The sequence below is a fragment of the Xenopus laevis genome, chromosome 8S (assembly GCF_017654675.1).
Source record: "Xenopus laevis strain J_2021 chromosome 8S, Xenopus_laevis_v10.1, whole genome shotgun sequence".
NCBI lineage: Eukaryota > Metazoa > Chordata > Amphibia > Anura > Pipidae > Xenopus > Xenopus laevis.
Window position 1 is genome coordinate 50,908,982 of NC_054386.1, and position 72,089 is coordinate 50,981,070.

Sequence of the window (72,089 nt, forward strand, 5' to 3'; positions counted from 1 at the left end):
GTCTACAGCGACTACTACTGGACAGTGTTTCATCCTGGTTACAGGATGTGTGCAAACAAACTGTAGTGGGCTCCGGCATGGTTGTCATGGAGGGCAAAGGGCTATAACTGGAAGCTCCTCCGTTTGGTCTACACACAGAAGAAGAAACCAAGGAAGAAGGAACAGGTGATGTATCTGGAGAAACACCTTTAAGAATAGCCACCTAAACGTAACTCTATATGCACGCATTCCAAGATATTAGGTTAGAGTAGTTAGGATATACCTTATAAGCCTTGTATGTTGCATGCTTCTTTTATTATAAGATTGAATGTACACTATGGTGACTTGCTGTAATTGTATCAGTTGATTATAGGAATAATAAACTTGCATGTCCCTAAATTACCAGAGTCCTTCATATGTTATATGCAGGTCCATAGCAAAGGAAAGCCTGACAGGTTATAGTCACAAACTCAGTATTTAGGGGGTCTTTTTACAACTGGACTACATCTCCCAGCATTTCTTATATATAATCAATGGTATAAGCATTCTAGGAGTTGTAGTCCAACTAAAGGGCTAAAGCAGTAGGAATAGTTGATAAAGGAGCTAAAATGGGGGAGCTGGCTGTCTCTGGCACAGGCTTTGCTAATGAGATATCATGTGCCATATGAACAAATGAATGGAAGAGTAATGAGAAATGGACTACAGGTGCATGTCAGGATAATTCTCCTTACCTACTCTGCTCTCTGGGCTCCTTGCTCTTTGCTGGTTAGTTTTCCTCTTTTCGACTTGCTCATTGTTCTCCATTGCTCTCTTCTCCCTTCTTTTTATTCTCCTCAAAATTCTCCAATTTAGCTTTTTTGCTAATCCTCCGCTGCTCTAATTTAGATTTTTCCTCATCTTCCTCACCATTTCTTTTCATCTTCTTCCAGGCTCCTGAGCATCTTTCCCTTAGTTGTTAGCACTTAGGCTTCATTTTGGCTTTTCTGCCCTCCTCTACTCTTCTCTACTCTATTTCTCCTTCTCTCCTCTCTTCTCCTCCTTAAAGAGATACTGACATCAGATATTAAAATCTCATTTGTGCAGCAGGAGTCCGTTAACATTAGATAAGTTTGCTGACAGGCTGAGATAGGATAGTTAGGTTGGCAAAACAGTCAGATTTAGATTTAGGAACTTCAAGAAACAATAACATCAACAGGTAACGTTAAATGTACATTCATATTTTAAAAAGTAGTTTTTTAGTGACCTCTCTTTTCGTCTTTCTCTCCTCTAGTCCTCCTTCTCTCCTCTATTCTCCTCTAGTCCTCCTTAACTCCTCTCTTCCTCCTTCTCTCCTCTAGTCCTCCTTTGCTCCTCCTTTGCTTCTCTCTTGACTCCTATCTCCCTCCTTCTCTCCTCTAGTCCTACTTCTTTCATCTCCTCTCTTCTCCTCTAGTCCTCCTTAACTCCTCTCTTCTCCTCTAGTCCTTCTTAACTCCTCTCTTCTGTCTTCGCTCCTCTTTTAGAACCAAAAATCTTCACAAATCCTCCAATACTCTCCTCCACTATGTCAAGTATGTCTCTAGCTGCTCCCCTCTCTCTAACCAACTGTCAAGTGGTCCACTATCCTCTGCACTGATGAATGTAACTATGTTAACAAAACAAAAACAAACAAAAATTAACAAAACATTTTGGGAGGTTGATTCTTAATCTTGCTGTTGTTTACTTCTGGACATGTAGTAAGGTAAGCCCTGATAACCCAGGTCACCAAAGGTAATTGGCAGGAGGACAGGAGGTATAATGTGACAGGACCCATTTTCCCCTGATTGTCTAGGGCAGGGCTGTCTAACTGGTGCCCCCTTGTGTGACTTCCCACATGACAGCCTGCCTGCTGTGTCTGCTTACCATGTGTAAATTTTAAAAGGTATCACTACAGAGATTAACTGGCCCCTGCATTGTTTAAACCTCAAATTCAGACTGTAATCCCCTGAATTGTTCACACATGTGTGTGCTGCCACCATTAATGTGGATATGGTCTTTTTTAAGATAACAAATGGGGGTCACTGACCCCATATAAAAAAGAAATGCTCTGTGAGGCTACACATTTTACATTTCTACTTTATTACTCATCTCTTTATCCAGGTCTTCTCCTATTCATATTCCAACCTTATACTTGTGCCAGCAACAGCCAAATATCCATCATATCATCTGTTTACCTGTGCAAGTAGCAGCCAAGATATTGCCCACAAATATGTACCTGTGCCAGCAGCTGCCAAAAGGAAGCAGACACAGCATCTGGGGGCCACAGAAGGGGGGGTCGCGGGCCGCCAGTTGGACAGCCCTGATATACAGTATAAGCGGCAGGGACAAGGGTCACCAAAACCGTCAGTCCAACAGGACTGTTACAGGTAAAAGTTCTGTAAATATATCTGCTGGTTTTTATTTATCCTGCATAAATTTCTAGAAAAAAATAGATGTCAATATATGTTAGGCTTGATAAAGGGCTGGAATAGTCCGAAACGTTGCCGTTGTTGCACGAATAAAAAGTTTTTTCAAACATCGGAGTGCTGCTGCAATTGTTTATCCATGTCAATATGTGTTGGATATAGCCGGGGGTAGGCAGTGCAGTATCATTTTAAACATATACATATATATATACATGTATTTTACCATGAGTCATAAAGAAGACATTTGTGTGCAAGTATACATTGTGCAGGTTAACATTAATCTCTACTCTTGTTACAAGTCTTTAATGTGGATTGTAGTGCCCCTGTAAACTCTAATATACTGAAAATACAAACAAAAATGCATAAGAATAATATATAAATAATATTGAAAAGGGATATACTAAGCATATTTTCTGCTATTGAGATGCGCTGAAACTAAAAGTTGTACCAGATTTGCGCCCAGTGAATTGTATGAAAACACTGTATGGAATGCATGCTCTGTTGATGCAGCCTTTGGTATGGTAATGCTAGATGCAGTTTTCACCCAATATGTGTCAACACACAATTTCAACACATTGAGTGCAACTGTGGTAGGTGCAACTCTTCACTTGCAAGCAATATTGCTGGAATTGTGGAAAACCTGTTTCATTGTGGGTAAAGAAAATGTGGCAGATTGCACCCACAATTGCAGTTTGCACACTGTACTTGCAATGGTATTGACCCTTACAAATGTACACTTGGGGTAACTTTCTGTTTCCCCAGTATATTCACGTCTTCCTATTTGAATGGTACAAATATGAATTATTCCATTTTTTTTAAAAAGATACAGGTTGCAGCAGAAAAATGGCAGAAAGTTCTAAGTAAGTATTGTGGTGAGGTCACTACTAGGATACCTGGGAAAGTCCAGGATAGAGCTTATTTATGCCCCAGGTTCCTAACAGAGTGGTTCCGGGACTGCTAGTCCAGCCTGGGTGTTTTGAGTTGTCCTGAGGTATCTCAGGTGGTTAATTAAAAAGGCAGCTGAAGCCATAGCTGGCTGGGGAAAAGACACAGGAAAGCTGTCTGTGTGAGAGGGATTGAAATCACCAAAAGGTTTGGGATTTTGTATATTCCTGTATGTTCTCTATTTGGGGAGACAGGCGGTAGGCCTTCTCCTGGTTAGTTAGTTAGTTAGTTAGTTAGTTAGTTAGTTAGGAAAACTGACTTGTATTAGTTAGAAGCCCATTAAGTGGAGAGGATTTTATTTTGAATTGTTTGTTTTGTTATTTTGCTGCAAGAGACAATAAACTGCCAAAAAGAGATTACACTCTCATGAGTGGTGCTTGTGCCGTGGGCTGTGTTACCCCAGGAAAACTGATCCCAGCTACCCAAACCTTTACATATGGCGGAGGGTGCTCTGGCACAAAATAAAGCAACAAAAGGCAGTATAATATTGCAAAGACTGTGAAATAAATGGGTGGTGATCCCTTAATAACTGTGCAGCATGGAGGAGATTGTGAAACAGTTAATGCTGTCTAATGCTGCACTTCAACAAGCCAATGCTCAACAGAAGGCAACAAATGCCTCCCATCAACATGCACAGCAGCAAGTGGAACTGGTTCTACATTTGCAGCAACAGACAATGAACATGTTTCAAAAGCTTACAAAAGCTGCAGAGGAAGACCGGCAGGTACTGACAGGATTGGTTCAACAGTTGGCACAGAGACCCCTGGAGCCACCTGCAGTAGCACATAGTAATGTGACCAAAATCAATGTGAGTCGCTTCCTCCAAAAGATGACAGCAGAGGATGATCCGGAGGCATATCTCACTACATTTGAGTGGACCGCCGAAAGAGAGGGTTGGTCTAAAGAGCAGTGGGCAGGTCTATTGGCACCTCTGCTAACAGGCGAATTGCAAAAAGCATATTTTGACCTGGACCCTGTTACTGCCTAGGATTATGAGAAACTGAAAAAAGAGATTCTGGCCCGCCTTGGAGTTACCGCTTTGTGCCCAACGAGTCTACAGCTGGGCTTATCACCCGGACAAGCCTCCATGCTCCCAGATATTTGACCTGATCCACCTGGTGAGAAAATGGTTGCAGCCGGAGTCCCTGACTGGACGGGAGATTATTGAGAGGGTGGTGTTGGGTCGCTACTCCAAGGCCACATTTTCGTAGTCCCTTAATCCCATTACCAATTATTGAAATACCCTTTGAGCAGATAGACATGGATCTGGTGGGCCCTTTGTTAAAATCTGCCCGAGGTCACCAATATATTTAAGTGATCATGGACTATGCCTCTCGCTATCCGGAAGTTATTCCTTTGTGCAACACTTCTGCTAAAACCATTGCCAAAGAATTGCTTCATGTGTTCAATAGGGTTGGAATCCCTAAAGAAATCCTCGATGTTCAGGGTACCCCTTTTATGTCCAGAGTAACTAAGGAACTCTGTAAATTGTTTAAAATTTTACAATTGCGAACCTCTGTCTACCACCTTCAGACAGATGGTCTTGTGGAACGGTTTAACAAGATCCTAAAAAGTAGGTTGGAAAAGGTAGTGTCCAAAGATGGGAAAGAATGGGACTGCCTTTTACCCTATCTTATGTTTGCTATTAGGGAAGTTCCCCAATACTCCACAGGTTATTCCCCAAGTGAGTTACTCTACGGTAGACATCCTAGGGGGCTCTTAGACATAGCCAAGGAAACCTGGGAAGGGGGAATGACGCCCCACAGGAGTGTAATTGAACACATATCACAAATGCAAGACAGAATTGCTTCAATTATGCACATTGTAAGAGAAAACATGGCCCAAGCCCAGGCTGCCCAACAAAGGATATACAACCGTAATGCTAAAATACGTGTCTTTTCACCTGGAGACAGAATACTAGTTCCCATGGTGGAAGGTAAGTTCCTTGCAAAATGGCAGGGACCCTTTGAAGTAATTGAGAGAGTTGGGGAGGTAAATTACAAGGTACACTAACCTGGCAAGAGGAAGCCAGAACAAATTTATCATGTTAATTTACTTAAACCATGGAAAGACAGGATATCATTGATTGCAGTACCAGCCTATGCTGTTTCTAAGGTAACTTGCGAGACCCCTCTGGTCCCTGAGGTTGCCATTGCAGAAACTTTGTCCACCTCCCAAAAACAGGAGGTAAAATAATTCTTAATGAGGAATAGGGATACTTTCTCTGACCTCCCAGGAAAGACTTCCATTGTTGAGCATGATATTTTAACTGAGCCAAGGGTTTGTGTTCAACTCAAACCCTATAGGATTCCCGAAGCTAGATGAGAAGCTGTGGCTGATAAAGTGGCAAAAATGCTTGAGTTAGGGGTAATTGAAGAGTCCAATAGTGACTGGTCTAGCCTGATTGTTGGCGGTTCTGTAATGATTTTCTCAAGCTTAATTCGGTATCCAAGTCTGGCACTTACCCAATGCCTAGGGTACTGCTTGATATCTGACGACATTGGATTTAACAAAAGGGTATTGGCAGATACTATTGTCTGAACAGGCCAAGGAAAAAACTGCTTTTGTCACTCCAGGTGGTTCTATCCAGTACAAAGTAATGCACTTTGGCCTACAAAATGCCCCTGCCACATGTCAAAGGGCTAAGGATAGAATATTAAGACCTCACCAACACTATGCGGCTGCATATTTAGAAGATGTGGTGATACCCAGTACAGATTGGGAGTCTCACCTGCACTGGGTTCAGGCTGTGTTGGATGCCCTCCGTAAAGCAGGCCTTACTGCCAACCCCAAGAAATGTGCCATTGGTTTGGAGGAGGCCAAGTATTTAGGTTACACCATTGGTAGAGGTGTGGTAAAACCCCAGGTAAATAAAACAGCAGCCATACAACAGTGGCCACGCCCTCTTAATAAGAGGCAGGTTCAAACTTTTCTGGGTATCACTGGCTACTACAGGAGGTTTATTCCTCATTTTGCCACAGGATGCTCCGTTAACAGACTTAACGAAGGGAAAAAACTCTGTCATGATCAAGTGGTTCCCCTGAGGCAGAAAAATCTTTTCAGGCCCTCAAAGATGCGTTATGTACATAACCAGTCTTGTATTCCCCAGATTTTTCAAAGGACTTTGTGATCCAGACAGACACATCAGATGTGGGTTTAGGGGCAGTATTATCCCAGCTTTATAACGGGGAAGAGCATCCAGTGGTGTAGTTAAAGGACCAGTAACACTTTTTTACAAACTCAGACAAAAATAATGTACTTAGCTAAGTAACTTCTAATACGCTGCTGAATCCAGGTAGTCTTGTAAGGAATCCGAGAAAATCAAAACCGCCGCTTCTGGATGGAGTCCAAGGGTCCTCGCCATCTTGCCCCACCAGCAACCTTCTTCTACACTACGTGCGCGCTGCCGTGCTTCTTTTCCTTGTTTTCGGGTCTGAACTTCCGGGTTCATGATGTCACTTCCGGAAGTGACATCACCTAACCGATAGGATAACTGCTTAGGCTATAGGAGCGCTGGCTGAATGCATTTTATTATTAGATTCCCCAACCCAAGAAATCAGCCCAATTCCCAGTGCTGCAGCAGTTCAATACACTCCCCCTCACTCCATGTCCTCTCACTGCCATACGTCTGTGCAGCCATTCACTCCCCCACCTCCCCTCCGCGTTCCTCTCACCCCAGTCTTCTCCATTCATGCAGCAGTTCAGCTCACCCCCCCTCCCCTCCGTGTCCTGTCACTGCCGTTTCTCACAGTGCTTTCATGCAGCCGTTCACTCCCCCTGTCTCCGCTCCGTGTCCTGTCACTGCTGTCCCTCTCCCCAGCCTTCTCCATTGATGCTGCCGTACACTCCCCCCATCCCTCCTTGTTCCTCTCACTGCCCACATACAAAAGAAAAAAGCCGGCAAGAAGAGGGAGAACTTTATGCGTCGTAGGATGCATGCCCTGTCAGAAACTCTTCTGACTTCCGGTTTTACTTTCATGACGGAAGTCCTGGCTGAAGGAGCACTGTCGGGAGCGCGCTTGTACGTATTGTTCGCCTTCCATTGATCGCCATATCGCCGTTTTTCAAAATCAGTTCAGACAATGGAGGGGAGTATTTTCTGGGGACTTTTCTGGTACAAGGAGGGTGAATGGGTAATATCTATTGGGACATGGGTATTATATACACGCTGTAATTTTTATTTTTTTAATAAAAAAAAATGATGTTACTGTTCCTTTAAGCATAAACCTTAATGACTGTGAGAGGAAGTATGCCACGATTGAAAAGGAGTGTTTAGCAATAAAGTGGGCCCTAGATGCCTTAAGGTATTACCTCTTAGGCAGAAAATTTGACCTTATTACTGACCATGCACCTCTAAAATGGATGGCCCAAAAGAAGGAGACCAATAGACAAGTGAATTGTTGGTTCACTTCATGAATCCAGATCTCATTGAACAGATTTATTGAACATACAATCCTCAGTGGAGTGTACATAAAAGAGAATATGAAGGATCATACATCAACATTTGATGTATGATCTAATACTCACAGCAATACTCACACTTTTGATCAATATAAGAGCCCTCATGAACGAGAACAATGTATGCAGCCTCGAGGAGGTACAGCCAGCTTGCAGCCTTTTTCCCTAAGTGGAATCGGAGGGGAATACTCTACTCTAGGTCTGTACACTTAGTCCCTACTTCTGGGCAATTAGTACCCGGGATCTTAATCCCACTCACAATCCTTGGAGGAGCCTCAAGATGCTCAGCTAAATATCCTGACTGTCTGTCACTCCTAGAGTGATCTATAAAGGTGAGTAGCCTATCCTTACTAGACCTGACCTTTCTAGGTTCCACTCAAGCTCTGCCTGCCTGCTCAGGCTAGAGCCAGCACAAGTTGGACACTGAAAGCATGGCTTCAGTTGGTTTTATACTTTAGCACAGTGCCATCTGCTGGTCACTGTGAGAAACAACAAGGGGTATAGCCTAAAGCAGGAGTAGGAAACAGTTTCCCCTCCTAACTGTATTTTAAGACTCAGTTAGGTATCTATAAACTGCCTGCTAAATAATACTGGGGATGGCTATTTTACACATCCCTACATTCTACCCCTGGTGAAATCCTTACATCTCTGCAAGGAACATATTCAAATAACAAGCACAAAAATGCATTGCAACAATGACATAGGTATTGCATTTACTGTAAGGTTAACATCCTCTTCAGTAGCCTCTCCATAGGCCTACCAGGGAACAATGGTTAACCTGATAATCAAGCGGTTAAGGCACATCATGCGAGCAACCTTTTGAGAAACAAGCAGTTAAGGCACATCTTGTGAGCAACCTAGCAGTTAAGGTACATCTTGCTAGAAAACTTTTATAGGACACAAGCAGTTAAGGCACATTTTACTAGAAACCTTTTAGAACCAAACACTTTACCAAAAAGTGATACTTAGCCGTTACCTTATAACCTCTTCGGGGTCACTCTCCTGAGTGTACCCAGGTACAATGGCATATCTGAAAGAAAACAGCAGCATAGAAAAACAGTTTCTTTTACTGTAACTTAAACTGTGCCTATTAGCTCATCATTGCAAAACAGATACTTTAGCATTCCAGTCCATTAAAGGCTGAACCCACAGTCCTTTAAATGAAACATTACTTGCACAGGTTGTATAGACGGTATAGCACTCTAAATGTTAGCATAAACCAAACAGTCCACAACCTGTTCCTATTATACAGTATGTTGGCCCTTGTACTTTGCAGTTGAGCTGAAATCACAGAGAAATATTGTATCAGTCATCAGTTATTGCCACTTAACTCTGGCATTTACCTATACACTTAACTCCCACTGGGAAACATAAACTAAACACATCAGCCCACCAGGATCAAACACAAGTAGCTGATGCACAAGTGGTATCCTTGGTACTGGGGATATAGATTGAAATATATTAGGATTGGCCCATCCAGATGAGATCCAAGTACCTTTTCCTCTCTTCTGGGAAAACTTTTCCCAATTAAAGCCATACTTGGGTGCTACAGTCACATTAAACACGTCTGCCGGTTAAACACATTAAACACGCCCAGACTCAATGGGGGGAAAGGGTGGAGTGATAACTGGGTCCCTGAATACAACCGGGTCACTTACCATGGTGCTTGTGCACACAGGACCCTCCTCATGAGGGATGTTGGAATTTTGACTTGCAGCTGCAGAGGCCCCTGAAACCTTTTCTTCCTCTCTCTGCACCGGAGAAAAAGGCAATTTAAGCTCAATGGCCTCGGTGGGAGGTGGAAATATGGGGCCACTGACAAAATGGGCCCAAGGCGGCCAAAGGAAAACATACCCCAGTCTATCCCATAGTCTAGGATTGGAGAAGGGCAGTGCAAATAGTCACGGTCAAATCTACAGGTGAGTTTGAGGCACTTACCGACACTTTGTGGTGCACTGGGGCTTCTATGGAACTTTAAGGTTTACAACGGGGAACCGCTGTAACCTAGGATAGCCACTCCATGGGGAGTGGATATGGTAGAAGCCCAGGGGTGTAGCCATAGGTGATTGGAGGCAAAGACATGATGAAAGTAAATTGTAGATTTAATGGCAGCCAGAACACAGAAAACAAAGGCAGGAAGAGGCAAAAAACGCTAATCAGGGTATCCACAAGGTGAGGGAAAAAATGGGGAACAGAAAAAAAGGTACTCCCTCAGAAACAAAGTACAACGTATTCAAAGACAAGGTTTCCAAGAATGAAGATTTCCAGGTAACAGGATACAGATAACAAGATTCAGGAAAAAGATTCAGGAATAAGAAAATTACACTCAATGACTTAGCCCTGAGCAAAGCTCAGGGCAGGGTTTATAAAGGGAAGGTGATTAGGAATGGGAGACACATGAGGGTAAACGAGGTGGGTGGAAAACAGGGAGGAAACATACTGTGAACAGGCAGATAAAGAGAAACATTAAACACAAGAGTTCAGGATCAGCCCCAAGAGCCCCCAGTGGCTCACAAGGCAAATACAGCCAGTGTCCAAAACATCATAACAAGAGTTCAAGTCCTGGACTGATCCCGGGGGTCGCAACCGCTGACACCCCAGGGACACTTTCTACCTCCCGGTATACTAGGGCACATGTTCCACTCACCACACCTTTGACAGTCTCTTTCTCCAAGGAGAGCTGATCGGCATGGTGAAAGGGCCCCATCCACAGTTGGGTCCACATTGTGAAGATGCTTGATCCGGATCCTCTATCTCACACCAACCACAAAACAGGATCATCGAGCCCCTCTTGTTGGACACAATTTTCCCCGGCCAGACATAACGTCTCTCAGGCTCTGCAGGGGTAAGGAGACACAACACTTTTTCTTCAGCATCTCTAATGGCGGGCTTCGCAGCATCTTCCACCATCTTCTCCTTACTCATGTCCAGCTTCAATATGGTCAATAAGGGCGACCCTATCTCTCAGATTAGGATGTCTAGCCATAACTCTTGAGGCACCTCCTTGAGTTGGTCTGGCACACCTCCTTTGTCTTTTCCGCATGCTCACCGACTTAACCCTTACTGAGCAGGGTGGTGATGGTGGGAAGTGCACAGGGCAAAATTCCACAACAGTAACTTCTCCATGGACTCCCCCTGGTGGTACACGTTCAGCAGGAGAAAGTTCATGCATTGTGTTAACCCAGGGAGCTTTTATGACAGAAGAGTTTACCACATTCACTGCACACAACCCAGTGTTTAATAAAGGAGCATTAGGATCCACTTCTAAACATGGGGGCACATCAGCACTTGGCCCAGGCTCTTCCTGGGACCATTTCACTACACAGCCCTCGTGAGAGGGCTGTGTAGTGAGAGGGGAATTATGGTTGTATGAGTGCTCTCCTCTTTTAATAACGCTACCGGGCTCTCAGACTCACATGGTAGTTCAGTGGCGGGGACCTCGGTTTCTCCTGAGCAGTCCTCTCGGTCAGTGAATTCCATTAACCCTGTACTCTCCAATCTTGGAGTACAGGCAATCACAACTTCAGCGCTCTCTTCCTCTAAGGGGGGCTGAGTTGGCAGGCTTGCATAAACACAGGGGCAGCCAGCAGGCATCGTGGGGGGCCCTCACCATCATCAGGGAGCTCATTTTCCACCAGCCACAATAACCGGACAGTGTCCTGAATCCCTGATGGGACACGGGCTATGAATCTGTACCCTGTAAATCTTGGGAACAGACTTAATGGCCATGCAGCTAGGTACACAGTAGCGAGCGGGTGAACACCATCTATCACCACTGCTCGCCGAGGATTAATGCCTTCTTTTACAGCCCAGGCATAGACTTCATCAGGAGTTATCATGCCTGGGTAATTGAGGGTGGCTGGCCACTCACTTCATGTGACAGTATAGTAGGTATTTTCACTGTAAACTTTCTGCGCCAGAAACAATTTGCGTGGGAGAGAAGAATCACAGAAGTCTCCCGCTGGGTTTCCTGGCCTTTTTCCTATTGAGTCCACACCCGCAGCGCCTGTCATACTAGGCTGTGCAGTATTACAGTCTTACCCTGTACAGGCCCCACATTGGGTGCCAAAATGTAGCGCTATAGCACCTTACTCTACTATAAGCTCCACTCCCCACAAATGTGCTTCAGATGACACCTTAAAATCTTAGGGAATGAGCCCTCGCAGTTTGGGCGCCAGTGGTTCTTATAACTTAACCATTGAACAGATTTATTGAACATACAATCCTCAGCGGAGTGTACATAAAAGAGAACATGCAGGATCATACATCAATATTTGATAGGCACAGCACCTTTGATCAATATAAGTTCCCTCGTGAACAAGAACAATGTATACAGCCTTGAGGAGGTACAGCAGTTTTCAGCCTTTTCCCTAAGTGGAACCTGAGGGGAATACTCTACCCTAGGTCTGTACACTTAGTCCCTACTTCTGGGCAATTAGTACCTGGGATCTTAATCCCACTCGCAATCCTTGGAGGAGCCTCAAGCTGCTCAGCTAAATATCCTGACTGTCTGTCACTCCTAGAGTGATCTATAAAGGTGAGTAGCCTATCTTTACTAGACCTGGCCTGTCTATGTTCCACTTGAGCTCTGCCTGCCTGCTCAGACTAGAGCCAGCACAAGATGGACACTGAAAGCATGGTTTCAGTGGGTTTTGTACTTTAGCGCAGTGCCATCTACTGATCACTGTGAGAAACAACAAGGGGCATAGCCTAAAGAAGGAATAGGAAACAGTTACCCCTCCTAACTGTATTTTAGGACCCAGTTAGGTGTCTATAAACTGCCTGCTAAATAATACTGGGGATGGCTATTTTACACATCCCTACACATGCTTTGCAAAGAAATTACTAAGACAGGCCTCACAAAGTTTGATAAAAAATTACAGAGGCTGGAAATCCACCTTTAAGGCCATAATTAGTGGACTAGGACATCATAGCTACAGAAGAATTTGAAGTCAACCCTATAGTTTCCAAGCTGCCATACAGTATCCAGGAAAGGTAGGCATCACTTGGGTCAAAAAAGGAAACAAATCAAGTTGTATTTCCTCCCTTTTCCTACTTCTGTGAGATCATTAGAAGAATTGCAGACATTAGGAATGACCCAAGTTTCTCCTATAGTGAATTCAGCTCTCTTGGTCCATATGTTCCAAGGTCCACAAGTCCATGCACTACACTCTGGGAACACAGAAATCCAGTGTCAGTAAAAAAGACTGATATTCTGTCTAGACCCACTTTATTTCCTGGAAATGCTAATGAAAACAACAAAATTGAGGACCCAAATTGTCAGTGCCCTTTACATAACAAGCCACGTCCGCTCAGGAAATGTATTGGCTTCAGGAAAAAAAACCTGCAAGAGCTCAAGGAACTTTTAAGGAAATTTGGGGTCTGCTTTAAATGCTGTGCCTCCACAGAACACCTTGCCAAAGACTGTAAGGTGATTATTAAGTGCACAGAATGCAATAATGATGATCATGTACAAGCACTTCATCCACTTCAACACAATTCCTCCATGTTGCCAGATGACTCTCCTGTGGCAAAGCAAGGTGGGGAGAGCACAGATCAGACAGCACCTCACCCCTCAGTATCCTCTACATGTCTGTAGAGAAGAACTGCATGACAAGTCTTGTTCCAAAATATGATTGGTTCATGTATACCCCAAGGGACAACCTGAAAGGGCTGTGAGATGATCAGAGTAACCGATCTCATGCAAGATCAAAGTTTTTTGACCTGTTAAACATTCAGGCAGATGCCCTTCCCTACATCCTGGGCACCTGTGCTGGCACTATGGAAGCATCAGGAAGGAGAGCCAGGGGTCTTGTAGTAGCTCCTCTGAATGGCAGTATAGAAATACCACTGCCTACTCTCATTGAGTGTAACCAGATTCCAACTGACAGGGAAGAGATCCCTACTCCTGCAGCTGTCTCTCACACTCTCACTTGAAAGTCATAGCAGATTGCATACCTGCCCTTGACAGATATTTTGATATCCTTCTCCTACTTGGCATATGATATGTTAAGAGTGCACAAGTTCCGCCAACAAATCAATGGACCTCATGATGCCTTGTATGCCCAATGCCTGGACCTAGGCTGGGTAATCATAGGCAGCATCTGCCTGGGAAAATATAGAAAACCTACTATGGTTTCTTCCATTAAGACATACGTTTTGTCTAATGGACGCAATACTTGTTTTGAACAGTGTTCACACCATTACTGTGAGAAGGTATGCAAGTATGCAACAGAGCGTCACACAAGGAGATAACCTTGGCACTGCAGTTTCCGATGAAACCACTTGAGACAATGAGTTGACAGCCACAATTGAAGACAAGGAGTTCCTGAAAATGTGAACAAGGAAGTTTACCAGGATGACTCCCAACAGCTGGGTAGCACCCCTACCATTTTGTATCCCTAGTAGGAGACAACCACATAATAGCCAGCTTGCAGAAGCACAATTTGCTTCCTTAGAGCACAACCTGAAAAGGAAACCTGAGCCTGCACCAGCACTTGAGAAAGGAGAAGAGTACTGGAGCATCTACCACCCTCACAAACTGGTGCGTCTCAAGGATTGACATGAGCTGTTCTTTTCCTGGCACAATCTGCACCTTCAGGACATGGCAACAAGAATAAATGCTGTTAATGTTTGCATTATCTACTTTTGTTTCTCCCCTTCCCTCTTGTTTTTAGATTCCAAAAACAGAGTAATTGACATGTTCATTAGGATTTATTTCTAATGTTTGTACATTATTTTAAATCTAAAGATTTCAGACGGGGAGTGTCATGTTACATGTGCATAATTTAATAGTTTCATGGTTCTTTGTGTTGTCCCATCCCCCTCCTGTTATCCCCTCTGATTTCTGTCCGGTAGGTTTACTCTACTTATCCGATAGTATATGCTAGGCTCCATTTTAAACTACATGTATATTGCTAGAGTGGATCACATTATAATCTTTTGACCTATCTGGATGTTCACTGTTATCAAGATCTTCACAGTTTTCAAATAAACTTTCAAGGTGTCATTCTGATTGAGTTCAACTGTCTGCTGAAATCCCTGAGGTTGTAAGTTATTACTATCTCAAGACAACTTGAAAAGTTAAAGAGATCACACTTTCAATGCTTAGGAAGGGAGGCAGAACAGTCAGTATCACTTTAACACCATTTGTTCATTGCCATTTCTATAGGCCCTGAATTTGAAGGCAGACCATTGGAGCCTGTTTATTAACATGGCCCTTTGCTCACTTGATTTCATCAAGTTTTTTTTTCCAGTTTCTCTGGGTAATCTCTTTACCATGATCCAAAGGAAATATTTCCCCAAAGTGAAAGCTCTTCTGTAGTTATGTTCACTCAGTACCACTAAGAGACTGAATGATTGCAGTATGTGCCCTGTATTTATGTAGGTATATATGTACTCTGTGTCCTGTCATCCATCGCTAAAACAATGTATTTCTTTTTTTTTCAATGTATTTTCTGTTTGGTACTGGTACCTTTCAAGTTTACTATTACTGAGCACATTCTATGCTATATATAGCAGATAGAAATCTTGCTTGCAGTAAATCACAGAGTCATGATTAATTTATTTTCATTTTTATTTTCATTATTTAATTTTTTTTTTCATTATTAAAGTTCAGCGCTGATGGGAAGGTAAGAAATCATCAGTACTTAACACATACTGGTGTCCATACAAATGCATGTGGGCTGTTACCCACATGAACAGATTGCAGGGCCAGTCTTACCAACTGTGTGGCCCAATTGGAATTATTTTGGTGGGGCCCCCTAAATGGAGTTTTGCCATATGGCACAGGGTTCCAGGGCTTGGTGGCAAATAGTGACTGCTTTCCCTCTGTTCCATGATGACTACACACTACATTTCACTTATTTATTTTTACTGAGTTCAACTGCATACACAACACCGAAATATATTTTCACAGTATATGTAACCAAAGAGTGCATTTTAAAGAACTACCCTCCAGTTGTATGGTAAATAGTACAGGGGAATACCTATGCTGCATCCGTTTTATGGGATCGCTCTGTACAGACTATGAGCAAACTTAGGGGGCTGTTCCTGCTGAATTGTGCTTAGTACAGGGGAATACCTATGCTGCTATAGTTTTATGGGATCTTTCTGTACAGAATATGAGCAAACTTAGGGGACTGTTCCTGCTAAATTGTGCTGTAACCATGTGACCATGCCCACTATGGGAGAAACATTGAAATATTGAATATATAGATATACATTTCTTTTAGCTATTCCTAAAGCACAAAACCCATCTAAAAAAAAAGACACTGATGCAATTTGATTTATAAAACCCAAAAGAAATTTAGCAGAATAAACACAGTTGCCATTCCATGTACAATACCTCTAAAAGCAGAATTAACACAGTGAGAATTTCATGTATAAATACCCCCAAAACAATCAGATAGCACAGTGGCAATTCCATGAATAAATACCCAAAAAAATGCATAACAGAAGAATGGTACAAATGCGATTTTTGCTAGTAAGGAAAGGGCTACAATTCACAAGGCAGTGTAATTAAGATGATTTGTAGCCTTATGGAGCCAGCATTTTTTCTGCACTGATAGTCTGGGGGGAGAGGTAAAGATTAACTAAAGAAGGAGGTAGAAATGCTGTAGATTATATTTTGTGCTTCTGTACCAGCCCAAGGCAACCACAGCCCTTTAGCAGTAAAGATCGTTGTCTCCAAAGATGCCCCATTAGCTCCCCATCTTCTTTTCTGCTGATTCACTGCAAATGCTCTGTGCTTCTGTCACTTACTGAGCTTAGGGACCCACTCACAATATACAGTACACATACAATAGAAATGTCACAATATAAGACTGATTAGAAATTATTACAGATAATTACTACATGGCAGCACAGAAACCAATGCAACTAGCATCAAAATGTAATAATCAGCCCTGCAGCATCAATTTATATTACAACCTCATTTTCTGCTGGATAATCTGTGACGACCCATTATATAAAATATGCAATTTTAGCCATATTGATTTTTAGGGTTTAGTTCTCCTTTAAAGCCTTTTTGGGCAAAGATCCTTATTGTAGGCCCAAATTTATTAAACCACGCCCACTTTGATCACAACCCTAAATGTCACACCCATTTTACTAAAACACAACCAATATAATACTATAGAAAATGAATCAGCCTATTAACCCCGGTCTAAATACTACAGAATATAATTATTTTATTAACCCCAGATCTGCTAGTACAATTACTACAGAAAATGGATAATCAGCATATTTACCCCAGCTGTGCCAGTATAATCACTGAAAATGTTCAGTAAGCACTCCATAAGCTCCACACATGAGTAAGATCCCTGAAAAATGGCACAGTGTAACATACGGCCCTTCACAAAGAACAGAGTGGGGCTGAGGAAAGAAACCCATTGTATACAAATTGTTGGGAGTTATTAGTTCAAACAGGTGTGCTATTTACTGAACAGTAAGGCTAACAATAATCAGTATCAGCAGTGCTCAAAGAACTTTGTAGTTCCTGAATCCTGGTCTGTAGTTGTCTTCCCTCCTATTTGTTCCTGCAATTGACTTCTGCTTGATGTCCTCATCCTTGTCTGTACCTTCCCTCCAGTCACATCATATTCTTTGTTTATAGGTCCAGCACCCTCGTCTGCCTTTGCAGGCATGCTAGGGACGTCATGCAGTACTCCTGTAGGGAAAGGGGCTGTAATACGAAGAGTATGCTGTGTTTGGGTTCCTTAAGGGCCCTTGGGTTTGGGGTCCAAAGCACATGATATGAATCTTTGTTCTACTGCTTGTGAAAGTTTTATTTCTTAATTACAGAGTAATGTTGATACTTACCTTCTACTACTGCTATACAGGAACAGTGTTCAGCTCATAATCAGGAAAGGGCAGTTTGCTCCAGAAATCACAGGACCTGTCCCATGTGTCTAAACAACACATCATGATGTTAGATAAACCACTACAGGTGAAGGCCTCACTGGACAAAGAGGTAAACCTCAAATAGCACTTAATCCTATATCATGGATACACCTAACATACAAACCTCTAACACACACAATTTTAAAGTGATTTCCAAAAATCTTACATCTGTCTCTATTTATATGCTTTATATTAATTTCTTTGTATAAGATATAATTATGGAAATGTTTTTATTTTACCTTATTTACTACTTATTAGATTCTATCTCAACCTCCAGCTTAAAATCCCACTCCTTAAGAGTGGGGAGAGCTACCATGCTCTGCTCCTCTCTGCAAGTCTTAAATCTGATACATGCATATTAGTCCCAGCCTTTTGCATATACAATGTACATATGCCCCTAAAATCATATACAAATGAAAAGCTGTGAAATATATCTGCAACAGAAACCTGCACCCATACCTTGATCTGCTCCCACACCACTTTGCACCGCCCATTTGCTTTTAGGTAGGAGAGCATCTTCCTCTATAATTATGCCACTGATAATTATGCCCCAGTGTAACAACTTAATTTGATCCAGTCTTTTATCAGCTCTCAAAAAAATAAATATGTGACACTTTAGGGGTTTATTTATTAAAACTTTATTTTTTTCTAGTCTAGTTTTTTGGTGAAAAAACTTGAATTTGTAGAGGCAAAAAACTTGAATTTTTCAGGATGCCCTGAAGCTGTCTGAAACTGAAAATGCTCCATCTAAAAACTGTCAAATTCTTGTAAAATTCAATGGCAGCTGTCCCTTGTACTATTTGAAGATGTTTTTAACCTTCACAAGTTTTGGGGTGTTTGATGCTGGTTTTCTCTTGAAAAGTCAATAAACTTGAGTTTTATAAGTGGCATTTCAATAATGTCGAACTATTCAAATCGAAACTTTAAATTTTCCAAAGTTCATGGATGGGAATAAGGTTGAGTTTGTTTCTGGTAAAATATGAGAAAAAAATGTTTTAGTAAATAACCACCAGTCATATTTGGTCATCCAAGTGATTTTTGACCTAGTTTAATAGCTACGGTCCACTTTATGTTTTGATGAACACCACTAGTAGCAACATTGAAAAGGAGCTGTGTCTCTCATGCTGTCTCTGGTGCTCACTATCCCACTTTCTTGTAATCTATCTGTTGCTTGTGCTCTTGTCTCTTGCACTGGTGTTCTACCACAAAAATTTAAATAATTTAAATGTTAGCAGAGAGCTGATCTGAACTGCATGTGCAGCTTCTCTGTAAGTCAGGACAGACACACCAACTTCTGTGTGAACAGTAACTTGGTTGCTTTATAGAACTCAGCATAACATGTGTGCAATAGGAACTTTTCATAGAGAGCATACACAGGAAGAAGAAGAGGAAAATCACACAGGGTTACAGATCAAACATGACATCACATTGCTAAGCAACAATAGACCCTCCCTGCATTAAGTAAAATGCACTGGAACAATCTCTGTCTGTTGTTTTCCAACACCCCTTCTCAACAGTATGGAGATTATTCCACAAGATTCATTCTTTCAATCAAAATGATCCTTGGGCAATGGTTTGGTTCATGTGTCTGCAACCATAGTCTCTGTTGGTCAGTACTGCAATTCAATGATGCCCTGATCTTGACAGACCCTCAAAATGTGATATTTCACATCAATGTGTTTCGTACGCTGGTTCGCCTTTTCTGTTTGTGACAGCTTAATACATCCTTTGTTGTCTTCCAAGAGTAGGGTTGGTTTATTTATTTCCATACCCAAGTCCATCAAGAGTTGATGTAACCAGATAACTTCTTGACAAGCTTGTGCTGCTAGAACATATTCAGCTTCTGTTGATGATAAGGCAACTGTGGCTTGTTTTCTACTGGTCCAACATATGGTGCTTTTCCAAGTTGAAACAAAAATCCTGTAGTTGACTTGTAATCTTTTATATCACCTGCCCAGTCTGCGTCTACATAACCAGTTAACTTTGCTATGTGTACTGCTGGCAATTTCAACTTCTTATTGATAGTCCCTTTCAGGTATTTTATGATGCGCTTTACCGCATTCCAATCACAATGCAATGGACCTGAAACCTTTCTGCAAAGTATTCCTACTGCTGCTGCAATGTCTGTTCTTGTCACTGTCGCTATGAACAACAATTTGCCAATAATGTTTCAATATTGGTGGTTGTCGGTCAACAATCGCTCATCATTCTCGCCTTTCAGATATTCAACTTCCATAGGCGTTTTCACTTCCTATTAATTTGTGACATTTCCCAAATCCTTCATTTCAAAGTTTGCCTTTAGTCTTTGAACAATATCATCACTGTCCCCTTCTTGCTCATAACAGACTAGCACATCATCCACATAGATCAATACAACTGGCAGATAGTCAGGTTAAAAAAGTAAAGAGGTTGAACTTGATGGATGTGTGTCTTTTTTCAGCCTAACTTACTATATAACACATACACTTATCTGTTGGTTTCTTTCTTACTGTAAAGACATGAATCTGCCTTGCTTCTGGAAAATCCTCCATGTAAACAGACTTGATTTATTTTCTTATTCCAGGCAAACGTAAAAGCTTGTTTAAGTCCATATAGGCCCTTCTGAAGTCTGCATACCAAATCTATGGTTTCTGGATTCACAAAACCAGATGGTTGTTCCATGTATAGGTCTTCATCAATTTCACCATAAAGAAATGCAGTTTTCACATCTAGGTGTCTTACTTGCATACCTTTGCTGGCTGCCATACATAAGAGTGTTCTCACAGTTGTATATTTCACTACTGGAGCAAAAGTTTCATCACAGTCCTGACCAAATTTTTGTGAGTACCCTTTGGTGACTAATCTAGCCTCAACTTCTCCATTTGCATTGTATTTCACTTTAAATATTCACTCACAACTTATTGCTTTGCGACCCTGGGGTAACTGAGTCAAAGTCCATGTTTCATTTTTGTTCAAGGAATCAATTTCCTCTTGTGCTGAAACTTGTCATTTTTTGGCTTCACTTTTTGGTAGCTGAATGATCTCTTCCCAGGAGTTTGGTTCAAATATTTCTTGTGTGAAAACTTTGTAAGAGTATCTGGGAGCTGGTATCCCTTATGTGATGTGGGTTGACCTTTGCAATTCAGTTTCCTCTGTGACATTTGGTTGTTGAGGTGTACTTTGTGAATTTTCCATCATGTACTTCATAGAGTCACCTGTTTTGGCAAGTGGTTCTACCCCTCCTGTCACAGACACTGTTTTTGTCTCTTCAGAGGATTCAGGTATCATGGTTTTTAAAAAGGAAGACTCGTCAAAATATACGCTGTGGCTTACTGTCATTTTGCAGGTTTTAGGATTTAGAACTCTTTAAGCTTTACTTTGCTCACTGTATCAAACCAATACATCTTCTGTAGTTCTGTCTCCCAGTTTGTCGCATTTTTCACTTGGAATGTGCACATATGCCTTGCAACCAAATGTTCTCAAGTGATTTCCACTAGGTCTCTTACCATTCCACAGCTCGTAAGGGGTAGCTGCTATAGATTTTGTTGGTAGATGGTTTTGTAACTTTGTTGCTGTGGTTATTGCTTCTCCCCAGAATTGTCATCTCTACAAGTGTGCAATTCTTTCTTTCTGCTACACCGTTCTGTTCTGGAGTGTATGGAGCACTATTTTGATGTTGAATGCCTTGTTCCTTTAGATATGCTTTAGCTTCAATGCTTGTTTACTCCCCTCCATTGTCAGATCATAGTTTCACAGGATCGTACTGGAATTTGTTTGTGGATTCTGCTATATACTCCTTGAGTTTATCCAGTGTTTCACTTTTGCGCTTCATTAGATATACTTTTGTGTATCTGGAGTAATCATCTATAAAAAGTCACAAAATACTTGTTTCCAGCTGGGGTCTGTGTTCTCATTAGTCCACACACATCACTGTGAATCAACTCTAAGGGTTGACTTGCCCTGCTCTGACTTGTTTTAGGTAGTGGTAACCTCATTGCCTTTACTTTGACACAGCAGATGATTGTATTACATGGTGAGATATCCATATCAGAAGTCATATTCAGTTCACACCGCTGTGATGCCGCCATATTATTACAAGTTAAATATTTTGTTTAATTGGTATTATTATGTTTATTGTATTATAATTTGGAATTTGGAGGCCACTGTGTTTTTAGGAGAGAGATATTTTCCCACACTTTTAACCTACCCCGGACCCTGGTCTGCTCGCTGGGACAGCCAGACCGGACCTTTTTCTATCTTTAAGATTCACATTTTCCAAAAAAAAGGCATAGGTTAAGTTAATATGTCCTCTACTCAAGACTCTACTAGCCCTAGGCGAGACGATGTCCTTGAGAAAGTTAGGGTTATTTCATGGAATGTTGGGGGTTTGAATACCCCTATCAAAAGACGTAAAATATTGGACCATCTTAAACTCGACAAGTCCATATAGCTTTTCTGCAGGAAACACACTGGCGCAGACGTGACACAACCTCTCTAAAAGATAGATGGATAGGCTCTGTCACTCCTGCCTCATATACTTCCAAATCTAGAGGTGTGGCGATTATCCTAAATTCTGCTCTGAACAGCACAGTGGGGAAAATATTCAAAGACAAACTGGGTAGATACCTCATTATGGATGTGAATAGATATGGGAATAAATATACTCTTGTTAATGTGTATGCTCCAAACAGTGAAAACCAATCTTTTTTCGCAGACCTGCTCCAACGGTTAGACTCCTGGGGGGCCTCAAACTTGATCATTGGTGGTGACATGAATACGGTGTGTGATCCCTACATGGACAAGTCAGGTACATCATCCACACATATCTTATGTAGAATCAAACTACTGAATTCCGTATGCGAACACCTTCAGATACAAGATGCTTATAGATATCTTTTTCCAGACACCAGAGACTACACCTTCTTTTCTGCAGTTCATAATTCACACTCGAGGATAGATTACATTTTTGTGTCTGCTCATCTTTTAGCCTCAATGGAAGATGCTAGTATTGGTAACATAGATACTTCGGACCATGCCCCCATGAGACTTACCTTACGTTTGTCTGTACCCCAACCTTACTCACACAATTGGAGATTTCCGACTTACCTGTACCACAATGAAGACTTTAGGAATTATCTAAAACAACATTGGGCTAATTATATAGATGACAATCTAGCCCATAAACACTTATTATGGGCAACAGCCAAACCGGTGATGCGAGGTGACATTATATCTTACCTGATTAAGCGGAAGAGGTCCTTTAGTGAAAAGTATCGGTTGCTACAAAAAGAACTTACGCAGGCTTATAAAAACTTTAAATCTACTAATTCGGCAATGGCTAAGAAAACATACACTGAGCCAAAAGCTCGCTTCAATACTTTATTGACTGAACAGATACAACATAAGTTGAGTCACACTACAAATAGATACTATCGATGGGGAAACAAATCAGGGAAACTGTTAGCAAATTTGGTCAAAAGGCAACAGTCCAATACTTTTATCCAGAAACTCCGAACCCCCACAGGTTGGGCACGTACTACACAAGACATTACAAAGGTTATGACGTCCCATTTCAAAAAGCTTTATCAGCAGACTCTTGATTCCCCAGAGACTGGCCTTAAATTTCTCCACGACGCTCATCTGAATAAGCTTTCTGTCCAGGATAGGGAAATCCTAGATGCACCTGTAACGGGAACAGAGGTCGCAATGACTATCACTAAATTTAACATCTTACTATTTGTTAACGACCCCCGAATGGAATTGAATACGATCCTAGAAACAATAGAAACTTTTAGCACTTTTGCAGGGTTTAAGATTAATCTAAATAAATTGGAGGCACTAGACCTTGGGAACCCTGGTTTAATAAACAGAAATCACAACTTCCCCTTTAAAGTAGCAAACTCTTATATTACTTATCTGGGAATTAAACTACCAAAAAAGCATACTGAAATATATCCGATTAATATTCGACATACTATAGACAAAATCCAACAAGAGTTAAAATCCTGGTATAACTTAAATATCAGCTTTCTAGGCAGAATTCACTTGATAAAAATGATTCTATTCCCAAAAATTCTCTATAAAATACAGATGTTACCATATAGTATAAAACCATCAGATCATAAAAGATTGCTTAAAATGCTCCGCTCCTTTATCTGGCAAAAAAAGAGACCACGGATAAGTATGTTTAAACAACAAACCAAAGATAAAGGTGGAGTCAATCTTCCAAACATAAAAGAATATAATGAAGCATCATTACTCAGATTTGCAGGTGATTGGATACATAACAGAAATATTTATAATTCAACGGAAGTAGATCAACTTCTGTCGGGTGGTGTATCTCTTAATGTGCTTCTTCACTCCCCCCTAAAGGACATTCCCCAAGATATGATTCAACACCCCCTATTTATCGATACTTATAAAACTTGGATCTCAGTACGACGCAGACATAAATTAGCTCCTAATCACTCTATATATCTGACGTGGCTTAACAACCCAACTTTCCCGACAGGGGAAAATAATAGAACTGTTTTAGACTGGCACACTCAAAATCTAAGATTGGTAAAGGATGTCATTGGTGAGACTTTTACTATCCTACCAAAAGAAACACTTATGCGAAAATTCCCCTTTCTCTCCAACGATTATTTGCTTTCCATTCAAATTATCCACTTTGTTAAGACAGTTCTTTAACATCTATCTCAGGCGGATAAGGAGAATCCTTTAAATACCTTATGGCCAAAACATGACTCACTCAAAACGACATCCCAGATATATCGGATGATTCGTACCACTTTAGCAATGGAATCGACAGATACTTTTCTATCTAAATGGACCTCAGCACTTCCGCAAATAAATACAGCTCAAATACTTCAATATCAAGCAAAAACTATGCGGGTATTGTGTTCAAGCAAATACCAAGAAATGTCATTACAGCTTTTACATCATTCCTATCTTACACCGCTAAGACGTTATCATATGGGCACTTTGGACAGAGACAACTGCCTGAGATGCCATCAGCCTCGAGCAGACCTGGTACACTGCATTTGGCTTTGTCCTATAATACAGGAATTTTGGTCAGCTCCCTTTACCTTATTATGGGTGCTTTTTAGGATTCCCCCTTCACATTTAACTCTATCACAATCTGAGAGACGCCTAGCAGAAAGACTAATGGCAGCATCTAGAAAAACTATTCTTCACCATTGACTTTCCCCTTCAGTACCTCCACTTTCACTAGTTAAACAAAAACTTCACTACATTTTCCACATGGACTGGTTAGAAACTACTACTAATAAAGAGGAATACACAGAAAAAAAATTTTCCACCTGGATGACATACATATCCTCACTCCCCACTCATATTAAACATTTAACGATTTACGCATTTCGAAATACCACGTGGTTTGATACTGAACTGTTAGTCAGCAACAATATAGTACAAGAGACAAATCAATATATACAGAATCTCTATAATTCACAGTCACAGAGTCACCAATCACCCCCCAGGAGTCACCAAATTAATAGGTTGCTATCTACGAGTAATGTATAAGCGATAAGGAAGGCATTTCGGGAATGGGTTTTCATACCATTACAACTGCTGTTTGATGGTCATGGTAAAAATATGTGAATATCTTGCTCAGGGTCTATATTTGTTTTATATCATTTTCTTTGCTCCTCCAAATTCCTAAAAGATTATTTACTTTCTCTATTTGATTTTGTTTTGATTTTTCTTTCTTTTATGGAAACAAATAAAAACAGTTGTTAAAAAAAAAATGGGACAGATTCGCTCATCAGGAGGGGTGTAACCAGTAAGTGAAGGTTTCCTTCTTAACACTCCCAATTCTAGTAATACAACTAATGATGCATGGTTCACACATGAAGAAATTCAAAAGAGACTTGAACATGTTAAGATTAACAAAGGTCCAGGGCCAGATGGTATTCATCCCAGGGTAATTAGCGAGCTTAGCTCTGTGATTGCCAAACCTCTTTACTTAATTTTTCAGGATTCATTGAGATCTGGCATAGTGCCGAGAGACTGGCGAATTGCTAATGTGGTGCCTCTATTCAAAAAAGGATCCCGTTCTCAGCCTCAAAACTATAGGCCAGTTAGTCTGACGTCAGTATTAGGAAAGCTTTTCGAAGGGTTAATAAAGGATAAGATACTGGACTTCATAGCAAATCATAATACTATGAGTTTGTGCCAGCATGGTTTTATGAGTAATAGATCTTGCCAGACTAACTTAATTTCTTTTTACGAGAATGTAAGTAGAGACCTCGATTCTGGGATGGCAGTGGATGTGATTTACTTAGACTTTGCTAAAGCATTTGATACAGTGCCACACAAAAGGTTACTGGTTAAATTAAGGAATGTTGGCCTGGAACATAGTATTTGTACCTGGATAGAGAACTGGCTAAAAGATAGACTACAAAGAGTGGTGGTAAATGGAACATTTTCTAATTGGACCAGTGTTGTTAGTGGAGTACCGCAGGGCTCTGTACTAGGTCCCTTGCTTTTCAACTTGTTTATTAATGACCTGGAGGTGGGCATTGAAAGTACTGTTTCTATTTTTGCAGATGATACTAAATTGTGCAGAACTATAGGTTCCATGCAGGATGCTGCCACTTTGCAAAGTGATCTGTCTAAACTGGAAAACTGGGCAGCAAACTGGAAAATGAGGTTCAATGTTGATAAATGCAAGGTTATGCACTTTGGCAAAAATAATATAAATGCAAGTTATACACTAAATGGCAATGTGTTGGGAGTTTCCTTAAATGAAAAGGATCTAGGGGTCTTTGTAGATAACACGTTGTCTAATTCTGGGCAGTGTCATTCTGTGACTACCAAAGCAAATAAAGTTCTGTCTTGTATAAAAAAGGGCATTAACTCAAGGGATGAAAACATAATTATGCCTCTTTATAGGTCCCTGGTAAGGCCTCATCTGGAGTATGCAGTTCAGTTTTGGACTCCAGTCCTTAAGAGGGATAGAAATGAGCTGGAGAGAGTGCAGAGACGTGCAACTAAATTGGTTAGAGGGACGGAAGACTTAAATTATGAGGGTAGACTGTCAAGGTTGGGGTTGTTTTCTCTGGAAAAAAGGCGCTTGCGAGGGTACATGATTACACTTTACAAGTACATTAGAGGACATTATAGACAAATGGCAGGGAACCTTTTTACCCATAAAGTGGATCACCGTACCAGAGGCCACCCCTTTAGACTAGAAGAAAAGAACTTTTATTTGAAGCAACGTAGAGGGTTCTTCACAGTCAGGACAGTGAGGTTGTGGAATGCACTGCCGGGTGATGTTGTGATGGCTGATTCAGTTAATGCCTTTAAGAATGGCTTGGATGATTTTTTGGACAGACATAATATCAAAGGCTATTGTGATACTAAACTCTATAGCTAGTATAGGTATGGGTATATAGAATTTAAATTAATAGTAGGGAGGGGTGTGTGTATGGATGCTTGGTTTTCATTTGGAGGGGTTGAACTTGATGGACTTTTCCTAGAGAAGAATGCCCATAGATGCACCTTGTTGGTTATCGGATGCCTTTGAGAAAGGACTGACCCTGCCCCAACTTCTGAGGCATCAACCTCTACAATAAAAGGAAGAGTAGTATTAGGGTGACGTAGACACAAATTGCTTCTTAAGGAATTCAAAGGCATGAATAGCCTCGGGAGGCCACATACTTGGATTCGCACCCTTTTTGGTTAGATCTGTAATTGGAGACACCACCAAAGAAAAGTTTTTTTATAAATTGACGATAATAGTTAGCAAAACCTAAGAACCTTTGGGTTGTACATAAGGAAAGAGGCTGAGCCCATTCTAATACGGCCTTAACCTTCCCGGGATCCATTTCTAGACCCTTACCGGAGATATTGAACCCCAAAAATTGGACAGAAGAAACCTCAAAGGTGCATTTCTCCAGTTTTGCAAATAAATTATTCTTCCTTAACCTGAGCAAAACCTCCCGGACATGTTTCTGATGATCATCCAAGTTAGAGGAAAAAATTTGAATATCGTCAAGATATACCACAACGAATAACCCCAGCAGATGCAAATTCCTGAAACACTGCGGGGGCATTGCAAAGGCCGAATGGCATAACTCAATATTCGCAGTGGCCATTCCTGGTGTTAAAGGCCATTTTCCACTCATCCCCTTCCCTGATACGAATGAGGTTATATGCACCCCTAAGGTCAAGTTTAGAATAGATGGTAGCATTCTTGACCTGATCAAATAACTCAGAAATCAGCGGAAAGGGATAGCGGTATTTGATGGTAATTTTATTAAGGCCCCTATAATCAATACATGGGCGAAGACCTCCATCCTTCTTGCCCACGAAAAAGAACCCAGCACCAGCAGGGGAACTAGAGGGCCTAATAAAACCTCTTTCGATATTTTCTTTGATGTACTTCTTCATTGCTTAGGCTTCGGGCAATAAAAGAGGATAAGTTCTTCCTCTAGGGGGAGTAGACCCAGGGATGAGATCAATTGCACAATCATAACGCCTATGTGGGGGAATGTTTCTGCGGCTTTTTTAGAGAAAACATCAGAGAATTCAGCATAAGCCTTGGTAAACCCTCTAAGGATGTGACTGCCACCAATTGAGGAACACTTATGCAAGAGCCCTTACATTTTAAACCCCATTGAAGAATATCCCCAGTTACCCAGTCAATATGTGGGTTATGTACCTGTAACCAAGGTAAACCTAAAATTAGAGGAGAAGATGAAGAACCCTCAATAACATAGAAGGATAACTCCTCAGAGTGCAAGATGTTGGTGCACATGGATAATGCCACAGTTTTCTTAGTTACCAAACGTGACCTCAAAGGGCTTTTGTCTACGGCTGAGATTCTCATGGGAGGAATAAGGGGTATTAGAGGAATATTAAACCTTACAGCGAAGGCAGAATCCACAAAATTCCCCGCCACACCAGAATCCACAAAAGTAGAAACAGAACCCATAGACCAGGTTAACTTAACAGGTACCTTGATCCTAGAGGAAAATTGGGGAAAGGAAACTTCTCGACCCAAATGGAGCTCCCGACCTCTTAGGACACTGGTTAAGAAAATGTCCCTTTTCCCCACAGTATATACACAGACCCTGAGACCACCTGTGGGCCTTTTCCTCAGGAGTTAGATGAGTTATACCCAATTGCATGGGTTCCTCCTGAGGCAGAGGCACAGAGGGGATAGATGGCTTAACATTAGTAAACCCAGTAAAAAAAGAAGTACCCTTCTCTCCCTCTGTCTTCTTTCTACTTGGATGGCTAGAGACAGTAGATCATCCAAATTAGTAGACAGAGGGTAGTTTACTAAGCTGTCCTTGACAGTATCAGAGAGCCCTATCCGGAATTGGCTACGAAGAGCCTTATGGTTCCAACCAGTTTCTACAGCCCACCGGCGGAACTCAGTGCAATACACCTCTGCATCCCGTTCTGCCTGACATAATTTACGAATCTCTGTTTCGGCTGATGATGCACGATCATGGTCATTGTAAAGTATCACCATGGTGTTAAAGAAAGTTTCAAGGGAAAAACAGGCAGGATCAGAGGAGGATAATCTTAGGGCCCAAATGTGTGGGTCACCCTGTAACAGGGTCATTACACACCTCACTTTTTCCTCCCTAGCAGTAAAGGAGTGAGGGAAAAAACCCAGGTATAGTTTGCATGCCTCCTGGAAGACAAAAAAATTGGTTCTATCCCCACTAAATTTTTCAGGGAAAGAAATTTTGGGTTCGTGGGGACTATGAATATTACCCATCACGACATGAGAACCCACTTGAACAGCAACAGGAGGTGAAACTACTGTATTGTTGTCTGTTGCGTAGTGTCCAGTCTGCGAGTCAGGTTATGAAAGACTTGCATCAGATAAACTTGCTTCCGCTCCTGATCCTCAATGCGCTGTAGCAGAGTAGTGAGGAGTGCTTTAGTGGTGGAAGGAGCAGCGGCAGCATGACCTTCGTCGTCCATCTTTTGGCCCATTATAATGTCATGGTCGGCACCCTAAATTCAGAACCAATGCTAAGCACCCTGTTCTCGGCTCTTGCTTCCGCTTTTAACAGCCGCCTTTCACCTCGGGAGGAGCCTTCGGCTAGTCGGATGCCGCCAGGTCTTATTAAGAGAGGTGCCAAGCAAAGGGTTCTGAATGAGCAAAGGGGCACAATGGTAATGCAAAGTCTTTTGGGCAGACGGTCACGGTACAAGGCGTACACACAATCGTAGTCAGATCAGGCCAGGTGGGGGCAGGCAGAGTACAAACGGAGTCAGGCAGGCAAGGTTCAAACCAAGAGATCAAGCAGAAGGGGAACAGAATAAGCAAAGTCGGATACCAGCCAAGGGTCAGGATACAGAAAACAGAATCGTCAAAAAACCAGGCAGGGGTCATAACAGGAATCAGAATCAGGCAGAATACAGGCTCAGAAGCACCAGGAAATCACTAGAGATGATCCTATAATGGGCAGTGAGAATTGTGTTTTGCTACTTTAAATAATTTTGAACTTCACGCCATTGCGCGTTGGCGTCAACACACCAGCGTGCATGCGCCTACAAAAGAGAAGAATGCGCGCCGCGCACGCCCTAAGACACCGGCATAGAGGGAGAAACGGAGCGGCGTGGCGGGCGTCCCCACCGCACCACTAGACCACCAGGTTAAGTTGTTACAACCGGGCTGTCCAGGTCTAAACTGGACAGGTGGAAACCCTTATTGTAGTTTTACATTAAACTTGACAGTCAGCAAATTAAACAAAAACCACATTACCCAACATGCATTAGGAGACACATGCGCGGCAAGTAAAATCTTTGGCTGGTTTCCAAAGTACAAGCCAAAAAGTAGGCCTAATCCGTACCTTGGCTAGTCTGTACTTTCAAAACCCGCCTAGGCTTTAAATTAGTAGCCCAATTTGTCTGTAAACCCGCCAACCTGGCAACCCAAGCAGACAGGAAGTGGGAAAGTGAAAGCAGTAGCTGCTCTGCAGACCATGTGACTGCTCTCCTAGTGACATCACACGCATGGGAAGAGAGTGGGGGGGAGACTACACAGAAGGATCCTCATGTCGCAGTGCGACTTGGCTTTTTAACAGCAGCTGGCTGCCTCCAAGCACACAGGTAATGCTGTGCCTACTTTTAGTGCTGCACTTGATGAATGTATAATGAGCAGATATGGAAGCCCCCATGACAAAATAAAAAATATAATAACTTTTGTATGAGTTTGTGAATTAACATTTTATTTGCCAGACAGCTGTGTTTATTTATGTGTACTTTTTAGAAATAGGCAAAAATAAATTTAAAATGTTGACAGTTTCCCTTTAACCCTTTCCCTGCCAGCCAATTTGTCCTAAATGCGAACATCTACTGCCAAGCAGTTTTTAGACATTTTGTACTCTTTCACTTTAAGGGCCTTTCCTGAGGGGGGTCTTTTAGTTTACCCAGGAAAACAATACATTGTTTTTTTCAGGACAGCCTTTCAGGAGCTTTCAAAATATTTTAGAACTTTGGTGTAATTACACTTCTGTAAAAAGATATAGGCGTCTCTAGTGTCAAATAAAATGAAAAAAAAACATGTTTCACATATTACAATCACATATATCAGAAATATAATTTTATGTACAAGAACACATCTGATTTGGAAAGTTCTATGTCTCCTGAATGCACCAATACCAAATATATATAGTTTTATGGGGATTTCTCACTTGTATTGATCAAAATCTCCAGGCAGTACACTACCAAATTTCCAAAGCACCGCTCCACAAAATGGCATACTTCTGATTTCAAGGCCAAACACTCCACTAACAGTAGGTTTACCATAGAAAACTACACATTATTATAAAGAGCAGATTCTGGCAATTCAAAAATGGGTAAATATATCTATGTACGGCAAACTACCAAGTTGCAATTCTTTCCCAAAGTTATAATGTTTTATAGAAATTAGCAAATTTGAAAAATGGCCTCAAAACTCCCACACATCATTAGGTACCAATGTAAAACCCCCTAAATATAATTGCCAGGAGTCCATTGAACAGTTTGATGCCCAATATGCAGTGCTGTCCAACTTCTATGGTACCGAGGGCTGGAATTTTTTCAATCTACTCCCTGTTTTTAAACCACACCCATGTTACCGCAAGACCATGTCCACATTAATAGCACACTAAAAAACCAAATGGTTGGTGCTCACTGCAGGGATCAGGGCTGGAACTAGGGGTAGGCAGAGTAGGCAGCTGTCTAGGGTGCCATCATTGAGGGGTGCACTTTTTTCAAGCGTTTATTTAATAATTTGTTTCAGTAATCATGGTCATCCAGTTGGGTGGAATCCATCTCCTTCCCCTTCTCCCTTTGCCAGCAAGTAATAGCTCCTTCTGTGTGGTGCACTGCGATGTGCATATACATGCATCAATGATGTCACTGATGTGATGACAGAGAGAGGCAGAGAGCTGGCTGCCTGCTTGGTGTGGCTCTCGCTGCTCTGAGCCTTGCACAGTTGCACTGAACTGAAGACATTCTTTCTATTACTGTGAAAGTTTGAAGCTTCCTGCTGGCACAGCCAGGTACAGATTTGGGGCACAAATGTTTGCTGTTGCTGCTGGGCGCTGGCACAGGTACATAAATACTTGGGGGCAATATGATGTGATCAGATTTATTTTTGTCTGCTGCTGACACAGGTAAAGATTGGGGTCAATATGATGGCAGCAGATTCTGGCAATTCAAAAATGGGTAAATATATCTATGTACGGGCAAACTACCAAGTTGCAATTCTTTCCCAAAGTTATAATGTTTTATAGAAATTAGCAAATTTGAAAAATGGCCTCAAAACTCCCACACATCATTAGGTACCAATGTAAAACCCCCTAAATATAATTGCCAGGAGTCCATTGAACAGTTTGATGCCCAATATGCAGTGCTGTCCAACTTCTATGGTACCGAGGGCTGGAATTTTTTCAATCTACATGGTGGAGGGCCGATAACGGAAGCCAGTGTTAGCCACTCCCTGTTTGTAAACCACACCCATGTTACAATATGATTTGATCAGATTTATTTTTGTCTGCTGCTGACACAGGTAAAGATTGGGGGCAATATGATGGCTGCAGGAGGGCTGTATGATGGATGGCTGCTGAGCTTGCTTGCACAGGTACAGGGGGCAGTAATATAAATGAAAAAGTGTTGTACATTTTCTTGCTCTCTTTATTTCAAAACCATCATGGTAAGGAGGGAAATGGTAATGCAGGAGAGGGGGCACTGATTGAAGCTCTTGCCTAGGGTGCCGAACTATATTGTGCCTGCCCTGGCAAGGATGCCACACATATGTGAAAAAAGTTAAGTCATATTAAGACATACCCATAAATCCATATGCCTCCTCCTCCCCTGTGTATAATATAGTACCCCAGGATATGATTAAACACCTTAGGGGTCACTAACAATAATTTTCAAATACTAACAAACCCCCAGAACAAATACCAAAGTATGACACACACAGGGAGCATAGGGAAGACAGAACAGAGCAGGAGACAGGAATCAGGACCAGTCTAATATGTACTATATACAGTGACACAGTGCTGGTGCCCCATTAGCATTTTGTATAAAGTGTGAACAATGTGGGCAGTTTCAATCTGGGTCTCAGGTGTGAACAGTACAGGGCTTTAGGGGAGTGAACAATAGAGGTATCACAAGTGTGAACAATGCAGGGGGATCACAGGTGTGAACAATGCAGGGGATTAGTTTGAATTTGAGATTTAGACAATGCAGGGGCCAATTACTCTCTGTAGTGATACCTTTTAAAGTTTACATATGGTAAACAGACACAGCAGGCAGACTTTGATATGGAGGGCCACAAGAGGAGGGGTCGCGGGCCGCCGCCAGTTGAACAGCCATGCCAATATATATAGTTTTACTTAAGCACGTGGCATATAGGGGCCCCAAAATGTAGACTCCCCATTTGAGCTATCCGTTCTGTAATTCCAGATACTGCAAAATCAACACATTTACATCATTTTGGGATGGGCAAAGGTAGAAAAAAGTACAATCACCCCAGAAACCCATATATTTCCGGAAAGTACACATTCCCCCAAATCCCAATTGGGTAAACCTTTCCTAAATTTGGCGATTTAGGTGACATTTTCAAAAATCACCTCAAAATTTCCACCCTGCAGCATCATATTTCCACACATACTTTTAGCTATCATGACAAATAAACCAAAATATGAAAGCATTTGGTCCTCTGAACAGTTTTATGCCTAATATGTATATGTTTACCTAAGGATGTGGCATATAGGGGCCCCAAAATGAAGACCCCCCATATGGTCTGTCATTTCAGGTACTGCAAAATCAACACATTTACATAGTTTAGGGTGGGGGCAAAGGTAGAAAAAAGTATGTTCGCCACAGAAAAAAAACATATCTTTTCAGAAAGTACACATTCCCCCGAATCCAAATTGGGTATGTATGTCTTTCTACTCCAAAGCACCAAGCCACAAACCTTTCCTAAACCTGCCGATTTTGGTGACATTTCCAAATATCACCTCAAAATTTCCACCCTGCAGCATCATATTTCTACTAGTATATTTCTATACTAGTAGGTATCATGATAAATCACCCAAAATATGAAAGCCTGGGGTCCTCTGAACAGTTTTATGCCTAATACATATATGTTTACCTAAGCGCATGGCATATAGGGGCCCGAAAATGAAGACCCCCCCCATATGGTCTGTCACTTCAGGTACTGCAAAATCAACAGAAAAAAAGTATGTTCACCCCAGAACACTATATAGTTTTGGAAAGAACACATTCCCCACAGCATCAAGCTACAAACCTTAACTAAATTTGGTGATAAAGGCAGCTGAAAATTGCCTAAAAATATTGCAATTGGCCGCATTTATCTCACCAAATTTCTTACATACAATTGTAAAATGCCCTAAATATTGACGCCAATGGTCAACTGAAGCCTAATATGCATAGATATACCACAGCAGCTGACATGTGCGGACCCCAAATAAAAATAGTGCATATGAATTCTCTCCGCTACCGATTCGCCTTCTGTGAACAAAGACCTGTAACTGTGTAATAATGTGCCACAAGAACGTCCTAACAAAACATGGTTCCAAAACCATATATTTTTGGAAAGTACACATTCTGATGAATCCAACCTTTGTCTTTCTACACAAAACTACAAAACTACTACTAATCATAGAGGTTTTTACGACATGTCTGAAAATCTCTTTCTTGTTCTCACATACAATTGTAATACACATAAAATGTAAAACACACAAAATATTGATGGCAATGGTCTATGGAACAGTTTGATACTCAATATGCATAGATAAACCAAAGCAGCAGGCATGTACGGCATCCAAATAAAAATAGTGCATATGATATTTCTCCGATGCCGATTCATCCTCTGTGAACAAAGAACCGTGACCGTGAACCACGACTGTGTTTTATGTGCCACAACAGCATAAATACCCCCCCCAGTGCATATACATTTTCTGCACTGCTGATTCACCTTCTGTGAACAAAGACCTGTGTTTGCGTATTATGTGCCGCAATAACCCCCTAACAGCACCTACAAAACCATATATTTTTGGAAAGTACACATTCTGGTTAATCCAACAAAGATAAAGCCTTCTTTCTATACCAAAATACTAAATTGCAAAGCTTTTCTAAACGTAGAGGTTTTTATGATATTTCTGAAAATCGCCTAAAAATGCTGCAGTTTGCTGCATTTATCTCACACAATGTTTTACGTACAAAGAAAAATCACCCTAAATATGGACATCAGAGGTCTACTGAATAGTTTGATGCCCAATATGCATAGATTTACCAAAGTATGTGGTATGTACGGACCAAAATTAAAAAACATGCATATGAATTTTCACGCTGGCCAATTCAGCTGCTGAAAACAGAGCCTTGACTGTGCATTATGTGCTGTAAGACCCCCAAACTGTAAAAAGGCCCCCCAGAAAATTATATATTTTTGGAAAGGACATATTCTGACTGATCAAACAAAGTAAAATACATCTTTCTATACCAAAGCACCAAACAGCAAAAGTATACTAAAGATAAATAAGAAACAATAACGCAGGGATAAAATTGCAATAAAATCACAAAAATTGTGTAAATCAATGAAATAACAAAATAATCCACCCTACAGCGTGGCCATAATAGATTATCCAATAGTCACACTGCCAAAATAAACAGTTTTTAGGAGTAAAAAAACACAAATTGGTAAAATGAAAAAGTAGAAAAATAAAAAAACCCTCTTTGTGTGTACACTTCTAAAAGTTGTGTGACAGTATATAAGTGTATATATAAGTGTATATAAGTGTGCAAAATAAACATGTAAAAAAAAACAGAATCTTTTGTAAAAAGAGTGTTTAAATATATGTAATTGTATGTAAGTGTATAAATAAAGGCCACTTACCGTGGAGCAGGAGGGACGATATGATGACTGGAGGGTTACTGGAGGTCCGTTGCTGCAGAGTCCCATGCAGCAGGAAGTCCGTAGGTGGGGCTAAGAGAAGCTCATGGAGCGCATGGCAGCACAGCAGACGATTGATCAGCTGCGTCTGCTGCTTTTATGTTGGCCCCCCAGCCTCGTTGCCCAGGGGGCTGTCAATGCTGTGAAGGCTCTGCAGAGGCGGCTACAACCGCTGACGTACAGGGTACATTCTTGGCAGTCAAAGCCCTTGCCTGCCAGCACGTACGGCATACGTGCTTGGCAGGAAAGGGTTAAATTAGAAGTTGTTGTGGCTGGTAAACTTAGTAGTTCTTGGTGTTCTAAGACTGTACTGATGTCTGTCTTTGAGGGTATAGTCATGGAGTGGTTATCCTTCAGGTTGTAAAGGTTACTATAAAATTGGGCAAATGTGTCTGCTATATCTTATGGCCTGCAGTTCAGTTTTTAAGGCCTGTACTGCACACTTAGGGGCAGATTTACCTAGGGTCGAATATCGAGGGTTAATTAACCCTCGATATTTGACTGCCGAATTGAAATCCTTCGACTTCGAATATCGAAGTCGAAGGATTTAACGCTATTCCTACGATCGAACGATCAAAGGAATAATCGTTCGATCGAACGATTAAATCCTTCGAATCAAACGATTCAAAGGATTTTAATCCATCGATCGAAGGATATTCCTTCTATCAGAAAATTGTTAGGAAGCCTATGGGGACCTTCCCCATAGGCTAACATTGGCCTCGGTATGTTTTAGGTGGCGAACTAGGGGGTCGAAGAATTTTTTAAAGAGACAGTACTTCGACTATCGAATGGTCGAATAGTCGAACGATTTTTAGTTTGAATCTTTCGATTCGAAGTCGAAGGTCGAAGTAGCCCATTTGATGGTCGATGTAGCCAAAAAAAATATTCGAAATTCAAACTATTTTTCCTCTATTCCTTCACTCGAGCTAAGTAAATGGGCCCCTTAGTATCTGTGCAAATGTCCTCTCGCTTAGTTATGTGAGCATTACTTTTAGATTTGCTTCCGTTATGCCCTGCACGCCTTCAGCATACTTATCTGGTTGTTGCTTTGTTCCAGGGGAGGACGTGCTTGAACAGGTGTCATGTCTCCAGCATAAGCTTTCACCATGCTATGGTATTTCACGACTCATGCTACGAACTCCCTCCGCTGGATGCTTGTTATAACTACGCAAGGCCACTTCCTGTATAAATCCAGCACCTTCATAATGCCAGTTACAGCAGTGCATTTGAACTAATCGTGTTACCGTACTTCCACCATGTGACCTAGTGCAATGCCTTGGAGCCAAGACTCCACAACTCATGGTGTGGAAGAAGCATACAGTTTCATTCTCTCCTCATGGTAGCATCGCTGGTTAGCAAAATAGACTCAAAGTTGCACCAAATCACCTCCACAGCTGCCAGCACCCCTAGAGACATTGCTGCATATACATTTATATCAGCTAGTGTTTTGATGTTGCAGTTTATATAGTGAATAAAGTACCCCCTCTTGTAAAATATAGGGATATTATAAGTTACCGAGGAGTTTCATGACCATATAAAAACACGAGGCCGAAGGCCGAGTGTTTTTATACAGGTCATGGAACTCCGAGGTAACTTATAATATCCTCATATTTTACAACTGGGGGTACTTTATTAATTATAATACACAAATTTTAGTGAGTCATGTGACAGAAATTACATCACTACTCACCGTTTATAAGGATATAATTTACAAGATATTCATGGCTTTTGTGTATTATATGCATATATGTTTATATTGCACTGTTCATTGCAATCTATTTATCCTATTTTATGTTATTTGTTACAGTTTCACCTATTTCCCTTACCATCCAGTAAAATCTACAGAGTTCAGTTCTCAGTCTGTTTATTGGAGTGTGCAGTGGTTTTGCTGCATGTCGAACTACACACTGCCCCAGCGTGCTCAGTTTTCTGCTTGGTCATGCTTGCGGTTGATACAGAGCAGTTTTTTCCTCATCAGAGAGCCCTGGGGCTGCTAATTTTCCAGCTTTAGATGGCACTGAAGCAGGAGCTGCAAGTAAACGTGTATGGTTACATGCCCACATTAGCCCCCCACCCTTTCTTTTTTTTTAATATCAGTTGCTATATCTAATCCTGTTGTGGCTTAATCTGCAGCATTGAAGATGTGGCGATAGAGAAATTTGCCTGGCAAAAGCATCAGGGAGAGGATGCTGTAGATGACAAAGATGATGCATAAAGGAAAAGCAGCAGTTGAGACACTGACAATACAGATTTGGATATGGGTTGTACCATATTGCACTGTACTCTTAACATTAGTCCTTTCCTGACATATATCCTTGTGAATGTGTGTGCTGGTTACTGGTCCATATATATGCATTCTTGTTTACATATGGGATAAGAAGTGTTTGGTCTAATACTGAGAAATAAACGTTAAATAAAAATGATTGTATTTTCTCTCAGCCTGGTATTCTGCTGTTTCTTTAGAGGGTCACTATCTCTCTACCACAATATTTTATTTTGGAAAGTAGCATATTGCCTCACAGACAAATCAACAATTGATGACATCTGTACCTTCAATGCAAGGGACAGTACATCTTAAAATACAATGTGATATCTTGTTTTACCATGGTGGAGGGCCTTCGACATTAATCCTTGAACTATATCTTCTGGGTAGCATTCATAATAGGTGCTGGGGTGTGTGAATTTTTAATTGCATGCATTCCCTTGCAGTCCTACGAATAAATAAAGGAAGCTGAAGAGTTAAATAATAATTCTATTATATAATAAAAGTAATCATGTGAAAGAGAAAGTGCATTTATTATGGTAGTAATGTAGATCATGATCATCCAGTAGATTTTGAGCTACTAACCAGTAGACCACAGAAATCATGAATTTGCTGTTTCTGATATTCGTGAAAACATGACTGAAATTGTTGATTACTACATTATTTTTCCATACTTGTAGTAGCTTCATAAGATAAGGGTACCCCAGACAAATTGTTGGACCTTCAAAGGGAGCCTTTATTCTAGAGTGGATATTCAAGTGGAGCTTGAACCGAAAAGATTTGACAACCACTGCTCCACAGGGTATTTCCCATTATTCAGTTTTTACAAGTACATTAGAGGACATTACAGACAAAAAGCAGGGGATCTTTTTTTTCCATAAAGAGGATCACTGCACCAGAGGCCATTCCTTTAGGCTAAAGGAACAGAACTTTCAATTGAAGCAACGTATTGTAGGTGGTTCTTCACAGTGTGGGCAATGAGGTTGTGGAATGTGCTGCCGGATGATGATGTGATGGCCAATTCTGTTAATACCTTTAAGAGTGACTTGGATGATTTCTTGGACAAGCAGAATGCCCAAGGCTATTATGATACTAAAATCTACAATTAATATAGATATTGATATATATAGTTTATGTGAATGTATGGAGGGATTGGTGTGAGTGTGTGCATGTATTTGCTGGGTTTCATATGGAGGGGTTAAACTTGATCGACTTTGGTCTTTTTTCAACCCACTTTCACTATGTAACAATGGAGTGGGTGCTGTTGCTCTAAATGCAACAATATTTACTTTTTCCTAGTGTAATGCAATAAAGTATAAAATAAGCCAATTACCATTCAAAATCTAAGGAACTTGGCATACTAAAATGACCATCAGTATAAAAAGCTGGATATAAAAAGTTGGATATACCTACTGTAATACTTTCATGTTTTGCTAAAAATCCCACCTATGTTATAAAATAAAATACAAAACAAAACACAGTATTTGGCTACCTTTTCACAACTCTATGTCCTATTGCTTCAGAACCCTATGTCATGTTTGAATTATTTACTCCTTTTACAGCCAACTCTGGCTTGAAGTAAAGATTGCTGCTACATACACATAATTAGAGGTTACATGGGTCCCACTGCAAGGAGACATTAGAAGTGTTCCATGCTCCCCAAGATGACCAGTTCAGATCAGAAAAATTATAAATACATAGTTAAAACTTAGCTTTTACTAAATAATCAAATAAAAAGCAGGTTACTGCACGCTGCCAATTCTACTCACACACTGATTCACATCTCCTTACACCAGGAAGATTTGTAGGACTGTCCTACATGTCTTCCTGGTATAAGGAAATATGAATCCTTTGCAGTATATGCATAATTTGCTGCATCTAACTTTAACTCTGACTTCAGATAATGGTCTTGCCTACCTGGCATGGGAAGCAAGCAGACAAATTCATGACTAGACAAGCCCAGGTCAGTGTGGCAAAGGTCAGTGAAATTCACAAACAGGCAGGGTCAGACGTGGGATAAAGACAGAGCCAAAATATAACAGCACCACAGAACATCAGAAAGTGATCTACATTTTAGCAACGTGACATAATCTTACAGTTTGAAGATTCTAATGAGACCACTCTGGTTGACGGCCAGGGTCTAGAACTATGATTGACCAACCTTCCAAGCAATCAAAAAAAAATAATATTTAGTCATTTTCTTTCTGGATCTCATTTAATATTGTATATACCATGAGCATATAAGGAAGGGCTAAAAATAAATTGTGAGGGCCTAACCTTGTGGTCTAGTGGGGGGACGCCCGCCACGTCGGGGACGCCCGCCACATCTTCTTCATTCTGTGCCGGATTGTTAGGGCAGGCGCAGCGCGTCTCTGCTTGTTAAATTGGCACATGTGCGCTGGCATAATGACATCAGCGTGCAATGGCGAGAAATTTGAAAATATTTAGGTTTCAATATTTTTTATTGAAATTTTTTTTAAAATAGAACATACAGTCATAAATATGACATATCTTATTAATAACAGTAAAATGTTTACATCACAAGATAAAAACAGATAAACGGGCCAGGTATGAACTTTAATGTATAAAGAATTGGTTAATAGCTGTAATTATACATTAAAACATTCTTATGAAATATTTGCTTAATCTTATAGGACCAATCACACTACAACTTTATTTTTGTTGTTTTCCTAAATGGAGCAGAGCCTAATAGAAACTGGGGGACCAAGATCCTCCCTGCTAAGTTTCCAAGGGTCGCATCCATCCCTTAAGGATATACTGTATGCAGTGCATTTGTGTCCTTTTAACTAATAAACTTTACGTATTATTTTTATTTGTAGATATGTCTACTATATTAAAGGATACTAATGTGAAGTTCTATCGCTTACTAGTTTATATCGATAACCATAAGTAATCAAATAATAAACAAATGAACAGGGATTGTCTAACGGGACATGTCACTGAGTATATGGATAGGATAATTAGCTATAATGACCAGTTGTTTAAGTATTGCAGAATCAAAGTAAATTTAGCTAGTGAGAGATCTAAAATTCAGATAATTTGGATGCAGGATACACTGACAACCAAAGACTCGCCCTGTCGAGAAAGGTTTGTAGATTTCCACATTTAACAGCCCAAGACTTCTCAGCTGTCAAGTTGAAATCCACTTTTTTCAGAATTTCAGTAATTTTTGGAACATATGGAGATTTCCAGTTATCAACAATTAGAAGTCTTGTGGATACAAATATATGATGTAATATGAGCCTCTCTCTCTTGGGCAGGTCCCTGATTCCCAAGTGTAACAAAGCCATACCTGGGGGGATATGAGTACGGTTAACTGGTAATTTTTGTAAAACTTTTTCTACTTCTTCCCCACCTTCTTGGCCACAGTTCCTCCAGCACAAAGGTGTTGTTCTGCTGTCAAATTTGGATATTTTTTCAGGCGTCATATACCATTGCCAAACCATTTTGATCCAGTTCTCATGATGTGAAACACACTGGGATGCTTTCTTTAAGGATTTTAGGGCTAATTCCCAATCTTCTTGTGAGATGTCAGTTTGTAAAGTTTCTTGCCACTTTTTCAATTGCCATTTAGGTGTGTCATCTTTTAATGATAATCATGCTCTATATACTACTGATGTTCCTTTTTGATTATTTTTTTCAGATTTTAGCAGTCTATTTATCTGGGGAGGTAAATTTATTGGATTAGGGGGATTTTTAGATAGAAATTTATGTATGGTAAGATATTTGTTGTTTTCAGATCTAGGAATATTGTAAAGGTTTACTAATTCATCAAATGTTTTCAGTTTAGTGTCATCAAAAAGTTTGTCTACCGAATCTAGGCCTAGTTCTATCCAGTTACCTATATCTAAGCCTTTAATCATACTAGATACATTTATTATGGGGTTTATTTGGATATTTGCTAATGGGTCTTCACTGTTAAGTTTAATAAATTCTTTCCATACTCTCAAGGTGTTGGCTGTAATGGGATTGGAGGTTTGCTGTTGGGTTTTCCATATCAATCTAGATTCCAGAAATGCTCTATAGTTTTTGAGGGGGAGTTGGTCTTGTTCCAAATGTATCCATTGCTTGGACAAGTCTTTTGTCCAAATCACTCTAGATTGTTCTAAAATAGTGGAGGAATGCCAGGCTTGAGAAAAGACCATGAGAGGTCTGAAACGTTGCCGGGTGTTTGGGGTCAGAGCCTATGTCCCAATAAAGGCATTTTAAGACAATAAACCAATGACTGGTGCCGTCTATTACTACAATTTGAATTGATGAACGGATTGAGGTTGGAAGTGCATCACATTAAAGTACTTTGAAGGTGAGGGTGCTGACTGTGAAAATTGTGAAAGGAATGAGTGGAAGACAGATTTTAAAGTGGACCTGTCACCCCTACCTTAACTTTATATTGATAGTCGCGTGGAGAGTCTTGTTAAACAGCGCTTTTATTTTTTTTTCTCCAGTCACAATATTTTCAGAGATATAGCCGATTGCGCTGTCAATCTGAATGAATAAACTCCGCCTCTATGCCTAGGGATAGAGGCTTCTCCTTGTGTGTCACGTCACGGCGCTCTTTTCTCCCCCTGCCCTGTTACATAGTTACATAGTTAGTTACATAGTTAAATTGGGTTGAAAAAAGACAAAGTCCATCAAGTTCAACCCCTCCAAATGAAAACCCAGCATCCATACACACACCCCTCCCTACTTTTAATTAAAATTCTATATACCCATACCTATATTAACTATAGAGTTTAGTATCACAATAGCCTTTAATATTATGTCTGTCCAAAAAAATCATCCAAGCCATTCTTAAAGGCATTAACTGAATCAGCCATCACAACATCACCCGGCAGTGCATTCCACAACCTCACTGTCCTGACTGTGAAGAACCCTCTACGTTGCTTCAAATGAAAGTTCTTTTCTTCTAGTCTAAAGGGGTGGCCTCTGGTACGGTGATCCACTTTATGGGTAAAAAGGTCCCCTGCCATTTGTCTATAATGTCCTCTAATGTACTTGTAAAGTGTAATCATGTCCCCTCGCAAGCGCCTTTTTTCCAGAGAAAACAACCCCAACCTTAACAGTCTACCCTCATAATTTAAGTCTTCCGTCCCTCTAACCAATTTAGTTGCACGTCTCTGCCCTTTTTTATGCAAGACAGAACTTTATTTGCTTTAGTAGTCACAGAATGACACTGCCCAGAATTAGACAACGTGTTATCTACAAAGACCCCTAGATCCTTTTCATTTAAGGAAACTCCCAACACATTGCCATTTAGTGTATAACTTGCATTTATATTATTTTTGCCAAAGTGCATAACCTTGCATTTATCAACATTGAACCTCATTTTCCAGTTTTCTGCCCAGTTTTCCAGTTTAGACAAATCACTCTGCAAAGTGGCAGCATCCTGCATAGAACCTATAGTTCTGCACAATTTAGTATCAAACATCAGCATAGATGCTGTTTGAGTCATATGGGCTCACAATAAACAAAGACAAAAGACCAAGATGCACTAAAGATTCACTAAATTCTTTATCAATATATTATGGACATTTTCTGCCTTAAACTACTAAGAAAATTCAACCCCTTTAAATAAAACAGAGATTATTTGTCCAGCACTCTGCAAAGTGGCAGCATCCTGCATAGAACCTATAGTTCAGCACAATTTAGTATCATCTGCAAAAATAGAAACAGTACTTTCAATGCCCACCTCCAGGTCATTAATAAACAAGTTGAAAAGCAAGGGACCTAGTACAGAGCCCTGCGGTACTCCACTAACAACACTGGTCCAATTAGAAAATGTTCCATTTACCACCACTCTTTGTAGTCTATCTTTTAGCCAGTTCTCTATCCAGGTACAAATACTATGTTCCAGGCCAACATTCCTTAATTTAACCAGTAACCTTTTGTGTGGCACTGTATCAAATGCTTTAACAAAATCTAAGTAAATCACATCCACTGCCATCCCAGAATTGAGGTCTCTACTTACATTCTCGTAAAAAGAAATTAAGTTAGTCTGGCAAGATCTATTACGCATAAAACCATGCTGGCACAAACTCATAGTATTATGATTTGCTATGATTATCCTTTATTAACCCTTCGAAAAGCTTTCCTAATACTGACGTCAGACTAACTGGCCTATAGTTTTGAGGCTGAGAACGGGATCCTTTTTTGAATAGAGGCACCACATTAGCAATTCGCCAGTCTCTCGGCACTATGCCAGATCTCAATGAATCCTGAAACATTAAGTAAAGAGGTTTGGCAATCACAGAGCTAAGCTCGCTAATTACCCTGTTCACAATATGAACTCTCGCGAAGTTTAAGTATGAGCGTGCACAAGTCCCTGCAGTAGGCGCGGTTGTCAGATGTGAGCACGCTCCGTAGTACACGGTCTGTTTTGTGCACGTGTATAAGGTTTTGCTAGTATAAGACAGGTAAAACAATTACATTGCTTTTTTTTTTATATATAATTTACCTATCACTGCATGTACATAAGTATCAGGAGTAGCTGTTATAATCACGGTTATTTGCAATTAATTTATATTAAATGAATTGAGACAAGAGATAACAATATTTATTTATGCTATGAAATTTATTGTATGATATATAAAATGTGTATTTTTTTAATTATTTAATTAATTGGCATACTAAATATATTATATATATATATATGATTATTGTTTTTAAGTAATCCAGCTTTTAATCATAAATAAACTAAATAATATGGAATACTATTACAGTACTACTCTATAGCAGGTCACCTAATTATAGAGGGTTTTCTGTTTTTAGTATGTTATATAATGGCCAAATGTGAGTAACTTTTGAATTACTCTTCTTTAATAAGTTTCTCTAAATGGATTATTTTTTTTATTTATTTCCCTTCTTCATACAATTTCCATATTTCACATAAAGGGGCTCACAGACCCCATTGAAAAAGTACAATAGTAATGCTACAAATTTATGACAATTCTAATTAGAATTATTTGTTTGTTTTATATTCAATACAGTGAATGGTTGCTATGGTAAACTGGACCATAGCAACTGGATTGTTGATAATATAAAATTGTCTAAAAATATCATTCTTTGCATCAAACTAACAGTTAATTCAAAGGTGAACAACCTTTTAGAATTTTGTTTTTCTATCTCTAAAAAATTATGATCTCTTAAAGAGATACGCACATATAAAGAAATGTTACACATATTGTAACATTATCTTTTCATGTTTTAAGTATGACTTTCACCTTTTAGCTGCCAGACGATTTGGCTGATTTGGTACTTGTATTGCCAGTCCATTTTTGAACATTTTGTCATCTTTCACTTTAAGGGCCATTTCTGGTGCAGTCTTTTAGTTTACCCATGAAAACAATATATATATATTTTTTTTGGGACAACCTGAGCTTACAAAATATGCTATATATGCTATTATTAAAAAAAAAAAGATACTGGACAATATTAAATGGGTAATTAAATCACTGTACATCAAAATACCAAATTGCAATTCTATCCTAAAGTTATATTTTTTTCATCGAAATTGGTAAATTTTTGGAAAATTTACCTCAAAGCTTCCAATCAACAGCATCGTATCTACCACACATCATTAGGTACCAAAAAAAACAACAATATGATTGCCAGGAGTCCACTGGACAGTTTGATGGCATGCCAGTATGTGGCATAAAGGGGCCACAAAATGAGACACCTCATTTGAGCTATCAATTCTGTAATACCAGATACTGCAAAGCAACATATTTACATATTTTTCAGTTTTCAATTCAACCATATATTTTCTGAACTTATACATTCCCTCGAATCCAAATTGGGTATGTATGACTTTCTGATCCAAAGCACCAAGCCGCCAGTGGTGACACTTCCAAAAATCACCTCACAACATGCTTTTTTAAAAAGTACTGCTGGGTTTGAGTACCGTAATCTTTTATTTGAGCTCAGGAGAGCTGTTTAGGAGAAACAAATAGCAACAGACTATTTTTATCTCTTCATTGGCTATTAGACTGGAGGATGTGTAACGTAATCTGAGTTTAAAAGAACTGAGCAAGCTGAAAAGTAAAAGTAAATTCCTGAGGGAGGGGGCAGAGTGGGTTAGAGTAGTAGAATGATTAAGGTGTTGCTACAGCCTTACTATTGACCTTGAGTTGCAGTTATCTAAAAATTTCAATGACAAAGTCAACCATTGGTAAAAAATATTGCAGCTGGAAATCTGCTGTTGGCTTCATCAATAGTTCGTCTCGGCTCTAGTTTCCAAAAGGTGCGTGACCTATGTAATATTTTGGGGTTAGCGCATTTCTCAGAATGCACATTTTACCGTTACCAACGTCACTTTGTTTTCCCTGTTATCGATTTACATTGGTTGAACGAGAAGAGGAAAGTGAAAGAAAAATATCTGGAAAGGCCCTCTGTGTGGGAGGAGATGGGCAATGTGATAGCCCAGGATACAGTGCAAAGTACTGTGTCTATACACTAATTGATTTAACATCAAAAAATTTTATTGATTTTGAAGTTGTCCAAGTGACCCAGTGTTCATCATCTCAGGCTATGGAAAAATTGGCTTTCGAGACCTGCTTTAATAAAGTTTTGAGTGAAAAATTCGAGGTGCATATCCTTGCCACAGATCGTCATCCAAGCATACGAAAAGTAATGCAAGACAAATACAACAAAATAAACCATCAGTTTGATGTGTGGCATTACGCAAAGTCATTACGGAAAAAAATTGCAGCTGCTAATAAAAAGCATGCCTGTGGGGATTTGAAATTGTGGCACAACCCCATTATAAATCACTTCTGGTGGAGTTGCAGGCGCAGCAAAGGCAATGAGGAGGATCTTAAAGAGAAATGGCAATCCTTACTGTATCATGTGCAAAACAAACATAATTGGAGGAAAGGGAAAAAGTATCACAAATGTGTTCATGCACCTCTTTCAAAAGAAGAGATAAAAAACACCAATTGGTTTGATAAATTATCTCCAGCATATGCCAATTTGCAAGAGATTGTAATAAACGACCAGATTGACAAAGATCTAAAACACCTGACATATTTTTGTCACACAGGTATTCTTGAAAATTACAACAGTATGTCGCTGAAATTCCGATCTAAAAGAATACACTTTGGAATTGATTCCATGGAGGCGAGAACCAAACTTGCTGCTCTCACCCACAACTTCAATGTGGGTAGACAACAGGCTGTTGTGAAAGTTCAGACGGATAAACCAGAAGCATTGGTTAAAAAACGAACCAAAATGGAGTTCCGAAAATGTAACAAAAGATGGACTGTTCGAATTGTGTACGAAACAATGTCCATTGAACATTTCTCTGCAATTTCCACGGACATTATTAGAATGGCTCAAGGCAAACTTTCTACTGCATGGATTTCTAGGGTTCAAACAGTACCATTAAACATAGCATCTGTTCCGAGACCCGACAAAGAAGAGAAAGTTCGAGAACATTTCTCTCGATTCACTAAGTATCAATGAAGTACCTATGTGAAACAGGTAAATGAATTATAAATTCTAATGTTAATCAAAAAGAAATCTTGAAAATGTAGATATTATATTACGTTTTATTTTTCAGGGATCGAATCGAGAAATGAAAGACAAGAGTCGGATTCATGGCCCTACAACATCAGCAAAGACAATGATTGATGCCATTACTTGTTTGTCTTATAATACAGTGGTGTGAAAAACTATTTGCCCCCTTCCTGATTTCTTATTCTTTTGCATGTTTGTCACACAAAATGTTTCTGATCATCAAACACATTTAACTATTAGTCAAAGATAACACAAATAAACACAAAATGCAGTTTTTAAATGAGGGTTTTTATTATTTAGGGAAAAAAGAAATCCAAACCTGTGTGAAAAAGTAATTGCCCCTGAACCTAATAACTGGCTGGGCCACCCTTAGCAGCAATAACTGCAATCAAGCGTTTGCGATAACTTGCAACGAGTCTTTTACAGCGCTCTGGAGGAATTTTGGCCCACTCATCTTTGCAGAATTGTTGTAATTCAGCTTTATTTGAGGGTTTTCTAGCATGAACCGCTTTTAAAGGTCATGCCATAACATCTCAATAGGATTCAGGTCAGGACTTTGACTAGGCCACTCCAAAGTCTTCATTTTGTTTTTCTTCAGCCATTCAGAGGTGGATTTGCTGGTGTGTTTTGGGTCATTGTCCTGCTGCAGCACCCAAGATCGCTTCAGCTTGAGTTGACGAACAGATGGCCGGACATTCTCCTTCAGGATTTTTTGGTAGACAGTAGAATTCATGGTTCCATCTATCACAGCAAGTCTTCCAGGTCCTGAAGCAGCAAAACAACCCCAGACCATCACACTACCACCACCATATTTTACTGTTGGTATGATGATCTTTTTCTGAAATGCTGTGTTACGCCAGATGTAACGGGACGCGCACCTTCCAAAAAGTTCAACTTTTGTCTCGTCGGTCCACAAGGTATTTTCCCAAAAGTCTTGGCAATCATTGAGATGTTTTTTAGCAAAATTGAGACGAGCCTTAATGTTCTTTTTGCTTAAAAGTGGTTTGCGCCTTGGAAATCTGCCATGCAGGCCGTTTTTGCCCAGTCTCTTTCTTATGGTGGAGTCGTGAACAGTGACCTTAATTGAGGCAAGTGAGGCCTGCAGTTCTTTAAATGTTGTCCTGGGGTCTTTTGTGGCCTCTCGGATGAGTTGTCTCTGCGCTCTTGGGGTAATTTTGGTCGGCCGGCCACTCCTGGGAAGGTTCACCACTGTTCCATGTTTTTGCCATTTGTGGATAATGGCTCTCACTGTGGTTCGCTGGAGTCCCAAAGCTTTAGAAATGGCTTTATAACCTTTGAAATTGAACTCAGGTGTGATAAACCACAGTTAAGTTATTTTTTAACAAGGGGGGCAATCACTTTTTCACACAGGCCCATGTAGATTTGGAGTTTTTTTTCTCCCTTAATAACGTAAACCTTCATTTAAAAACTGCATTTTGTGTTCAATTATGTTATCTTTGACTAATAGTTAACAGTTTTTGATGAGCAGAAACATTTAAGTGTGACAAACATGCAAAAGAATAAGAAATCAGGAAGGGGGCAAATAGTTTTTCACACCACTCATGTTTTAGCCTTAGAAAATGTTTTATTGAGTCACTAATGTTTATTCACATGATTCTACTGTTTTCAGAACTCTATATTTTTTATTTACAATTAGTATATTAAAAATATATATAGTTTTTTGTAAATAAAATCTTTCAATGATCATTTGTGATATTTATTAATACAAAACTTTTATAATTTTCATTATTAAAGATAATAGGGTGGATATTCATCTCTGGTTCTTAGGTTTTAGGGGCCTAACTGTCTGGCATGTAATGTGAGTAGGTCGTACACAATTGTCAGTAAACAAAAATTATTGCTTTTATTGACTTAAAGCTTATAATAATACTGTCCAAGGTACCGAAGCATTTTAGTATTACACAAAGAAGTGGAATTTTTAATTTTGTAACTCTAGATTTTCTATTCCCCATGCAGCTTAAAAATAGTATAAACCTGTTGTGTGCACTACCCCATATCTAGTCAGTCCTCTCTCAGTTGCTGCCTCTTCCATCTCTTTTTCTGTCTCCATCCCTCTCCCCTTTCTCCCTACACTTTCAAACTTGTGTACTTCTATACAATTTAATAATATGTCATGACCAAGCCTTATATAAATTATGTTTAACTATATATATAGACACAGAGACATAAAGACAAACAGAGAAAGACAGACAATTTTATATGTAGATGATGCTTTCAGAAATGTGTTGAGAATATCTAAAGTGACAATGTGTCTGTCTAAGAGTAAGGTCGCACGGTCAGATTCTTGGGGAATTAGTCGCCAGACGTCTAATCTATGGGGTGTCGTTTGTCCCAAATACATTCTGTATACAAAACTATCCCTAATACTCAGAATGAATGTCTCTCATGTTATATAAGAATTTGTGACCATACACAGAGAAAAAAAATATACAAAAGACTTATTTCTATTAAAGAATGAAAACAAAATCTGGTTAGTGCACAAAAGGATGTCATTATATCACAAACTCCATTCTGTACAGTTTAACAAGCAATCTGTCGCACAAATGTATAACTTCCATGTAACAGACACACTTATGTGCAAAGTTACTTACAGAATGAATTATGTAAAAACAAAGTTGGACATAATATATAATAGTGTAACTAACTAGTGCATGTCAATCTAGATTTGAATGACAAAATAGATATCTGCGACAGAAAGCAAGATTGTATATCAAAGGATACATTCTTTCCACAAAATGACAGTTTTGTTTCACAAAACAGATAAATAACCATTCTGTGAAGCAACACTGTCAGTCACATTCTTGAACCAAAAAGAACAAAGCGTATTGCCATATACAAACAAGATGAGAAGTGGCCAGCTCTGCTCCACATGGCTAAGGCAAAGCATCTGACCTGCTATAGAGGGCGCCCTCTAATGTACCCTGTGTTGCATAGTAATAAACATGAACAAACCTTTCCTAAAAGAACTGCTGTTAAACACTACAGGTTCATAAATGGACGTTTTTACAAATGGCTGAGAAATATAATTCTGCACTTATAATGATAAAAAAGAAAAGTATGCAAAACATAAATATGATCATTTTAGGTGATATGGCTATTCTTATTGTAGTAACCTGCTTGTGTGGTCATTTTGGTTAAGGGCATTCCTGCTATTTTGCCATTATCTTATGACTCACTCCTGTTCCTCTTCCTGTCTAAGCTGAGAGCAATAATGGGACAGGCCACACCAGACGTTACTGTGCTTGTCTGGCTGCTTTGCCTGACTCTCAGAGTCTTAGCTTAGCTAAAGTTCAACTACTACATAATAGATTTAGCCAGAGACTTGGGACTGATCATGTGCACAGTGCATACCGCCCAACTGTCCCTTTTTTGGAGGGACAGTCCCTCTTTTAACAGCTCATCCTGCAGTCCCTCATTTGTACTGTAAAGTCCCTCTTTTCTCTGCACTGAACAGCCAGAAAAATAAACAAAATTTCTAACTTACAAGAAGTCATCTGTAGTATGGGTACTTCAATGTGGTAAACAAATTACTCACCACATAAGGGAAGTGGCCCAGGTGCACTGCCCTGAGCCCTCAGCATAGGGGGCGGACGAACCAAAATGTAAAAAGGAGCAGGTACTCAATGAACGCAGACTTCCAGCAGACACCAATTCAAAGTGTTAAGATCTTTATTGTGTCCAAATTTTCTAACTTAATTGGCTTTTGGCAGAGAGGCCAGTACAGCTAACAGGTGCAACTAAGATATTTTGTAACAATTTTGAGATAAGAAAATAAGTAATTTTAACAGTTTAGATAAGTAGAAATATTTTCAAACTTTTATAACCTGCCAAACTTTGTAAAATGAACATGGTAATTATGGGGTGTGGCCACAAAAATGGGTGTGGTCAAAAAAAAATTGCCGCGCTACATGACAAAATTTTTTGTCCCTCTTTTTACTTCCAAAATGTTGGGAGGTATGACCACGCATTCTGTATAGTATGATGTGTAGGTTATATGAGCAGCCACTCCTGAGTACTGTGTGTAAACAAAAGGGAGTCATTTAGTCAGGGGCAATTTTAGGGGATCATAATCTATATAGCAGCAACAAGCTATACAATGCTTTATATTTATTTATAACAAAAGACTCTAATGATGCCGTCCCCTTACCTGCCCATTGCTTAACCCTTTCACATCAGAGTGGGTCGAGGGGGGCACAACACTAGAGCAGAGAGCACAACTGCGCCCATGTCACATGCATGTCCAGGGCCGCCAGCAGGGGGGACAAGTGTTCGAGGGCCTTGAAGGGGGGCCCAGAAGTGCTGCATTTTTGAAAGAGCCGGGTCCCCTTTACGAGCGCCCGAGCCGTGCGGCCATTTCCCATATTACCGAATGCGGAAGTGCCAAAAAGACGAAGCTGAAGTCCAGAAGCGGTGAAAAGACCCGAATTCACGAAAGGAGGTGAAGTTGAAGTCCTGAAGCCTTTTGTTTACACACAGTACTCAGGAGTGGCTTTTCATATAATCTACACATCATACTATACACAATGTGTGATGCACATGATCAGTCCCAAGTCTCTGGCTAAATCTATTATGTAGTAGTTGAACTTTAGCTAAACACATTATTAAGAGACTACTACAAGCTAATTGGTGCAAGATTACAGCTAGGAGGAGACATTGGAGTCTAACTATCATATACAAAACTTATAACTGACTCTGAGAGTCAGGCAAAGCAGCCAGACAAGCACGGTAACTTCTGGTACATTTAATAGAAGATGGCAGGTGGGCATGGCCTGTCCCATTATTGCTCTCAGCTTAGACAGGAAGAGGAACAGGAGTGAGTCATAAGATAATGGCAAAATAGCAGGAATGCCCTTAACCAAAATGGCCACACAAGCAGGTTACTACAATAAGAATAGCCATATCACCTAAAATGATCATATTTATGTTTTGCATACTTCTCTTTTTCTACAATCATTATAAGTGCAGCATTATATTTCTCAGCCATTTGTAAAAACTTCCATTTATGAACCTGTAGTGTTTAACAGCAGCTCTTTTAGGAAAGGTTTGTTCATGTTTATTACTATGCAACACAGGGGACATTAGAGGGCGCCCTCTATAGCAGGCCAGATACTTTGCCTTGGCCATGTGGAGCAGAGCTGGCCACTTATCTTGTTTGTATATGGCAATAAGCTTTGTTCTTATTGGTTCAGGAATGTGACTGACAGTGTTACTTCACAGAATGGTTATTTTATCTGTTTTGTGAAACAAAACTGTCATTTTGTGGAAAGAATAAATCCTGTGCTATAAAATCTTGCTTTCTGTCGCAGATATCTATTTTGTCCGTCAAATCTAGCTTGACAAGCACTAGTTAGTTACACTATTATATATTATGTCCAACTTTGTTTTTACTTAATTCATTCTGTAAGTAACTTTGCACATAAGTGTGTCCGTTACATGAAGGTTATACATCATACCTCCCAACATTTTGGAAGTAAAAAGAGGGAGAAAATTTTTTTCCCCACATGTAACGCAGCAATTTTTTTGACCACACCCCTTTCTGTGGCCACACCCCCTAATTACCATGTTTGTTTTACAAAATTTGGCAGGTTATGAAAGTTTGAAAATATTTCTCCTTATCTAAACTGTGTTTTTGTGTCTCAAAATTGTTACAAAGTATCTTATTTGCACCTGTTAGCTGTTCTGGGCTCTCTGCTAAAAGCCAATTAAGTGAGAAACTTTGTTTCTTTTTCTGGCTGTTCAGTGCAGAGAAAAGAGGGACTTTCCAGTACAAATGAGGGAGTGCGGGTTGAGCTGTCAAAAGAAGGATTGTCCCTCCGAAAAAGGGACAGTTGGGAGGTATGATACATTTGTGCGACAGATTGCTTGTTAAACTGTACAGAATGGAGTTTGTGATATAATGACATCCTTTTGTGCACTAACCAGATTTTGTTTTCATTCTTTAATAGAAATAAGTCTTTTGTATATTTTTTTATTTGTGTATGCTCACAAATACTTATATAATATGAGAGACATTCATTCTGTGTATTAGGGATAGTTTTGTATACAGAATGTATTTGGGACAAACGGCACCCCATACTAATCACCTCTCCTTCGGGGCGACAATCTCCCCGAACTGCCTTCCAGCTGCCTTCCACCTGCTATAATGAGGGAAATACTGCGGCTATGCACTCGCGGTGATTCGATTTCAGAAATCAGCTGAATTTGCCTCAGGAGGAAACTGCGGGTGACTTCAGAAATCGAAATGCCGCGAGTGCATAGCCGCAGTATTTTTCTCATTATAGCAGGGGCCATTATAGCAGGCGGAAGGCAGCGGTAAGGCAGTTTGGGGAGATTGTCGCCGCGGAGGAGAGGCGATCAGACGCCAGGCGACTAATTCCCCAAGAATCTGACCGTGCGAATTTACCCTTACAAAGAGAGTATCTAGCAGCTTATAGTTGTTTGTAATGATCATTACCTTCAAAAATCTGTCTAATGTTTTTTTTCTAAAATCAAAATCAAAGCTACACTTTTAAAAGCTTTTTATTCTTGATGGAAACATTTTTTTGAAAAGAAATCTCTATCATCCAGAATATGGTAGTAAGAAGTGATAGTTCTCCAGATCATCTATGGTTTATATTAACTCTGCTCAAACAAAAAATGCTAAAAAATTAAACAGTTGGAGTTATTTTTATATATTTATGTTACTTAAGATTTTTTAGTTTTCATAACAAAAGACAGACACAAAATAAACTGTAATTTACCCCCATTACCCCTATGTTAAAAACCAAATCCTCCTGTGTGTGCTCCCACACAGCGCAGTGAAGGTCAGTACAAATACCTGAAATGAGGCATCTACAGGCCAACCTACTTTACACTCTATGTAGATACACTTTGTATGAACAATGGAGCAGGGGCACACAGTGGATCCGCTGTCCTCAGCCAGAAAAATACACTAAACGAGTGCAGCTTAGACTAAAGGTGGCCATACACGGGCCGATAAAAGCTGCCGACAGACCGTGTCGGCAGCTTATTGGCCCGTGTAAGGGGCCCCACGACAGACTTCACCGATAGAGATCTGCCCGAAAGTCGGCCAGATCTCGATCAGATGGGACAGAAAATCCCGTCGGATCGCGGCCGCATCTATTCGTTGATGCGGTCCCGCGATCCGACCACCCGTTTGGGCATCGTAAGAATCAGATCGTTGGGCCCTAGGGCCCACGATCGGATCAGCCAATATTGCCCACCTCAAATCCGCTCGTTTGGCGACACGGATCGCGGCCGCATCTATTCGTTGATGTGGTCCCGCGATCCGACCGCCCGTTTGGGCATCGTTAGGATCCGATCGTTGGGCCCTAGGGCCCACGATCGGATCAGCCGATATTGCCCACCTCAAGGTGGGCATATTGGAGGGAGATCCGCTCGTTTGGCGACATCGCCAAACGAGTGGATCTCTCCATGTATGGGCACCTTAAGCTTTCAGCCACTGTATTTTTGTGTAGCCTAGATTACTATAAATTGCTGTTATACTTAATATCTAATTAAAAATTTAAGTGTACCCACTAAATAAAATACAATATCAGATTTAAATATGCTTTATGCATTAAACAATATAATGAGAAGATAATAACATTGGCATTTTTAATGCTCAGCAATGTAGTAAGTAAAAGTAAGACATTTTTCAATTCTGTCCTATAAATCAAAAGCCATATCCATGGCACAATAATCCCTAACTTTTATAAAACCCACATATTTTTCTTTAGGATCGGGAAAAGCTTCACGAACAGCAGCAACAGCACATGATGGTATAGCAATGCGTACTCCTATTCCTAGAAAACCGTGTATCCATGAAGTGAAGCTTCTGTATGCAGTCCTCCGCAGATTTCTAAATGCAACAAGATAAAATGTATTAATTAAATATATTGTATATTGATTACAATTATTTTAAAACTTTTTTAAGCAGTTATTACCTATGGTATACACTTATATCCTCTGCAATCGGTTAGTTGGTAAGCATAAGGTAATGTATATCAGCTATTCTTTTGTCTATGCACATGGTGTGAAACATCTGATTGTAAGTAATACATGCACATTCTTCAGGAATTTCAATAGCAACTGAGGGTATCTCTTGACAGCAAACACACTCCTCACTTGTATACATAACTAAACAATGTCCACATTTACACCATCTATTATTTCCTAAACGAGGATCAGGAATTAGTTGCTGTGCATTGTCCTCTGAAGAACTTTTCCTTTGTGGGTTGTCAGGAAAACAGGTATCCTCATCGGAGTCTGGGTAGTTTGACTGCAGCTCTTGTAACAGATTCTGTCTCTGTAAAAAAAAAAAAAGTTTTAACATAGCATGTAGGATTTTTATAAATATAAAATGTATGCCATATGAAAATAGATGCTGGGTTTGACAATAGAAACTGCAATGCATTTAGCAGTAATGATCTGTGCCACAAAAAGATGCCCCAGTAGCTCCCCATCTTCTTTTCTGCTGATTCGCTGAACATGCTCTGTGCTGCTGTCACTTACTGAGCTTAGGGAGCCACTCACAATATACAGTACACATAGAATAGAAATGTCACAATATAAGGCTGATTAGTAATTAATACACATAATTACTACATGGCAGACAAACCTAATAATCTGACAGATACATTTCAACGACCCCTAAGCTCAGCTTCTCTATAGCTGCTCAGAGCCCACTGAGCATGTGAGTGTCCCAGACAATTTCCTAGATCGTGACGACCTGACAAAAAACAAGTGTGTACATAACACGCACAAAGAGAAGAACAAGGGCGCATAGAATTTGAAGTCAAACTGGTGACAAACCCTTAAGATGTAATTCTCATCTATCGGTAGGCCGGTAGAGGTAGATGGCACTGCTTGATCCATTTCAAATTCCCTTCAAAGAAAAATCAAAACATTGTTAAAATTAAATTTGATTAGCACAAAGTAGTTGTATAGTTAAATCAATTTTGAATTTTGAAACATTTTTTTAAATTTAATTATTGTTTTATTTACCAGCTTTCAAGATTATACCTCCCACCTGTCTTTTTTAGCGAGAGTCAGTCCCTCTTTTGACAGCTCAACCTGTAGTACCTTTTTTGTATTGTAAAGTCCATATTTATCTGCACTGAACAACCAAAAAAGATACAATGTTTCTAAATTAATCAGCTTTCGGAAGAGATCCCAGATTAGATACTTAAGATACATTGGCAACATTTTTAGATAAGAAGTTAGACTCACAGCTTAAAGGGAAATTTACCCTCATTAGTAAAACTGTAATAAAACCTAAAAACTACAGAAATATGTTGAAACTGTCTTAAGATGCCAAATTTTGTAAAATGGACATGGTAATCAGGGATTGTGACTGCATAAAGGGGCGTCATCACAACAATTCGCCGCACTCTTTTTGTCCCTCTTTCCGTTTCAAGAATGCTAGGAGGTATCATCAAGATTACTATTTCAGTAATCTGGTTGATATGATTTAAATTGCCCAAGCAAGCGTGCACTGAATTAAATCTGAGACTAGAAAAAGAACAGAGCATTTGATCTTTTAGGTTTTGAAAGCTGCAAAGAGTAATCAGTAGAAGGCAAATAATTCCCAAAATATAAAGAAAAAATGTATGATTAATTGAAAAGTTTATTATAGTTATCCATTATAAAGCATAGTACAATACTAACGTGAAAGTAAACAACCACTTTAAAAGGCTTCTATATTTTAAAAAAGTATTACTTACGGTATGGAAACACCTAAATAAGTATTTGTGTAGTATGGGTAGATGAAAGTTAGGCTTTTCATAATGGATAAATACTATAATAAACATAGCATAGGAATAAATAGCTTTATGTTTGAAAACCAGAAATGTCAAATTTAATCTGCTCTTTATTGTATTGCAGCCCAAAATTATTACCGGTATGCCCACAATGGCTAACTTGCTTTCTCTAACAATAAAATATAAAATTAAATTTCTTATAGGTACATAATCAATGGCAACCATTCATATTTTGAGGTTTATTGGGTGACTAATAATTTATATTGAGCAGGTATTAGGGTTTTCAATGATGATGCACAATAAATATGTCTTAATAAACTTAAAAATATATACAGTTACTAGAACTGGTCCGCTTGTTTAAATATCAAGTTTTTATCCAAAAACAGATCTCATAAGAATTTTAATTCGAAGATCACAGTGATTTACTTTTATGAAGTGTTCCTTTGGGTTTGGGTGCGCACCGGTTCCTAAAAGCGCGTGCACGCTTCTCTCTATGCTAGCACAAGAACGATGCGCGTCATCTTCAAAATGCGCATGTGCGAGATTTTCTGTAGCTGGACTTACGTCATCGTGCAAGATGGAGGAACAATATGGCGCCTTCCTCCTCCGAAAATACAATGGATCATTGCAGACTAACGGATCCACTTACAGAGGTAGCGGGGGTCTACAATAAATGGTTAGAAGATGCAGTCAACGTTTTTAAAGGTTATTTAAATACTCGTCAGAGGTGACAGGTCCACTTTAACACCAGGGACGGCCACTACGAATACCTGGTAATGCCATTTGGTCTTTGTAACGCCCCCGCAGTGTTCCAAGAGTTTGTCAATGACATCTTCTGGGACCTGCTGGGGTTATTCGTAGTGGTCTATCTAGATGATATTCTGATCTTTTCTTCTAGTCTGTGTGATCACCGTAAACACGTTCAGGAAGTGTTATTCAGGCTAAGGAAAAACAACCTTTATGCTAAACTTGAAAAATGCATTTTTGAGGTTTCATCTGTCCAATTTTTGGGGTTTAATATTTCTGGTAAGGGTCTAGAAATGGATCCTGGGAAGGTTAAAGCAGTACTGGACTGGGCCCAGCCTCTTTCTTTACGGGCGACCCAAAGGTTCTTAAGGTTCGCTAACTACTACTACTACTCTCGTGTCTGGGGCATGGCACGAGTGCTAATTTTTCCTAAGTGCTAATATTTCACAAGTGCTTAGAAATGACAGTTAAACAAGGCAGTTCCATGGAACTAACTCCTATCTCTTCTCATTCCTACAGGTAATTCTGCTATATCCATATACTGCTATATCCATATACTGCAACTGCTTATTCTGGTAATTCTGCTATATCCATATACTGCCATATCCATATACTGCAACTGCTTATTCTGGTAATTCTGCTATATCCATATACTGCCATATCCATATACTGCAAGCAACTGCTTATTCTGGTAATTCTGCTATATCCATATTCTGCCATATCCATATACTGCAACTGCTTATTCTGGTATTTCTGCTATATCCCTACTTGTATCTGTTAAACCCAATAACTTTTGTCTGTCAGGCCTATTCTACTTTAGTTCTTTGATAAATATCTCAAGCACACATCTGTGTCCACTCCTCCGTGAACTAAAGATATTTTTATAGCCCCAAACCTGGTTCTGGTGTCTGTAAAACTCTGCCCTTTGCTAGCTATTTAATTGATTAATTAGGCTCTGGTTTTCCCAATCAGCTACATATAAATTCAGACCCAGTTTTGGGGATGGCACTCGTGTCTGGGGCATGGCACGGGTGCTAATTTTTCCTAAGTGCTAATATTTCACAAGTGCTTAGAAATGACAGTTAAACAAGGCAGTTCCATGGAAATAACTCCTATCTCTTCTCATTCCTACAGGTAATTCTGCTATATCCATATACTGCCATATCCATATACTGCAACTGCTTATTCTGGTAATTCTGCTATATCCCTACTTGTATCTGTTAACCCCAAAAACTTTTATCAGTCAGGCCTATTCTACTTTAGTTCTTTGATAAATATCTCAAGCACACTTCTGTGTCCACTCCTCCGTGAACTAGAGATATTTTTATAGCCCCAAACCTGGTTCTGGTGTCTGTAAAACTCTGCCCTTTGCTAGCTATTTAATTGATTAATTGATTAATTAGGCTCTGGTTTTCCCAATCAGCTACATATAAATTCAGACCCAGTATTGGGGATGGCACTCGTGTCTGGGGCATGGCACTAGTGCAAATATTTCACAAGTGCTTAGAAATGACAGTTAAACAAGGCAGTTGGACAAGGCATTGACAAGGCAAAAGGAACCGGATTCCCCTGCAATCAACAGTGAACATCTGGGATAAAAAGAAAACAGATTTGTTTGTACCTGCTAGTTTGTTACTTCTTATTCCAAACATGATTTATCCTGCATTTCTCCTCCTTTCACTCTCACGCTTCATAAAACATTTTTCACTAGCTCCTCCAGCAAATCCCACTTCTATACAAATCTCAGCCTCTCTACTCTCCTCTCCTTCTCTCTCTACGCATGAAGTTTATAAAGTACTCTGTTTAGCTATTCCACAAAACTCCTCTTTTTCATACAAACTAAGGACTTATAAATCCCACTCTCACTTAGTCTTTCTTTCCTTTCTATTACTGGCAGCTGGGGACATTTCCCCAAACCCTGGCCCTTACCCCATCCCAGTTATATCACGACCACGAGCTCCTTCTCTCCGGAGCAAATTCAAACAGTACAGAACTCTTACTCCTATACCCAAAAACCCACTTCATCTTTCCTGTGCTCTCTGGAATGCCAGATATGTCTGCAACAAACTCACCGCTATACATAACCATTTCATTGCAAATTCCTTTAACCTACTCGCACTTACTGAAACCTGGCTTTCTCCTACTGACACTGCCCCACCTGCTGCCCTGTCCTATGGGGGCCTACACCTTACTCATACTCCCAGACCTGGTAACAGACCTGGAGGTGGGGTAGGTTTGCGTCTCTCTCCCCGCTCTACTTTTAAAGTTCTTCCCACCTGTTCCCTCTCTATCATTCTCCTCATTTGAGGCTCACTGCATTAGGCTCTTTTCTCCTGTTTCACTCTGCATTGCTGTTATATATCGACCACCAGGACCAACTGCACAATTTCTGGACAACTTTGCTGCCTGGCTTCCTTACTTTCTTTCATCTAACATCCCATCCATCATATTAGGTGACTTTAATATACCCGTTAAAAACATTAACAACTCTTCTGTCTCTACACTTCTTTCACTAACCTCCTCCCTAGGCTTATCTTTGTGCTCAGACTCCCCCTCTAACTCCAATGGTAATGCTCCGGATCTCATATTTACCAGACTCTGTTCAACCACCAATTTTACTAACTCACCATTTCACCTCTCTGATCACAATATGCTCACATTTCAACTCTCACTAACTCCCTCCTCACCCCCTGCTATTCCCCAAACACGTACTTACTGTGACTTGCAAGCTGTAGACGTGTCACATCTCTCTTCTTCCTTTGACTCTCTTCACTCTAATATCTCAGCCATCTCATGTCCTAATGTGGCTACCTCTGTCTACTATAGTACTCTCACCACTGCCCTAAATGAGCTTGCTCCTATAAAAACTAAACGTTCTAGACCCAAACCACTTCAACCTTGGCATACTGCTCATACAAAAGTGCTCCAAAGACACTTACGTGCACTTGAGCGTCGCTGGTGCAAATCCCGTTCAGAATCAGACTTTTGGAGCTACAAATCTGCCCTGCGCTCCTATAACACCAGTCTCTTCTAAGCCAAACAATCATACTTTACTTCACTCATTAACTCCCTTTCTAAAAAACCAGCACAACTTTTATCCAACTTTAACACTCTCCTTTCCCCCTTCTCCACCCCCTCCATGCACATCTGTCTCTGCTCAAGATATTGCTGAGCACTTCAAAAACAAAATTGACACTATCAGAAGGGACATTACACTACTCAACCCCCCTAGACTTCCACCACCCTCCCTCCACACTCCCCAGTCTCTCCTGTGCTCCTTCACCCCTGTCACTGATGAGGAAGTCTCAAAGCTTCTGGCCTCTTCTCACCTTACCACCTGCCCGCTTGATCCAATTCCCTCAAAACCTCTCCGCAATACCAATCCTTGTCTAATCAAAGCCTTAACTCACCTATTTAAACTGGACTGTTTCCTTCTCAACTAAAACATGCTCTTGTCACCCCCATTCTGAAAAAAACCCTCTCTTGATCCCTCCAATCTTGAGAACCTCCAACCTATCTCTCTGCTACCTTTCATCTCTAAACTACTTGAGCGCCTAGTTTACAACCGAATAACCTCATTCCTCTCGGACAATAACCTGCTGGACCCCCTACAATCTGGTTTTAAGCCACAACACTCCACGGAAACTGCCCTGACTCGATTAATGAATGACCTTTTAACCGCTAAAGCCAACAATCATTTCTCACTACTAATACTGCTTGATCTCTCAGCCGCATTTGACACTGTAGATCACCCTTTCCTCCTCCAGTCCCTCCAGTCACTTGGCCTTCGTGACACAGCCCTGTCCTGGTTCTCTTCTTACATCACCAATCGTTCCTTCAGTGTCTCCTACAATGGAGTATCATCTTCTCCCCTACCTCTTTCTGTTGGAGTTCCTCAAGGCTCTGTCCTGGGACCATTACTATTCTCCCTCTATACTTCCTCCCTCGGCAAATTAATCAACTCGTATGGTTTCCACTACCACCTCTATGCTGACGATACTCAGATCTATCTCTCATCTCCTGATCTCAACCCAGAACTCCTAACTCGCGTCTCCTCCTGCCTGTCCGTTATCTCTACCTGGATGTCACAACGCTACCTTAAATTAAACCTCTCTAAAACTGAAATGGTTCCCTTTCCTCCAACTAACACCAGTAACATCCCGGAAGTATCCATCATAGTTAACAATTCCACTATCACCCCCTCTCCCCAGGCCCAGTGCCTTGGGGTTATCCTAGATTCTGCCCTGTCATTCACTCCTCATATCCAGTCACTTATTAAATCATGTCACTTCCACCTAAGGAACATATCCAAAATACGATCATTTATCACCCAAGATGCTGCCAAAATTCTTATTCACTCTCTCATCATATCGCGTCTAGACTACTGTAACTCTCTTTTAATTGGCCTTCCCCTCCAAAGACTGTTACCTCTCCAGTCCATAATGAACACTGCTGCGAGGCTCATATACCTCAGCAACCGCTCCTCCTCTGCCTCGCCATTCTGTCAATCCCTGCACTGGCTTCCGTTACCTTTCAGAATCAAATTAATGACACTGAATTTCAAAGCACTTCATAACTCTGCCCCACCCTACATCTCTGAACTCATCTCTATATACTCACCCAATCGCTTACTACACTCCTCTACTGACCTGCTACTCAACTCTTCCCTCATTACCTCCTCACATGCTCACATTCAAGACTTTGCAAGGGCTGCACCCCTCCTCTGGAACTCTCTCCCACGGTCTGTCCGACTTTCTCCCAACCTTTCTGCTTTCAAGAAATCTCTGAAAACGCACTTCTTTTGAGAAGCCTACCCTCACTCTGCTTAACTACCAAACGCAACACCACATACAATACCACATTTCTCACCCACTTATTTCGATCTTGCCCACTCCCACACCTTGTGTTTTACTCCCTTCCCTTTAGAGTGTATGCCTATGCATAGGGCCTTCCTCACCTTTTTGTACCTGTATTGATGTTTGTTACTCCATATGTTTTATGTATAGAATTCATGTGATTTAGTTGTATAATCACATTTACTTTACAGTGCTACGCAATATGTTGGCGCTATATAAATACATGTTAATAATAATAATAAATACTACCGCCAATTTATTAAAAACTTCTCTCTGATTGTAGCTCCTATCACAGATTTAACAAAGAAGGGTGCAGATCCGAGTATGTGGTCTTCCGATGCGATCCATCCCTGAAAAATGAATATTTGTCTGCCCCCATTCTTCGTCATCCTGACACCTTGCTTCCATTCATTGTGGAGGTCGATGCCTCTGAAGTTGCATCCAACAAAGGCATCCAACAACCAACAAAGTACATCCCTGTACTTTTTTCTCTAAGAAATTTTCACCTGCCGAGGCTAATTACGACATTGGGAATAGAGAGTTGTTGGCTGTTAAATGGGCCTTTGAGGAATGGCGTCATCTGTTGGAGGGGGCTAAGCATGTAATAACGGCCTATACTTACCATAAAAATTTGCTATATATTGAATCTGCTAAACTACTGAATCCTAGGCAGGTTAGATGGGCTTTGTTTTTCACCCGATTTAATTTTTTTCTTACTTTTAGGCCTGGTACTAAAAATACAAAGGCGGATGCGCTCTCTAGAAGTTTTGAGTCCAATCCATCTGAAACTAGTGAGTGCATTCCCATTATTCCCAGTGAGTTAATTGTGGCTGCTCTGGGATCTGTCCTCTGTTCAGTCAACTGCCCCTGTAGAAACTCCCTCGGGTAGATTATTTGTTCCAGAAGATTTGAGGGAACAGGTTTTGGGTGAAGCCCATAATTCCAAAATGGCGGGACATCCTGGCATCGCTAAAACTGTGTCCCTTTTGTCTCTAAATGTTTGGTGACCTTCCTTTAAGCAGAGGTCAAAATCCTCTAAAAAAATTGTCACAGGGGTTGTTAAGGCCACTCCCAATTCCTGACAGACCATGGTCCAATCTTTTGATGGATTTTATTGTCGATCTTCCTTCCTCTCAGGGTAAAACTGTTATTTGGGTGGTGGTGGATAGGTTTAGCAAAATGAGCCACTTCATTTCCCTCCCACACCTCCCTTCTGCCAAACCTTAGCCGAATTATTCATTTCTAACATTTTTAAGTTGCATGGGTTTCCGGTCAATATTGTTTCTGACCGTGGGGTACAATTTGTCTCAAAATTTTGGCGAGCATTCTGCTCTTTGGTTGGTATTGAATTATCATTTTCTACCGCATATCACCCTCAAACAAATGGCCAAACCGAAAGGGTTCAGCAATTTCAGCAATTTCTAAGGTGTTATGTGTCTCACAACCAGTCCTCTTGGGCTGAACTATTACCCTGGGCAGAGTTTGCTTACAATAATGCAATGCATTCTTCTACCAGTGAATCCCCATTCTTTATTGTTAACAGTTTCCATCCCAAAGCATTTTCTTTTTCTGGTTCTTTGTCCCCTGTGCCCTCTGTCAACTCCTCTGTCAAACAATTTGCAAAAATTTGGTCTGGGGTGCATGACTCTCTTTCTGCAGCTTTAACCGCTCAGTAAAAAGCAGCTGGGTGCCTCTCGAAGAGAGGCACCCAGATTTCAGGTAGGAGACTCTGTATGGTTGTCTACATAGAACATTAAGCTTAAAGTCCCCTCTCTCAAGTTGGGGCCCAGGTTCATTGGTCCATATCCCATCATTGAAATAATTAAACACTCTTCTGTTCGTCTCAAACTGCCTGATAATTTCAAAATTTCTAATTCTTTTCATGTGTCTCTTCTAAAGACAGCTTCACAGGTCTGTCAATTTTCTGTTCCTCTCCCAGTGTTGGTTGAAGGTCAGTCTGAATTTGAAGTCCAAGAGCTCCTCGATTCTCGCCTCGTGCGAGGTAAGCTCCAGTACTTGGTTAAATGGGGCTATGGTCCTGAGGAGAACTCTTGGGTTTCAGTTAGTGACATCAGGGCTGACCATCCCAGGAAACTATTCCATCAGAAGTTTCCTGAGAGACCTGGGGGTCCAGTGCCCCCCCCTAGAGGGGGGGGTAATGTGAGGGCTTACCCTGGTGGTCTAGTGGCGGGACGGCAGGGATGCCTGCCGCCCGCCACGTATTCTTCCTTCTGCGCCGGATTGTTAGGGCAGGTGCGGCGCATCTCTGCTGGTTAAATTGGCGCATGCGCGCTGGCTTAATGACGTCAGCGCGCAATCACGTGAAATTTGAAAATATTTAAAGGGCCATTCTGCAGTTTCTCATTGCCCGTTATAGGTTTGTTCCTGGTGCCTTTAGCTTTTGCTATTTTGTTCCTGATTATCTGTTGTGACCCCTGCCTGTTCCTGACGATTCTGACCTCTGTATCCTGAACCATTGCCTGAATTTCGACTACCTCTTCTGCTTTATCCCTCTGATTGTTCTCCCGGTTTTGACCCTTGCCTGCCTGACCTCGCTTTGAACTCTGCCTGCCCAGACCCGGCCTGATTTGTTTACGCTCACTTTCTGCCTGCTCGACCCGGCCAGTTCCGACTGCGATTCCGTTTAACACTTTGTACAAAGACCTTCTGCCCAGAGACTTTGCTAACAGTCGTGCCCCTCTGCTTATCCAGAACCTTTAGCCTTGCGCCTCTCGTTTAAGTCCTGGTAGCATCCAAGTAGCTGAGGGCTCCTCCCGAGGCCAACGGTGGTCACACTACAGGTGAAGCATGAGCCGAGACCAGGGTACTTGCCATTTGTTCTGGTATTGGGTGCCGACCGTGACACAAATAGCCCCAATATTGTTTGGGATCATTTTTAGTTTTAACAATCATCCGTTCAAATCACAGCAGACCACTTCCGCAGCGTCATGACACTAGAGCAGGGGTGTCCAAACTTTTTTCACCAAGGGCCATATGCGGTAAAATATACAAACAGCTAGGCCACTCACTGTGGACACACCCATTTTGTGGCCACACCCCCTGATTACCATGTTCATTTTACAAATTTTAAATAAGTAACACACACATACAAACACACAGACAGATACACATACACACACACACAGTGACACATACATACAGTGACACACATACACACAGTGACACACATACACACACACACACAGTGAAACACATACATATAGTGACACACACAGACACACACACACAGACACACACACACATACAGTGACACACACACATACAGTGAAACACACACAATGACACACACACAATGACACACACACAATGACACACACACAGTGACACACATACAGACAGACACACACATACAGTGAGGCACACAAACATACAGTGACACACACACACACACACAGTGAGGCACACAAACATACAGTGACACACACACAGTGAAACACATACATACAGTGACACACACACACAGTGAAACACATACATACAGTGACATACACACACACAGTGAAACACATACAGACAGATACACACACACACAGTAACTCACACACTCGATCTGTAACTGACTCCCTTGCCCGGCTGCAGCCTCACTAAATCCACCCCTCCCCCAAGCCAAGCACCTAGCAGTTACTCACAGTTCATCAGATGCACGAAATCCAGCCATGCTTTCAGTTGTTTACCGGCACCCCCTCCCCGCACTACACTAAACTCCAGTCACGGGGAGGGGAGGGCGGAGTTTAGGACAAGCTTCCTCGAGTCTACACTGAAGCACTGTAGGTTCCGCCCCTCAATGACGCCGTGGTAGGAAACTTTTTTTCTGGATGCTGAGAGGGGGAGGGATTTTTGCACGCTGCGGGCCAATTAAAAATGGATATCGGGCCGCATTTGGCCCGCGGGCCGTAGTTTGGACACCCCTGCACTAGAGCTTATTTATATCAATGAAGGGTTTCATTCATCAAGGTCATGAAATTTTAGGGCAGATTCACTAACAGGTGAAAAGTCGCCAGAGACTAAAATTTTCAGAGAAAATTTGCTCAGAAAACAATAATTCATTGAAATGCGGAGTTTCGCTGAACGCTGGCGACTTTTCACTAGCGTTATTTTGGGACTGCAAGCCATTCAAAGCTAAGATGCGTTAGCATTATATGTTGCAGCAAATACATTACATTTCCACTGTTAATTACACATGTCCAGGGAACCTTAATAAAGACAATAGAGTTGTTATAATGCCCTACACATGAGCCAACTGTATAGTTAATGTTCTATACGTTAGAAAATGTATGGGGGAAACTGGTTACCCAAAAAAAATGTTTTAGGACTTTTTCAGGCTATCACTCTGAAAAAAGGAAAAGACGCCAGCATTTTTTGAACTTGATGCTTTTTCCACTCACAGAATATGATGTAAGTAACAGAAGACTGAGGAAGATCTATGCACTCCAGTGCACTTAGCCTGGTCTGAGCTGGCAAAGGCAGGTCTGGAGAAAGAGGTAACATTAGGTAAAATTCGCATTTTAGTGAATTTGCGGAGTAATGTCCATTTGCAAGAGCGAATTGTCGCCTGGCGATAGAGTACGAATGAGCTCTAGTGCTTATCTCTTTCGCTAGAAAATTGGCGCCTGCGCACATTAGTAAATTGCCGATGTCCCTGCGAATTGTCGCCAGTGTTTGCCACTTCACCCTTTAGTAAATCTGCCCCATAGTATCTAGTAGAGATAGGTCTATAGTAACTGGATATTCTAAGTTTCTTGAAACAGTTGTACTACTGATCTGAGTAGATTCTTCAGTTCAAGAGTGGTAGGGAATTTCTAAGCATTTTTAAACACTAAACGGTAATACAGTCATAAACATGCAATTTTAGTGATTTCACTGAACTATTCAGGTAGGTAATAAATAAACCGTACAGGTGTGAAAGTGTGATCCAATCACAATTGTACAATACAGATCTTTGGGGCATGTTAATTTTTATGACATGACTTTCCTAAACTAATGTTTACTATATAACATAACTGGGGTTTTGGAAACACTCAAAACCCCATCAATTGTTCATCTTCAATGCCCATAGGAATCATGAAAAAAATTACAGCTCATGAGATTTTCCCAATATTCTAGCATGAAAATATACATATCAGGTGTGAAAAGTGAAAATCTCCAGTAATGATTAAACCCCATTATTGCCCCAGGTAATTTGGGGTTTGGTGATTGCGGCAAAATGTGGACAAAATGTTCAAAATCCCTGCCATCAACTGCCTGCAGCGCAATACAGGTAGTTCTTTTGCTCAACTTCAAACTCTTATTCATCCTAGATCACACTGCATCCCATTCCTGCAGCACTCAGGTCAAGTATTGCAAATTTATCGGCAATGTACTTGTTAGTAAATTTATATTTAGATGTCTTACCCTGCCTGTTACACCATCCTTGACCTGAGGACCGTAAAATCCTGAACTTCTGCTCTAACTCAGCTCCCCAGACCTGCTTGAACCAGGTAGGATGCTCCACTAGTGCTGTCTGGGATTTTTTGCCTGAAAACATTGCTATCCTACTCAGGCCTGAGGGACCATTTTCCTAATGGTCATTGCCATGACAATGCAGTTGCGTTAACATGGCCCTTTTTTCTCTCTAAGGCAATTAGTTAAAAGTGCTCATGCAAGTGCTTATATGGCCACTTACTGTGGCAGGGAATGTTCCATGCATGGTGCTCAATTTTGGTGCAATTCTTGTATGTTCCAAAGGTTCTGCGACAGCAACAAAGAAGTATATTTATAGTACACGGTTTTACACTGATTAGTGCTTACGCCTTCCTTCCCGTGGTGGTTCCCCGGATGCTCCGTCTCTGGCACCCTGTAAGTATCCAATATTTCATGTAGTATGGGAATCACTCACGACAGCAGAATAAACTGCAAATATGCTATTTATTATGTCACCACACGACATGTTTCGGGCCTATTGGCCCTTTTTCAAGTGTGTACAAACTGATTTGAAATGAACATACTTATACACCATATGTGATGTTGTCCCGCCCACCAATTAGCAAACCCCCAGGTACTTAACCCATAGGTGCTTTATCAAGACATTCTTTAGAAAAAGTTTTTATCTAGTACATCCATGTGTCGCGATTCAGTGTCCATGTGTGAAACTTGTCCATCTCCATACATAAGACATCGTGTCTAAACACCATAAAAAAATAGTATCAAAAATAGATTTCTTACAATAAAATGTTAAAACAACAGTTATATACATAAGTTTTCTCAGTATAAACTAGGAACTGCTCTTTTATGAGCCTACCTATGAAACTTGAAAAAGCGTAGTCCGCCCACATATTATGTTTCGCATTTAATTCATTTTTTGGTTAGACTTTTTTTTATCTTACCCTTAGTTGGCTTCTATAGAATGATTATTATGATAGTATTTTACCCTAGACTGGGTTATCTTCAATATCTGTGGAAGAAAATAGGTACATTATTATCCTAAAAATGGTGCGATACTCCAATGGTCGTTCATGCCTATTGGGGCCATTGTATTCATTTTTTTGATCCAATATGCCTCTTTTTGAGCCAGTATTTTTCTCATATCACCTCCCCTATTTGGCATTCTTACCTGTTCCAGAACCAACCATTTCAGTTGGCTAACGTTATGCCCTTCCATATGGAAGTGTCTGGAAACAGATGTGTCTGAGGCTGTTCCAATTTTAAAGTTTCTAATGTTGCCCCTATGTTCTTTAATTCGATCTTTGATTGCTCGTATGGTTTGACCGATATATGCTAATCCACAGGGGCATTTTAGACAGTACACCACAAATTTGGATTCACAAGTGGCATAGTGTCTCAGTTTGATCTGTATACCCTTGGTTGGGTGGCTTGTTGTGCTTCCTTTTACAATAGAGGCGCAGCATATACAGTTCAAACAGGGAAACGTGCCTTTCTTAGGTTTACCCATAAATCTATGCTCCCTTTTCACCTGGCTATCCGAGGGGCATAGGGTATCTTTAAGTGTACGCCCTCTTGTGTAGCAAAACATAGGCGGTGTATGGAAGAGATGCCCATACTTAGTATCCTGTTGGAGGATTGGCCAATATTTCTTTATAGTGTTTTCTATGGCTTTACTTTGTTTTCCGTATTTTGAAACAAAGGGTATCCTATTTTGGTTTTTTACTGTTTTATTTTGACATTTCAGTAGTTTTTGTCGATCCAGTTGCATTACCTCCTCAATAGTAGGTATTAGGTTACTTCTCCTATATCCCCTATTTAGGAATTTTTTGGTAAGCTTATCCAAAGAGCCTTGCAACGAGTCTGTATCTGAAGAGATACGTAAAGCTCTTAAATATTGACTTTTTGGAATAGCTTTCATAATATTAGGGTTATGAAAGCTATCCGATGTTAGCAATGTATTGCGATCCGTGGGTTTGGAAAACATGGAGGTTTTTATTAGTTTATTCTCTATCGAGATGTTCACATCTAGGAAGTGGATGGAAGTGGTGGAGCTCTCGCTAGTAAATTTTATAGTACTATGCTTCTGATTAGCCTGGTCTATCATTTCTTGGAATTCTCCTACTGTCCCACCCCACAGTACCAAGATATCATCCACAAAGCGCCAATAGTGGATGATACTTTTACTGTATTGTCCTTTCAGGAATATAGTGTCCTCTATGTGATTCACAAAGATGTTAGCAAATGAGGGAGCGACCGCTGCCCCCATTGAGGTCCCCTGGCGTTGCCAGAAGTACTCTCCTTCAAACCTGAAGTAGTTCTTCTGTAAGACCATTGTTAGACAGTCAATCAGGAAAAAAATCAAATGATGTGACAAACTTGTTTCTAATAACGCCTCCTCTATACATCTAATCCCTTCCTCTTGGGGTATTGAAGTATAGAGGCTCTGTATATCTATAGTACAAAGAAGGACGTCTGTTTGTGGTAAGTTAACGTCTTGTAATTTTAGTAACAAGTCCGTTGTATCTTTGAGACAAGTGGGGATCTTGGATACAATTGGTTGGAGGAACGTATCTACAAATTTGGAGAGGGGTTCCAGTATAGAGCCAATGGCAGAAATTATAGGGCGTCCAGGAGGATCTATTAAAGTTTTATGTATCTTTGGTAACAAGTAAAGCACCGGAGTGCGAGGGTGCTCCACCTGTAAAAAATCTTTCTCCTGCTTCGATATTACTCCATTGTCAAATGCCTCCTGTATTAATGCATCTACCTGTTTTTTTATTTCAAAGACAGGATCTTTATCTATTTTTTCATAGTGGCTACTATCCCCTAGTTGTCTGTATGCTTCCACTATGTATTTGCTCTTATCCATTACGACAATTGCCCCCCCTTTATCTGCTGGTTTTATTATGATTTGTTTATTATTTTGAAGGGCCTGTAATGCCTGTTTTTCTTTATACGTTAGATTATGTTTGCTTTTCCCCATCTGTTTTTTATGTGGCTGATCCCAGATCTTTAACACTTCATTCCTAATTACATTTTCAAATGTTACTATGCATGGTGCTTCCACCACTGGTACAAATGTGCTGGGTTTTTTTACAGTATGCATTCCTTTGTTTGGTTCTACACGTGGACTCTCTAAAAAATGCATTTTAAGTTTAAGAGTCCTGATGAATTTTAGAAATTCTATTTCCCAGTTCTCTACTTCATTTTCATAGTATGGCACAAGGGACTGGGCTTTGTGCCATACTATGAAAATGAAGTAGAGAACTGGGAAATAGAATTTCTAAAATTCATCAGGACTCTTAAACTTAAAATGCA

At 40.4% G+C, this 72,089-nt stretch overlaps 1 long non-coding RNA gene across 1 annotated transcript; it reads left to right on the plus strand.

Moving 5' to 3' along the window:
* The first annotated feature begins 22,115 nt into the window (after window positions 1-22,115).
* LOC121397739 lies at window positions 22,116-38,823 on the plus strand. Its single transcript, XR_005963883.1, has 3 exons — window positions 22,116-22,494; window positions 26,049-26,052; window positions 38,813-38,823. It is a non-coding gene; the product is annotated as an uncharacterized LOC121397739 (long non-coding RNA).
* Window positions 38,824-72,089: the final 33,266 nt, after the last annotated feature.